The following is a 72,089-nucleotide window of genomic DNA, read 5'->3' on the forward strand; positions in this document are numbered from 1 at the left end:
TGAGATACATTGGCCAACTGTAAAAAAACAATTACGTACCTGAAACAGAATGATTATTCATTCACCTTTCTAATAAGTCTCAAAGGGGCCTAGAATATAAAACCCAGGAAATGAAAATGCCTGGGTCTGTTTTAGGAAGCCAGGTAGTTTTTTCTTTTAGCCTAGTCATGGACTGTTCTACCTGCTCTCTAGTATTTAAGCACAACAAGAAGTGATTATTATAGCACAAACACTTCCTTCACTACTTAAGAATAATTCAAAGGCTATGTGGGTATCCATGATAACTCTAGCTAATGAATGTAAGTTTAAACTGGTTTACTGGGCTTCCAGAGATGAAGTTGTATAATTTGTAAATTTTGCTAGATTCAAAAACAAGTTTTTGACATTGTTTTCTAGTAGTGTTTTTTGTTTGTTTGTTTACTGTGGGAGTTATAGCCCATGTAGCATGCATAAAGAGGGAGTTAGTTTTCCTCACAGGGAATTTTCCCAAGCAGCCTGTGCTTGCCTCTTTTTATAGGTAGTTTTCCTCGCAGGGAATTTTCCCAAGCAGCCTGTGCTTGCCTCTTTTTATAGGTTTCTGGGCATTTTTTTTCAAGGGAAACATGATTTCCTGGTACTTTTAAATTTCTGAAAATCTCTTACAATTATCCTGAATACACGGTTAAGTTAGTGTGTGGCAGGCAGGTATATTTCATATAAGTGGTGCTCTAGGTACATTATATTAAGAGTATAAGGATAGTACAACAAGAGCAGGCCAAATTTTTGTCCCTTGAGTTGGGCAGATTCCTTGAATGGAATTGAACAGTTTCTGCAAAGCAGGTTGGTGTGTCTCCGAAGAGAATAAACTGATTACTGTAGGAAGAATGGCCCTAATATTAGTTCTCATTCCTGAAAGGCTAGGTATTGCTGACAGAGCTGTAATGATTTTAGCAGAAGCATTTTACTAATATGTGTTCAAGGTTTAATTTTTACAAGACTAAATAAAGGTTGAGATTAATGATCTGAAGGAAATTTAAGTTATGGAAGGTCCTATAAAAGATAATCCACCTTTTGAAGTGTTTTAAGGAACAGTTATTAAACTTCTCAGCAGACTGTTAAATTCATAGCCATACTTATGATCTGAGAAAAACACATCAGAAAGTTTTGTTTTTTTCCTAAGTGGTCAAAGACCATACAGAGTCAAAAGTAATAGAATGAAGATAAAGGAGATCATACTGAGGAGTCTTTTAGTTAGTGAATAGAGGATATCAAAATACAATAAGAAGTAAGATTAATGGTAAAGTAAAGGAAAATAAAATGAATGATGAATTAGAAAATTAATCTTTTGGGGGCAGAACCTGCTTTTTCTGTAATGGGCAACGTGTTGCATCGTCTTGGCTGAAAGATTTCTGTAATCAGAGGCTTCTGGACAATTCCTAAGAATCCTAAATTTAAGGTCTCTGAATGGAATGGACATCCAGTAGTCAGGAAAAAAAAGTGTTGTAGGTCTTTTAAGTTGAGATCAACACCTTGGAGTTTTACTAGGATGTCAGTTGTTAACAATACCAGGTAAGGTATATTCCATTAAGGCCCAAGGGCAGTGTTTTCACTAACGCCTCTTTTAGAAGACTAAATATCCAAGTTTCAGATCACGTAGAGTCTACCTAGGTTAGTATTTTAGAAATGCAGCTGCTTGGTGATAAAGCTGGATGCATCATATGAATCTCCTGTAGTGTGCAGTCACATCAGCTTGTAATAGACTAGAATCTAGGATTGGAAATAATGCCCAAATGCATGAAGCTACCTGTTGTTAACTCACTAGGTAACTTATGGTTCCAAGACGAAATTGATGTTATTCTTATCATGGCTAATGGCAATAATTTAGGCCTTGGAAATGTGAAGTGTCTTAAATGCTTGATAGCTATAATTTTAGAATTCCCTGTGTTCCCTTAATTTTTCCTGAAGTTTGTAGATGATGAGGATAGTTGAGATTCTGAATACCCAATATTAGATGAAAAATTTCTTTTTTAAAAAGTATTCCAGCTAATAAATTAAAAAATGAATGATAGAATTAGAATATCACCATTTCAAGCACTAATGAATTATTAGATCTAGATATCATGTTTTAATGGCGGCTAACATCATACACACACACACACACACACAAACACACAAAGAGACCATTAGACATTATATGCCTCTTGATAGAAGAAAATAACCCTATCTATGAGGTATCCTTGCCATAAAACTTGAACCTGAATCTGAGTAAGCCTCTACCTACAAGAAATATAGAGGACAGAAAAGCATGTTAAAAATGACACCATGTAAATGTAATCAGCAAAAACCAACCAGACTGTGGAAAAAGTCTACAGTTTTTTAAGCCTCATTTAAATCCTGATTCAAACTGTAAAAAAACATGTTTATGAATAAATTGGAAATTTGAACACTAATTAGATATTTTTTGATGTTAAGGATTATTGTTAATTAGTTTTTAAGTGTAATAATTGTATTGTGATTATGTTTTATTTTTTAAAATAGTATAGTTGTTATGTTTTAGAGATGCCTGAAATATTTGTGGATGAAACACCACATCTGTGATTTATTTCAAAATAATGTATGAGGTGAGAAGTGGACAGTAGAGATGAAACAAGTTGTCCATGAGTTGAAAATCATCAAAATTGAGAGGCAAGAGTTCGTTAAACTGTTCTGTGTACTTAGTATATATGTTTAGAAGTTTTGCATAATGTAATTTTTAATTAAATTGTATCAATTGGGTATCCATGTAAAAAAATAAAATTTGACTGCCATCTACTCCATACCAAAAATATCCATTCCAGGTATATTATAGATCTATATCTATAATATATTATCAGAGAACATCTTCTTGATCTTCAGGTAGAGAAAGATTTCTAAAACAGAACACAAAAAGCACAGAAGATAAAGGAAAAGCTAAATAAAGTGTATTATACTAACATCAAAAAATTAAGAATTTCTCTTCACCAAAAAAATAAATAAAATTAAGAGAGTGAAAAGGCAAACCAAAGTGGAAGAACATATTTGAAACACATATGTCAAAGGGCTCATATACACAATACATAAAGATAGCTATATTCCATTGAGAAATAAACAGACAACTCAATGGAAAAATGGGCAAGAGACTTGAACAGGCATTTCACAAAAGAGGAACTCTAGATAGTGTGTGTCTGTGTATGTGTGTGTGTGTGTATGAATAAGGGATCATCTTTATAAATAATCACAGAAATTTAATTTAAACCACAATGACATACACCTAGATGGCTAAAACTAAGACAACTGACAATACCAAATATTGGCAAGGATAAGGAGTCATTTATACACAGCTGATGGAAGTAGAAATTTAGGTGACTACTACTTTGGAAAGCTGGCATTTTCCACTGAAGTTAAAGATATGCATACTCTCTGACCCAAAAATTTTACTTGTAGGTTTATACCCAACAGAATTGTGTGCACATTACCCCAAGAAACAGACACAAGCATGTTCGTAACATTATTTGTAATATGGCAAAAACCTGAAAACAATTAAACATCAACAACATTAGGATAGATAAATAAATTGTGGTATATTCAAACAAGGAAATATTCCACAGCAATAAAAATGGACTACAGTTACACAGAACAATGTAGAATTATAATACACAGAAATATTAAGCAAAAAAAAGCTAGGCATAAGACAATAAACATGGTATGATTCCATTTATATAAAGTCCAAAAACACAGACAAAACTACACGATAGTGTTTAAATATGCATGCTTAAGTGGCAAACCCATTTTTTTAAAAAGCAAGAAAGTGATTACTATAAAAGTCAGAAAAATGGTTACTTTGGGGACCAGGGAGAGTGGAATCACTGAAAGGGGGCACAAAAGAAATAGCTGGGGTGCAACAATGTTCTATTTCTTGACTTTGGTGGTGGTTACAGAGGGATTAGTTTTGCAATAAATTTTTGTTTTGCAAGTACATTTTTGTTTTGTCCATTTTTATGTATGTATTTTACATTTCATAATGGAGGTAGGGACCTCAATGAAAAATCCAGGGGAGGCATTGAAAAGAAGCTTGGACTTGTTAGAAAACTGAATTTTTGGAATAGAAGCAAAGCTCTAGAATTTTTCCTAGAACAGAGGGACAAAGTATTCAAAATCAAGAAAGTCCCTCATGGGGCCGGCCCCATGGCATAGCAGTTAATTGCGTGCACTCCACTGCTGGCAGCCCGGGCTCAGATCCCAGGCGTGCACCAACGCACTGCTTGTCAGTCCATGCTGTGGCGGCGCCCCAGATAAAGTAGAGGAAGATGGGCACAGATGTTAGCTCAGGGCTAGTCTTCCTCAGCAAAAAGAGGAGGATTGGCATGGATGTTAGCTCAGAGCTGATCTTCCTCACAAAAAAAAATAAGAAAGAAAAGAAAGTCCCTCATGAACACCCTTGACACTGTCCTTTTATCACATCTTTTCCTCTTACTAAATTGCCGTGTATATTGACCTTCACTTGATTTCTACTGCATAAACAAGTTGTGGTCAGTTAGCGTAGTATGATTTATCTCACGTGACTCCTTTTCCTTGAGAGGAATTGCCTTGGTAATGTGTTATGTAGCAGTTAAGACTAAGGGTTTCAGATTATGCTGCCTGGACTTGAATCTCTATTCCATCACTTGCTAGCTTTGACTTGGGAGCATTCCTTAATTTTTCTCTCTCTGTGTTCCTCTGTTTCCTCATTTTTAAAGCAGGGATAATAACCAACCTAGTAAAGTTACTATGAATATAAAATGAGATCCTATATGTTAAGTGCTTGTCATAGGACTGACATGTACTAGTTGTTCAATAAATGTTGGCTGCTGTTATTATTTCATTGCCTAAAGAATCAGTGCTTTTAAGACCTCACTCTTATGAGAAGTAAAACCAAAATTATTCCCAGTCCTGTGTTAAACAATAGCGAGATCGAACATACTTCAAATATACTTTCTTGTCCCTGTGCTAAACAATTCTGGAAGGAAGTATATTTGCCTGTTAGACATACTAAACAACACTGGGACTGAACAAAAATGTTTGTTACCAGAAGTGCCTGCTCCTGGAAGAAAAGATTGTGAGCCAACTAAACATAGCTTACTTATCAAGATTAACAGTTTGCTTAAGAAGATTGAAATCATACCAAGTATTTTTTCCAACCACAATGGCATGAAACTAGAAATCAACAAGAAGAGAAAAGCTGGAAAATATACAAGCACATGGAAACTAAAAAACACACCCTTGAGCAACCACAGTCAGAGAAGAAATCAAAAGGGAAATAAAAAATATTTCAAAACAAATGAAAATGGAAACACAACACTTCAAACTTAGGGGATGCTGCAAAAGCAGTTCTTAGAGGGAATTTTATCACAACAAATGCACATATTAAGAAAATAGAAAGATCTCAAATAAATTACCTAAATTTACACCTCAAGACACTAGAAAAAGAAGAACAAACTAAGCCTCAAGTTAGCAGAAGGAAGGAAATAACAAAGATCAGCGTGGAAATAAATGAAATAGAAACAAGAAAAAAATAGAAAAGATTAAAAAGTAAGACCTGGAACCAGCCCTGATGGCCTAGCAGTTAAAGTTTGCCGTGCTCCACTTCAGCAGCCCGGGTTTGGTTCCTGGGCGTGGAACCACAACACGTGTCTGTCAGTAGCCATGCTGTGGCAGTGGCTCACATGGAAGAACTAGAAGAACTCACAACTATGCACAACTACGTACTGGGGCTTTGGGGGGGGAAGAAAAAGGAGGAAGATTGGCAACAGATGTTAGTTTGGGGCAAATCTTCTCCTGTAAAAAAAATAAAAAACAAAACAAAACTAAGAGCTGGTTTTTTGAAAAGATAAACAAATTGACAAACCTTTAGCTAGACAAAGAAAAAAGGGAGAAGTCAAATAAATAAAATCAGAAATGAAAGAGGAGGGCCGGCCCCGTGGCTTAGCAGTTAAGTGTGCACCCTCTGCTGCTGGCGGCCCGGGTTCGGATCCCAGGCACGCACCGACGCACTGCTTCTCCAGCCATGCTGAGGTCGCATCCCACATACAGCAACTAGAAGGATGTGCAACTATGACATACAACTATCTACTGGGGCTTTGGGGGAACAAAAATAAATAAATAAATAAAATCATAAAAAAAAAAATAAATGAAAGAGGAGATATTACAACTGATACCACAAAAAGACATAGGATCATAAAAGACTACTATGAACAATCATATGCCAACAAATTGGATAACGTAGAAGAATTGGATAAATTCCTAGAAACATACAACTTACCAAGACTGGATCATGAAGAAACAGAAAATCTGAACACATCGATAACAACTGAGGAGATTGACTAAGTAATCCAAAACCTCCCAACACGGAAAAGCCTAGAACCAGATGGTTTCACTGGTGAATTCGAACAAACATTTAAAGAAGAATTAACACCAATCCTTCTCAAACTCTTCCAAAACAATTGAAGAGGAGGGAACACTCCCAAACTCATTTTAAGAGGCCAAATTACCCTGATACCAAAGCCAGAAAAAGACACTACAAGAAAAAAAACTATAGACCAATATCCCTGATCAACATAGATGCAAAAATTCTCAACAAAATATTAGCAAACTGAATTCAACAACATATTAAAAGGATCACACACCATGGTAAGTGGGATTTACCCCTGGGATTCAAGGAGGACTCAACATATACAAATCAATAAATATGATATACCATATTAATAGAATGAAAGATAACAATCATGTAATCCTTTCATTAGATGCAGAAAAAGCATTTGACAAAATACAACATCCTTTCATAATAAAAACCCTTAACAAATTGGGTACAAAAGGAACATACCTCGACATAATGAAGGCCATATATGGCAAACCCACAGCTAACATTATACTTAATGGTGAAAGGTTGAAAGCTTTTCCTCTAAGATCAAGAACAAGACAAGGATGCCCACTTTCACCACTCTTAGTCAACATCATACTGAAAGTTCTAGCTAGAGCAATCAGGCAAGATAAAGAAATAAAAAGCATCCAAATCAGAAAGGATGAAGTAAAATTGACATTATTTGCCTATAATATGATAATATATGTAGGAAACCCTAAAGACTACACACATACACACACAAACTGTTAGAATCAATAAATGAATTCAACAAAATTGCAGAATACAAAATCAACACACAAAAATCAATTGCATTTCTATACACTAACAATGAACGATCCAAAAAAGAAATTAAGAGAATAATCCCATTTACAATAACATCAAAAATAAAAAAATACTTAGGAATAAACTTAACCAAGGAAGTGAAAAACATACACTGAAAACCACAAAACATTGATGAAATTAAAGCAGACACAAATAAATGGAAAGACATTCTGTGTTCATCAGTTGGAAGAATTAACGTTGTTATGATGTTCATACAACTCAAAATGCTCTACAGATTCAATGCAACCCCTATTAAAATCGCAATGGCATTTTTTACAGGAATAGGAAACACAATCCTAAAATTCTTATAGAACCACAAAGCACCTCAAATAGTCAAAACGATCTTAGGAAAGAACAAAGCTAAGTTATCACATTTCCTGATCTTAAAACATATTACAAAGCTACTGTAATTGAAAACAGGATGGTACTGCCATAAAGATAGACATATAGAACAATGATAGAGAATAGAGAACCCAGGAATAAACCCACACATACATAGTCAACTGATCTTTGACAAAGGTGCCAAGAATACACAATGGGAAAAGGATAGCCTCTTCAATAGATGGTGGTGGGAAAACTGGATATTCACATGCAAAAGAAGGAAATTGGACCCTTATCCTACACATACACAAAAATCAACTCAAAATATATTAAAAACTTAAAGGTAAGGCCTCAAACTGTCCTAAAAGAAAACATTGGGGAAAATCTTCATGACAATGATTGACAATGAAAATCTTGGCAATGATTTCTTGGCCATAACACCAAAAGCACAGACAACAAAATAAAAAATAGACAAGTGGGACTACATCGAACTAAAAAGCTTCTGCACAGGAAAGGAAACACTCAACAGAGTGAAAAGGCAACCTATGGAAAGGGATAAAATATTTGCAAACTATATATCTGATAAGGGATTAATATTCAAAGTGTATAAGGTACTACTACAACTCAATAGCAAGAAAATGACAACAAAAAACCCCAAATAATCCAATTTTAAAAAGGGCAAAGGATTTGAATAGACATTCTCCAAAGAAGCTAACAGGTATGTGAAAGATGCTCAACATCACTAATCATCAAGGCAATGCAAATCAAAACCACAATGAGATATTACTTCACACCTATTAGGATGGCCAGTGTAAAAAAACTTAAAAAAACAATAAATAACAAGTGTTGGTGAGATTGTAGAGAAATTGGAACCCTTGCACACTGTTGGTGGGAATGTAAAATGGTGTGGTAGCTGTGGAAAACAATATGGAGGTTCCTCAAAAAATTAAAAATAAGACTACTATATGATCCAGCAATCCCATTTCTGGTTATTTATCCAAAAGAATTGAAATCAGGATCTTGAAGAGATATTTGCACTCCATGTGCATTGCAGCACTATTCACAATAGCCAAGATGTGGAAACCACCTAAATGTCTATTGTTCAACGAATGGATAAAGAAAATGTGGTATATATATACAATGGAAGATTATTCAGCCTTAAAAATAGAAGGCAATCCTGCCATATGTGACAACATGGATGAATTTTGAGGATATTATGCTAAGTTACAGAAGGACAATTACTGCATGATTCCACTTATATGAGGTATCTAAAATAGCCAAACTCATAGAAGCAGAAAGGAGAATGGTGGTTGCCAGGGGCTGGCAGGAGAAGGAATGGGGAGTTGATGTTCAACAGGCATAAAGTTTCAGTTAAACAAAATGAAAAAGTTCTAGAGACTTGCTGCACAACTTTGTGCTTATAATTACCAATACTGTACTATACATCTAAAAATTTGTTAAGAAGGCAGATCAAGAGGAATTTCTAATAAGCCAATCTGTAGGGCTAATTTGGCTACTAGCACCTGACCTTTGGGATCAGAACCCTGTGTGTGTTGTGACCCTCTAGTCCCTATCATATTAAGTGCTCGAAAAATACACACTGAAAAAATGAAAGTACAATTAGGTCCATACTTTATGGATGAATTTCTATGTTGGGGCCCAGGGCAGTTCACCCCAAAATATCCCACAATAGCATATTGATTATTTTGAATCAAAATTACTTGAGAAGCAAAAAGGGCATTCTGGACCTCCTGACTCTGTTCCCCTGAAAGCAGGAAATAAATCTCCCATGTGAAAGGTGCTCTCCCTGCATTCTTGTCACCAGAGCTAGGGAATTCAGGGCTGAGAAGACTGTATAAACAACCTTGCTAATTTACTACCTCAAGCCTAAACGCTGCTTAAATTTCTCCCTAATTATGTACCTCAAACGTAAGCTGTTTGTTCTCTCATTCCTCACAAATTTAGTGTTTCTTTGTGTAAAAGATATACGTATATACTGCCTGCTTTGTTCACTCTCCGAGCATTATTTCTCTATGATCTGCAATATGTACAGATTAAAGTGGGTTTTTCTCTTGTTAATCTGGTCTTGTGTCGATTTTATTATTAGCCCAGCCATAAGAACATAAGAAAGGTAGAAACAGATTTTTCCCTTGCCCCAACATCCACAATATATATTTTTTTAGTTCCCAAAGGAGAGAGTGATAATTTACTTATAAACGCAACTTCCCAAAATTTTGTCCTCTGAGAAAGTTTGACATAGGTTGGCTTAATAATAAAAATATATCTATTACTTACAACAAGAGAGAATGGAAAAAATATTTCTATAATTAGAAAAGAGGCCGGTTGGCCCGTGGTTTAGCGGTTAAGTGCGCGTGCTCTGCTACTGGCAGCCCAGGTTCGGATCCCAGGCGTGCACCGACGCACCACTTCTCCGGCCATGCTGAGGCAGCATCCCACATACAGCAACTACAAGGATGTGCAACTATGACATGCAACTATCTACTGGGGCTTTGGGGGAAAAAAAGGAGGAGGACTGGCAATAGATGTTAGCTCAGAGCCAGTCTTCCTCAGCAAAAAGAGGAGGATTGGCACAGATGTTAGCTCAGGGCTGATCTTCCTCACAAAAAAAAAAAAAAAGAGGCAATTTCCAAAGAATACTTGACACAATCCTTCTGCAAGTAGCACATTTCTCACTAGAGGGAGCTCAGAACACACAGATCAACGGAAAGTGCTGGCTGAATAAAACATTTCACTTCAGGATAAAAAAAGAGTCTAAGTAAACATGACATTGATTTCCAAAAGTTGGGATTTTTTTCATATGCTAATTTTACTCAATTATTAACCTATGCAATTTTAAATTATATAAAAAGTAAATAACACAAAATCTCCTAATAATCAGTCAATTAATTTAATAAGATAATATTCAAGTAAGTATGGTGTGAGGCTAATAAGAGATTCTCATTACCCTTGCCTTCTTGGGGGAAAAAAATCCTAGTAGTCATGAGAAAGAACAAATAATGTAAGGCAGTGATGATTATGGGTATCTGGAAAGGATGTTTGGAAAAATATAATTTTTGCTCTCCTGTTTCCACGGGTAACTGTGTGGGATATCCTTCCCTTTAAAGTTGCGCCTTCTTGGGTACCTTTGGGGAAAGGGGCTATCTCACAGCCACTCCTAAACCAGTGTGCTCAGCAGCCTGCTTCTCCCCTGTCAAGCACTATGTCTTCTCCGACACTCTCAGCTCAGAAGCTGAAGAGCCACCAGCCCTTCCTCATCACAAAGGTGCTGCCATCACCCTGACCTCGGCTACCGTGTCCTTCATTCCCAACAGCAGTGTTATTGGAAGATTGTGTGGAGCAAAGTTTTACTAAAGGCTTGGGGGGACATGGCACCATATCTTAAAAGTCCCTTGTCTCTCTACCTCCTGCAACAGGAAACTTCTCACTGGCCATCCTTTCTCCTCGGGTTCCAGAACCACTACCAACTCCAGGTTGCAAAACCCTACTCTACTCTTTGAAATTTTTCACATCTCTCTTTACCCTAGACTAGGGTTCCAATATGTCCTATGTAAGTGTGTCCTAAATATTATATGGGACATACTTACACTAAAAAATTATTCTTTGTTTATCTGAAATTCAAATTTTACTAGGCATCCTGTATTCTTTCTAAATCCAGCAACTCTACCCTTGAGCCTTTACTCTGCTTTCCCTGGGGTCAGAGGAGGAAACCCAGGATTTCTCCCCCTTTATTCAACAAGTCCTCTCTATTTTGTCCTCTTCCATCTAGGCAATACCCAGAGAAAATCACTTATCTCACTTCCCTCCTTTGTAACAAATATTTGGTTTATGTTTTAAATAGCAGAGTTTTTCTTTCTGTCTCATTAGTATAGCATTGGTCTGTTAAAATGTTTGCATCCAACAAATTAAATGGAGTGATTTGTTTTCAGGTTTCCTTATCATGATTGAACACAGGTGTTTTAGAATCTCCTCATCTACACATTTAGTTCATTGAATTCACGTTAATTCAGTGCATACTATGCATTAGACACTATACTAGGTACAGAAATATTAAGATGAGTAAGAAAGGGGCTCTGTCCGGCAAGGCAGCATAGTTTAAAACGAGGAAGTAAGCAACTAGCACACATCAGCTGATGGCTCTGAACCGAGCTGAAAACACTGAAGTCAGCCTAGTGTTTTCACATTTTGGTTGTGAGTTGGTGACTTTTGAAGGCAAAGGACAGCCTTCTGGAACACCAACATCACCCTTAGATTATCTTCAATAAACTGCCCCCTCTATGAGCCACACTGGGAGTGAATTCTGTCCTGCTGACCACCTTTCAAATGGAGACAAATACCTAAAGCAATTCTGGAGACTGGTGGAGAATTCTTCTTGTGAAGGTGCAGACAGATATCCCTTACAGTGAATAACTTCTACAGTTAGATAACCTCAATCACTATGAATAGATTCTTGTTCGTTTTCCTCTTTGAGGATTATTTACTTTCCAAATTTTGAGGGACATAATGGCATTTGCATGCTGTTACAATCTGATACGAAGTTCATCAATGATTGTTACCCAGAACATTTTTTTTAAACCTCTTAAGGGTGATTAATTTCTCCAAGCATCTGCCCTAGGACCTTGCAGTTTGTAGTGTGGTCCTCACAGAAGTAGCCTTGGCTTCTCCTGGGAACTTGCTAGAAATGAAGACTCCTGGGTCCCAGCACAGACCTGCTCAATCAGCATGTGCAGTTCCACATGATCCCCAGGTGCTTTGGATAACGTTAGATTTGAGGAGCACTGGCCTAGAGCCTAGCATAGTGCTTAAACTAGTAGGTGCATAATAAATGCTGGTTGAATTGTACAATGCATGATTATGTTTCTTTACATAGTGCATAAAAGACCACATAATTTCCTTCTAATCACAATCATAATCATCTTTCTCATTCTCCTCACTACTTTAAAATCAGAGTCTACTTATTGGTGTTGCATTAACGGCTTTGTAGTGTGATTTAAGAAAGACATCCCCCTCTGCTAAGGGAGAAGAGAGCAGCACTCAGTTCAGGACTTGGCAATTCTGCATGGATGGCTGGTGTGCCGAAAAGCATTGGGCCAAATGGAATACTCTTTGGCACCCCACCCCCTACCTCCAGTCTTTGGAGTTCCTTCTGGCTATAAAAAGCACTTAGTCCATGCTGGGAAACTGTTCTTTCAGATATCACAAATATCTCTGTTTTCAAGAAGTATCCTTTTCACACTATTTGCCACCACCCCAACAAAAAGTCTGTCAGGCAGTGCCCTGATTTTACCTGGATTTTTTAAAAAGAAGCTCTCTTTACAACAAGTTATTAAAAATTATGAATAATTGACAGTCCCTTCTATAGCATTTCCTAAGTGTGTTCTGGGGAGTACTAGCTCATCAGCCATGAAAAAAAGGTTCTGGACCCAAATCAGTCAGGGAAATTCTGCTCCTTTTTTATCCCTTCGGTGGAATATAGTCAGCAGTACAATGGTAAGTGTTTAAAAACTGGCTCTCTGGGGGACAAGTCCTGATTTTTAAGATCTGTCCATTTCTGTGGTGTAAACACTCCCACCATGACTGATTTCTAGCTACCAAAACGGCATCACTAAACACAGAGTTGGTAATAGGTGTGCAGTAGCACAACATTATATAGTATTTCCACCATACAGACACAGTAGATATAAATAACCTCAACAGCAGAGAAAACAGTAAAAGGTAATGAAAATTAGGAAGTGATGAGTTCTGAGTGTTTCTTAACTTTATTCTTAATATACTTTCTTTGATTATGTTTATATAATTTCATTTTTAATAATGACTATGTTTTACAACTGGCTTACACGGTTCCAGAACATTTTTGCAATCAGCTGTCCAGAGCACACTGGAGTTGACCCCAGCACACCACTGAAAGAGTGGTCTCACAGCTTGGACATTCACAGGCTATGCTTCCACATGCAGAGAATAAATTGTGGCTTATTCTCAAAGCTAATATCCTGGAGAAAGGCTCTTATTGGTCTACCATGGTTAGGTGTCTATTCTGATCCTGTTAGCTTTATCCCAGGAGGTGGACATAGCTACAGAAACCTGATGGGGGGAGAAATTTCTAGAAGAGAATTGGCTTATTGGTGGGGTATACCCCTTAAAATGTACTGCAATGTCCATTTTATCTATGACTCTATCCTCCAACCAATTTTTAAAATACAATCCTTATAAAACTGCCCAGGCAAGAAGTGTTGTTTTTCTGCTTTTTGAGCAGCTGGGGCTTCCACAGTCAGTAGAAAGAAGCTGGAGGTGATAATAGTTATCTGTGATGGTGGACTTCACACCTTTTGTTTGCATATTCTTTCAGAAATTTTAAACATCCATTACCTCAGAACATTTTCAGGTCTACAGTTGTCAAGTTTCATCATAAGTTTTGACATTTGCAAAGGATGAAATTTCTGGTGTATTGTACATATTGGCACTTTTAAAATAAATGTGTTGTCACTTATTTAAATGTGTCTGATTTAATCTAAACACCAAACCTATCTAATACTTATCATCATCCATTTAAAAACTGAACAAGACCCTTACATCATTGCTTTTTCTCCTTGAATTTATATTTCCATTTCATACATTTTATCTAATGAAATATAGTTTTTGCTTGAAAGTCTTTTCCTGATCAATGTATATTTCCCTATAGAAGTGTGATATATGTGTAATTTCTTGTGATTATAAAGCTCTAAGTGATTTTTTTAATCCTGGATTGAGTTGTCTTTATAATGATTAATAATGAGGTGAAAATCAACTCTGCTGGAAGTCAAGACCATAGCCAGCTGCAAGAATTACTTCTGAGTGATTGCTACTTTCTTACTAATGACACCCAGCTCCACATTCTTCCTTTGCTCCTCTCAGTTGAACAGGATTACTGAGGTACCCAGTTGCTGAACTGTCCCAGCTTCTTGACATTATGCAGCTAAGTCTGGCCCTGCTTCCCTTATCTCTCCTTAAAATCTCCTAGCACAAGCTCAAATCCTACAGTAAGCTCCACTCAACTTCCTCTTACCAAGATACACCATGGTTCTTTAGTTTGTGTGCTCCTTTTCTGGGACAAGCTAAATAAACTTAACTTGGTTTGACTTAGTGTGTTTCTGGTAGCCTTTGGCTGGTGGGCTTCAACACAACATAAATACATCACAATTTTTTTTTTGACAAAAGAGAACATTTTGTTGGAAATGCATCTCCTAATGACAAATATAGTCTACCCACACACATTAGTTCACGTACCCATAGATAGTTATCACTTATTGCTAGAATGGTATAGTATTCATTACCAATTGTATTATTATATTTTTATTTTACATTATGTAAGCACTGAGAAACCTCACCACATATGAAGGGGTATGTTTTCTCAATGTCAGTCTATTCTTAGAACTCCATCTGAATTATATGCAAAAATCAGTGATACACCGTCAAAAATTCTTCTGAGTGGTCAGCTGATAGCTGGAATTGGTTCTTCAACTTTGTTGAAAGCAAGACATTAGAAATAGTCTGATTTACCAGAGGATTGTCATGGAGACTTTACTTTCTTATCCTGACAATAAAATGTTAGATGTTGCAGGAGTTTTTACACGTGGGGGTATGCACTATAATATATTCAGGATGGACAGAGAATTATGTCTCTCCTTCATAAAAAGGGGAGCAAAAATACATTGGCAGAGAGCAGCATAAATATAGGCGTTCTCAGGCAGACCATATATAGCGGGAGCTGAGCGTCTGGAAATTTATCCCTGAAAATAATCCTTTCTATGAACCTCTTGGAAAGTCTTGAACTTTAAAGAAGGGACTGAAACATTGTGGAGCACGGGGCGGACCTCAGCAAGGGGTCAATGAACTGAATGTTTACGTGTTTGCTCCAGATATGGTCAGAGGCACCCAAGTTAGAATGGGTTTTACCAAGGAAACTAACGACTCAGAGTCCATAGTGAAGGCTCTCTCTCTCTCGACAGTGCTTAATGGATACAGCCCAAGTTTGCCTCAGCCGTCCTTCTTATCTCTGCGCCTCTTTCTAAACACTCCCTGTTTCCAGATACATTTTTTTCTTATGGGCCAAAGCATATTATCAGATTCCATTGAAGCTTTGCCGCCTGGGAGCAATCATTTTATTTTTTGCTTATTTGTGTGCCTATAATTTATGCGTGGATTTTACTGTTCAGCCTTTCAGAGGTTGGAGACAGAACTTGACTCTCTCCAGAAAGTAGAAGACAGCGGAACTGGTTCCAGCCCAGAACATAGGCATAGAGCCTGATTCCTAGATAGGGTTTGCACAGGAAGAGCCTGTGAGTGCTGCTCTCCGTGGCACTCAGCTCCGGCAGTCTCTGGGACGCTCTGGGCGACTGTCTGCACAACTTGGCCCCGCAAAAACAACCATTTACATTCCCAGACCCCAGTCCTGGGAACAGGAGACGGAGGCAAATTACGCATGCGCAGTGGGAAGCAGGATTCCGCAGCGCGCGGAACGGGCGCGCGCACGCGGCGGCGAGGCGGGAGGTGGGTGCGTGCGCTGGAGTGGACGCCGGGGCCCCGGGTCGGCGTGAGCAGGAAGCGAACGCGCGTGTGGCGCTCGCGGTCGGCCATGGCTCACAGGCCGAAGAGGACTTTCCGACAGCGCCGCGCCGACTCTAGTGACAGCGACGGCGCCGAGGAGCCGTCTGCTGAACCCGGGGCGCCGGGGGAGCAGGCGGCCCCGGGCCCTGCGGAGGAAGCGCCGCCCTCTGGAGGAGGCCGTGGGGAGGTGGCGGAACGGCCCCCTCGGGCCCGGGGCTCTCGGGGCCGGGGCCGGGGCCGGGTCTGGGCGAGTTCCCGGCGCCCGGCAGGGGCGGCTCCCCGCGCGGACGGCGGCTCGGGCGGCCCAGGTGACGCGGGGCAGCGGGGTGGGCGCCCGAAGTGACGCGGGCGGCGGGACGGGAGGAGGCCCACAGGGTTCTCTAGAGGCTTCTATAACCCGTTGCTGACCTCGAGCAACGCTGTATCGCGGAGACAGTGAGCAGGGCAGCCCGCCTGCGAGCGCTCGCCCGCTGCCCGCATCTCTACATTGGGCTCCTTGGTCGAGTAGAAAGACTCCTGTACTGTCTGTGGCTCGACTGTTTGCACCATCAGATGAACCCTCACCAACGATAGCTTTAGTGCAGTACTTGATGTTTATGAAGAACCTAAATCGTCACAAAAGAGTTAGAAAATTCCTGATACTCTTAGGTAGGCGAAAGTTATATGTACCTTTTGTTAAAGCCCCCAATTATTTTTCTAGAAAACACTTAAGCAGAATAGAACATTAGAAGAACCTAGGTGACAGGCTTTGGGACATTTTCTTTTGCTTGTTTTTTCATCAGTTATTTGCAAAAACTGAGATAAAAATAACAATGTATGTCACTAAGTAACATAATAGCTTGATAACACTGTAGACTGTACCAATAATGGCGTTAAATACAGTGTAGCCATTTTGAATTACCTTTGCAAGTTTCTTAAATACAAGATTCAAGCAGCATAAAGTTGTTTACATAAAATGTGTTCTAGTTTGAATTGGAGGTTGATGAGAATAGTTGTTGGTTAGTCTTGAGGAAAAAAATTTTCTCCCCACTATTTTTCGTGGAAGTGATTATAGTGATTTCTTAGTCATCGTTATGGCTTTCTGTTTATCTGAAGTTTTGATGACTTCTTATATTTTTCTACTCTGTGTAAATCATCTGGTTAAACTTGGATAGGAAGAATTGAAGCCAGGAGTTGCCTTTTCTCTTGTCTTCTAAAACAGTGGTTCTCAAACTTTGGCCTTAGTTACCCCCTTTATACTCTTAAAAATGGTTGAGGATCCCAAAGAGCTTTTGTTTCTGTGGATTATGTCTGTTAATATTGACCATATTAGAAATTAAGATAAATTCTTATTAATTTATTTTTTTAATTAACCCATTATAGGTAAGGATAAGTAACATTTTTGTGAAAAATAACTTTTTCAAAAAATAGTAAGAGTGGTCTTGTTTTCAATTTGCAAATCTCTTTAATGTCTGGCTTGATGGAAGACAGCTGAATTCTCAAAGCTGCTTCTGCATTGTCTGTTGTGATATGTTGTTTTGTTTGAAGTATGTGAAGAAAACCACAAATATGTGATTAAGAGGTGTACTTAATAGCCTTTTTAGATCATTGAGGGTGTTCTGCTTTAATAAAACAAAGCTCAACAAGTTATAGTTTCTTAAAGGTTAATTGGCAACACAGAAGCTGAAACCATATCAGTAAATTTTTTTGTACTCCATTACTTTAAAATCCTTTGGTCTCTTTTGCACTTTGAGTGAATCTTTTACCCATGCATGGTTGGTAACATCATGCATTGACTATTTGGAAAGTATTGGTTTGCTGAGTTTGCAGATCTTGCGCACGTTGGTACATTTTGTTATACAATATCAAAAAAAAAAATCTGTTAATGTTACTACAGATATCATCAGTCTTTAAGTATTGGAAAGCTGTCAGGTTCAGAGGGGAGAATATAAGTTTTCCAAAATTCCACTTTTCACTTGAAATCTCTAATTCTTGAAGTGACAGGCACAACTTTGCTTGTTTTTCAGAAAATATTTGTCAGATAACTATGTCTGAATAACTATAGTTTGTCAGTCATTCTTTCGAGTAAAATGGTGTTCCTCCTTGAAGACAGTGGCTAGGTCAGCTTGCAACTCAACACACAAGTGCCTTTCCTGGAGGCAACCATTGTGTTTCAGTATGCCCCAGAAGTGTTTCGTGCATGCTTCCATTTTGTTCCACAGAATATTAAAAAGATATGTACTCAGGGGTCAAGATGTAATAAAATTAGTAATTTTTTATTGCTTCATTAAATGAGGACCATAAGTGAAACTGACTTTTTTCCCCTGCCAATGCATGGCGGTGAAGGATACAATGGCTGCTACTACAGTTTGGTGTCACTGTGTTGATTCATACTAAGAGGCCAGCGGGTTTACCTGCCACTGCTTTTGCTTCATTATGTAACTATCAACAGAGTGAAAAGGAAAATAACCTGTTAATATTGTGATGAAAGTAGTTTTGACTTAACAGACCCTATGAAAGGGTCCTAGGGACCTCCAAAGGTTGATGGAACATGCTCTGACAATCACTGCTCTGGTGTTAATCCACTTGGGGAAGAGGCAGGAGTTGTCATAAATCGAAATAGCTAAGAAAGATGTAAACTGTAGCTATATTCCTTTGTCTTTTAAATTTTGATCTTACTCCAGATTTTTTTGAACTGTAGATAGGTCTTCTAATTAAGAGAAGTTTTTAAGATAAAGAGTACTATTTATGTTATCTTAAGTTGTAAGGTTATTCATAAAAATGACAAAATGTGAACTAACAAGTCCTTGTCAATAATACCATGAATTCCTTTACATTTTGCTCAGTCAATTCTCACGACACCCCTATGGGTGTTATCTGTTTGTTTAATAAGTTGATTGACAGACTAAGTGTCCTTCCCAAAAATCACACATTGGAAATAGATCCATGATTTTTTCTGAGACCACAGTGCTCATTACAGTACTTCTTGCCACCAGCCATTGAAATATGACATAATATAAAGAGAGTCTAAATTCCAGAGTTGGATGAAATTAGTGTGAAAGCCCTGCTTCTTGACTTACTAACTTTGTGACACTGGTCATGTTATTTAGCCTCTCCAGTCATTAGTGTCTTCATCAGTAATAGCATTTACTTTATAGGATTGGGAATATTAAATGAAAAAACCTTGTAAAACATTTCACTGTGCCCAGCACATAGTAAGTGTCCATTAAATATTTTTTCTTTTTCTACTTATTCACTACCACTATTTTTCCTGTTTTAAATAGTCCTTTACTTTTTGTCATTTTTTTCTCTACTGTTCCCTTCCCTCTTCTCACTGCATCCTTTAAGAGAATATTTTACTAGATAAATAGTACAAATAGGGTAAATACATTTATTAGACCATCCAGTGGTTTCAGAAAGAATGGTAGTTGGAGAAAGATCTGTATATCTGCTTTAAATCTGTGAAGCAAAATTAAAACACCATGTTATACATATACCATGTGGTGTTCAGAATTTCACTTATTGATTCCAATATCTTGACTCTCTCTTGTTATATTCAAAAAATGTCTTGTTAGAATGCAGAATGGTTGACCTTTCAACAGATGAAGAGGATGGAACTCATCTTTCCTCAGAAAGTAAGGATGATCAGAGTTTGTCTTCTGACAGCTCAAGCTCTGTGGAAGAAGAAATTTCATCAATAGGTTGGTAAATTTTGTAATTTTGGTGAAGAACTTTATTTCTAATATCAATGTTTTCTATACCAGTGATTCTTATTATTGATAACAAACTCTAGTGAAGTATGGGGCAAGTAAGTCATTACTAATGATTATTCAAGTGCCAAAATCGAATGCTCATTTCCATTACAAAACGTGCCCAAGGTCAGACAGCTTGTAAGAGGCAGAGCAAGGATTCAGACCCAAGCAATCTGCTTCAGAGCCTGTGTTCTTCTTTTTCTTTCTTTCTTTATTTTTTCCCCCAAAGCCCCAGTAGATAGTTGTATGTCATAGTTGCACATCCTTCTAGTTGCTGTATGTGGGACGCTGCCTCAGCATGGCTGGAGAAGCAGTGCATCGCTGCGCGCCCGGGATCTGAACCCAGGCCGCCAGTAGCGAAGCGTGCGCACTTAACCGCTAAGCCACGGGGCCGGCCCCATGAGCCTGTGTTCTTAACCACGGTGCTACACTGGGTGATTCATGCCAATCTGAAGGATGGTAAGAATTTGTCAGTGAAGGTGTTTCACGTACAGGATGTAGCATATATAAAACTCCAGGAAAGATAATGTAGCATGTGCAGAGAACTAAAAACAGTTGTTGGATTGAAAATATTTGGTTGGAGTTTAAGAAAGAGGAACAAAGGAAAGAAAGCAGAGAGACAAATTGAAGTCAGATAGTACAGGGCTTGGAGGAACTACTGAAAATTTTACGCAAAAAGATGACCTAACTATCTTGATGTTGTAGATCAGCCCAGTTCAGAGGTTGGCAAATTAACACCTGTGAGCCAAATCTGGCCCACGATCTTCTTTTGTAAATAAAGTTTAATTAAAACACAGCCACAGTCATTCAATTTTGTATTGTCTGGCTGCTTTTGCACTGCAGTGGCAGAGTAGAGAAGTTGCAACAGAGACTTTATGGCCTGCAAAGCCAAAAATAATCATCTGGCCTTTTACTGTAGCTCAAGGTTTGTAACTTGTTTTGTGTTGTGGACTCTTTTCAGTCTCCTGAAGTCTAAGACCCCTTCTGAGAAAATAAAGTAAAATACATAGCTTTATAAAGGAAACAATTTAGTTTGAAATATAATTGTTAAAATATATTTTAAAAGACCTGTAATATAGTAATAAGTGCTTTCTTAACTTATTAAATAACAAGAACCAGTAACTCTTGTAGTTTTCTTATATAATATGTTCACAGGTACAGAAGTACTTAGTGATGAAGCCAATGTTAAGAATTGAAGCCGGGCAGACAAGTGAAACCTTGTCTAGACTCTAAATACAGCACTGTCCAGTAGAACTTTCTGTGATGATGTAAAAGTTTTATATCTTCACTGTCCAGTACATTAGCCACTAGCCACATGTGGCTATAGAGCTCTTGGCTAGTGCAACTAAGGAACTGGATTTTTAGTTTGGCTAAGTTAAAATAGTCACATATGACTAATGGTTACTGTATTGAACAGTGCTGCTATAGAAGACGGTGGATTAAGCAGTATAAGGCAATAGTTGTAGAGTGGGGACAGCTCTGTGCACCTTAGGAGAGAAGACAGTGTTTGAAAATATGTGGGATAGTTTTTAATTATCATGGTGACTGAGGTGTTGCTGGCATGTAGTGCCCTGGAGGCAAGAGAAGATAAATGTCTCCCAGAGTACAGGACAGTTCAGCACATTGAAGAATGGTCCCTCCTCGAATGCTCCTTTGAGAAACACTGATTCAAAGTTGAAAACTTGTCCTATGAGGAATCCTTTTTTTTCTGTTTTCTGGAGAAGAAAAGATGAAGAAGGATTGATAAGTTTAAGGACTGATATGTGGATGAGGGAGTGCATTTATTTTTGTTCAGATGATAGAACTATTAGAATGATCCAGTAATGGAATATCTGCCTTGAGGTGTTCACTGTTGCAGGTACTGCTTGTTACCATTTACCCTCTACTCCTTAGATAGGTTGATGTATGTGAAAATTATTTATGAGTTATAAATCTGTAAAAACATGATGTTTTTATTATTATAAAGCAATATGCTAACTTTATTAATTCATCCCATGTCTGCCCAGCATCTGCTATGTGGGAACCCTTGGGCTAGATGTTAGGTATAGACAGGACAGTACTCTTCTCTTCCTTGAACCTTTACTTTATTGTAGCTTGAGAGAGGATTAGCTTTATGTAGCACTAGTATCTCACTAGTGAGTCCATTGCTTGTGATTAACCCCCCCAGGTCATTTGCATGCCAGTGGTTAAGATTCAGTGCTCTCACTTCCACAGCCCAGGTTCATTTACCAGTCAAGGAACCCATACCACCTGCCTGTTGGTTGTCATACTGTGGCAGGTGCATATTGCTATGATGCTGAAAGCTATGCCACTGGTATTTCAAATACCAGCAGGGTCGCCCATGGTGGACAGGTTTCAGCAGAGCTTCCAGACTAAGACAGACTAGGAAGAAGGACCTGGTCACTCACTTCCGAAAAAATTGGCCATGAAAACCCTATGAATAGCAGTGGAGCGTTGTCTGATGTAGCACCATAAGGTGAGAGGATGGTTCAAAAAGACTGGGCAGGGTTCTGCTCTGCTGTACACGGGGTCACTAGGAGTTGGAATCGCCTCAGCTCGACAGCACTAACAACAAGAGTCATTTGCAGGTGAATCACTTCCAATTCAAGTATTTCTGTTTCTGTATTCATACACTTGAGTATTTTGAACCCAAGTGCATCATCTTACCCCTAGTTGTACATTAAAATCCCCTAGAGGGCTATGAAAACATACTGCTGCTCAGCTGCACCTCAGATCTAACTGAATCTGAATCTCTGGGGTCAGGGCCTGAGTACCAGTAGACAATCAAGCTTCCCAGGTGATTCTAATGTGTAACCAGGGTCGAGAAATGCTCATGTAACCTGTTGTGATGGTTTTGAATCTTAATTCTGCTTTAGGTTATTGTAGCTATACCTCCTAGCTTTAAAGACATGTCTTGTCCTCATTCACGTCACAATAAAATCATTAAACCAGACAAGGCAAAATACAGAGCCCTCTTGCAGATCCCTGCATTGCTTCATAAGCAGCATTTTTTGGAGTAATTAACCAGTTAAGAATCCAGTGCACTATGTGATTTTCCTCACATATTTTAACATTATCCACAAGGAAAACATGCAACTATTAAATGCTTTGGGAGGATGAAGGAACACCTGACCTGTATTATTTTCCTGATACTAATCTATAAATAAATACTAGTCTGTAAGAAGTAAATCATTTGGTTTGATATTCCTTATTCTTAATGAGCATGTTTTGGTTTTCTAGTAATCACCCCTACTGCTTCATAATAATTCAAGCACTTTTTGTTTTCCTTAGGACTGGTGTGAGGCATATTGGTCTGTAATTTCTGAAACCTCTTTTTTTCTGTTTCAAAAGTTGGAACATTACCTCATCTTCAGGCATATGACATCTTTTCTATTTATTTCTCACAGAATTTGGATCAGTTTCTGGGAAACTTTGGAAAATTTTACTTGAGTCTTGGTGGCTTGACACCTCTAATTAATATTTTGAAGTGCTTGAAATGGTGAAAATTTCTCTTGCCATTTTGTTTACCGTAGTATTTTGCTTAAGAAAGCATTTTTTTCCAGAGTGTAAAGATAAATTTCAGCTTAGATCATGCATGAAGAAACTTGTTTTTGAATTGAAAGAGTCCATATTAATGAGGTTTGTACTGTGTAAAATAAAACAAGGCTCTTAGATGGTGTCATTTAAATGTTTTTCACCTGGTAAATGAACCTGATTATTTCCTTTACACTTTTTAACTACTCACATTTATTCATGTGGAAATCACCACAGGACTTTGGAGGCTAACTTGGCTGTATGCTGGTTTTATTAGTGTGTTTATCACTTCCTGTATGCCTGGATCCCAAAGGGAAGGGGTGGATCGTAGTGTAATGGCCCTCCTACTTTGTCAGTCAGACTGGTCTATCATCCATCGTTCTAACCTGTATGGTTCTCCCGGACTGAGTCACTCTATGCTCAGCTCTCTCTACATTCCTACCCTGACAATCTCAGAGCTTCTGGAAATGAGAACTAGCTAGCCCTCAACAAAAAGTCAGCAACAATACCTGATGAATAAGAGAGTTAAAAGATAAATTGGAGTGGTTTCAGTATATTTTCTAATGCTTTGAGATTTGGTTTATTTCTCTAATTTATATTTAATCTAAAATAATTTGCTTCCATTATTGATATAGATTTTGATCCATTTAGTTACATTGATATCAAAATAGTGACAAAAGTAGGAAAATGGTGACTTTTTTCTTTATTTAAATGTGAGGAATATCTATTTCTGTGGGTGTTTGGTTTTCAGTGCCCTCCTCTTTGTTTCTTGCAGTAAGTATCCCTGATGCAGCTTTTATTCAGGCAGCCCGCAGAAAGCGTGAATTGGCCAGGGCCCAAGATGACTATATTTCTTTGGATGTAAAACATACTTTCACCACTTCTGGTATAAAGAAAAACTGTGATGAAGATCCTGAGAGTGAGCCTGATGACCATGAAAAGAGAATACCATTCACCCCAAAGCCTCAAACACTTAGACAAAGAATGGCCGAAGAAACAAGTACGTATTTAATTTATTTACAATATATTAAGGCATTTTTCATTAGAATGTAATATTATGATAAAATCTCCATAGAAACATAATGTAGTGTTTCATTCTAAAGAGTGTTGAAGTTGGTTTTTATTTAATACCATTTTGGTCAATGATATGGCTTCTAAAAGACATGTCTGTATCAAAATCTTATTATCAAAGGATATGTGTAATAATGCTTACTATTACCTGGCCTCCACTTGATCTTTTTTGACAGGTTAAAAAAAATTGTACAGTATCTTATTTTTGATATTGAAAGTTTTCATTGTCACCTTTATAAAGGTGTTGTTTTTTTTTTAACATGGAAGCATCTACAGGGATTTTAGGTGTCATGTGTTGAAATCTTACGTGCTCTAATAAAAATTTTCCTCTACCAATAATCCTTAAGTCTCAAAGGACTGTTTTCACATTTCTCATTTGTAAACAATAATATGTTTTACTGAAGTTTTTCTCACTTCAAATAATGTTTTCTCAGAATGAGACTTTGGTTCCTTATAACCCAGAAATTATTTTTACATTTTAGATTTCAGGGGCCAGCCCGGTGGTGCTGCGGTTAGGTGCACACGCTCCCCTGTGGCGGCCTGAGGGTTCGCAGGTTCGGATCCCTGGCGTGCACCAACATGCCACTTGTCAAACCATGCTGTGGCGGCGTCCCATATAAAGTAGAGGAAGATGGGCACGGATGTTAGCCCAGGGCCAATATTCCTCGGCAAAAAGAGGAAGATTGGCATCGGATGTTAGCTCAGGGCTGATCTTCCTCATCAATCAATCAATCAATAAATAAAATAAAATAAATAAATAAATAGATTTCAGATAGAATTGAGAATCTCTGGTAAGGAAAACCACGTTCATGTTTTCCAAGTTTTTTCCATATGTGAGACTAGTGTTTTGAGTGGGACAGTTGGGTGATGAGTGCAGATTCTGGAGTCAGATTGCTAGATTCAAGTCCCAGCTTCAATACGTTCCTCAGGCAAGTTATTTAACCTCCTGATATCTGAGTTTTCTCATTTATAAGATGAGAGTGATAATATACCTTCTTCCCAGAGTTATTGTTAAGAATAAATTAACACATGTAAAGGGCTGCTAAGCCAGTGCATTATAAGCTCCCTAAAAATGTTAGCTGCTGCTATTAGAATGAAAAAATACTGAATATTTATACGTGACTTTTTTAATCTTAGCAACCAGAAATGAACAAACAAGTGAAGAAAGTCAGGAAGATGAAAATCAAGATATTTGGGAACAGCAGCAAATGAGGAAAGCAGTTAAAATTACAGAGGTAATAATTCTTTATACCATGTTGTATTAGTTTCCTGTGGCTGCTGTAGCAAATTGCCATGAACTTGATGGCTTAAAACAACAGACATTTATTCTCTTAGAGTTTTGGAGGCTAGAAGTGCGAAATCAAGGTGCTTGGCAGGGCTCTGCTCCCTTTGAAGGCCCTGGGGAAGAATCCTTGCTTGCCTTTTCCAAGTTCTGGTCACTTCAGGTGTTGCTTGCTTTGTGACTGTGTAACTCCTATCTCTACCTCCTTCTTCACAAGGGCTTCTTCTCCGTGCCTCTCCTCTGTGTGTCTCTTATAAGAATACTTGTCATTGGATTCAGAGCCCACTTGGATAATCCAGGATGATCTCATCTTGAGATACTTCACTTAATTACAGCTACAAAGACCCTTTTACCAAATAAGGTCATATTCATAGGTTCCATGGGTTAGGACACATATGTCTTTTGGGAGGCCACCATTCAACCCACTACACCATGTATATTATGTTCTTTTCCCACTAGATTATAAACACCTTCCACATATTATAAGCCACTTGAGGGGACCATATCTTTTTTATCTTAATCTTACAGTAACAGTGTATATTATATGGTAGGTACCTAAATGTGAAGTTTAAACAAATAAATAGGTTTAAAACAAAACTAAAAAAACAAAAAAAAATGTTGTACTTGGGGTCAAAGTCCTGGATTTGGGTTCTGGCTCTACCAATAAAATATATGCTCCATGAGGTCAATTATTATTAACTGTTTTGTTCAGTGTTATATCCCACAGTGCCTAATGTTGTGAGTGTTCCATAATATTTGTACAACTTTGAGAAAATCATTTAATTGCCCTAAATCTCAGTTTTCTCATCAATAAAATGAGAATGATAATGTTACCTACCTGAGTAGGTGGCTGTAAGGCTCAAAATTATAATGATCCAAATCAAAATGCTTGTAAATTTTATAATAGCATACAAATATAAGGCTTCCAGAATGCTGTGAAAGATTATTTGCTCTTTTAAGTAAGAAAGTATTATAAAATCTTCATGTTTTTAAAACTAAAAAGCTAAGTAAGGGTAAGCCTTTGTAATTAGAAGTCTCTGACCAGAGAAATGATTTAGAGGACTATTTTTTTGACTATAACAAGCTTAGATTTTTTTTTCTCCTTTTTAGTAAAATCAGTGTAGCAATAGTATTTAAAAAAAATACTTTGAGAAAAAACATGCCACAGTCCATATTCTAACTGCTCAAGTTTGCATAATTCCTTTTTATTTGAAGTGTTTGTTTAATTGCAGTCATAATATAAATCAGAAGTTCCCAAGCTTTCTTACTTGTGGAGTCTTTAGCGTCTCAGTAATTTTATCGTGGTGCCCCTTGGCCAAAGGAAGCACCAAACAATTCCATTTATTAAGTAGTTAGGTCCAAAGAATTTAATAAGATTTATGTCCTAATAACTTAGTAGCCATTTGGGAAAAAAGAAAAAGATAAATTGAAGAAAAAAATCTTTTCATTTAATTTTTAAATGACCACACTTACTTACTAATGGAATGTGTGCACCTGTTGGGTGCTGCATGACTTCTCAAACCTTGGAATCAGGTGGACACTGCCATGCTCATCTCCTGTTCCACACTGCTTTCCCATCATTACTTGCTTTTCGTCATATCATCTGCCAAAAACCCAGCTTCACTGATAAAACTTCATCAAAAGGAATGTAGCACAGTCTAATGTTGCAACTGTGAACTAATTAGAATTGGTAGTCCAACAAATGTAGAGTATTACTGTGTTTCCGTAAAAAATTTAAATCTCACAGCACCCCTCCGAGTTCATTGGCACACAGTTTGGGCACCACAATATGCATATAGTTTTGAATTCTGATTTCTTTGCTTGACACCTTATAAATATTTTCCCATTTCTACGTAGTTGTAATGGTAACTAATTTTAAAAGCTGCATAATATTTATTGGAGTCAATGAATCATAATTTTCTTAGCCGTTCTTCCTTTTGGTAAACACTTTAGGTTATTTGCAATCTGAATTTTTTATTCTGTTAGTAAGAATTGATAAATATTTGCTTATCTTTTCCTGCCCTCCTTTTCTTTCTTTTGTTCAGGTGTGCATTTTTTAACTATTCCCTTAGGATAATGGCCAAGAGTGGTATTACTAATAAAGGAGATAAACATTTTTATGGCACTGACTACATTTTTCTCAGTTGCTTTCTAAAGAAAATTTAGATCAATCTGTAATGCCACCAAAATTATGGGAATGCTTCACCACAGTCTTGCCAGCTTTAGCTGCAAGTTTAGTTGGCAAAAATGGAATCGCGGTCCTATTTGCTTTGTATTTTTTATTACTAATTTGGGTGTATTTACTAATTCCTTTACTGAAGATCTACCACATGCTACTATATTAGTTTTCTGTGACTGCTGTAACAAATTACCACTAACTAGGGGGCTTAAAACAACAGAAATTTATTTTCTTACACGTCTTCCAAAAGCTCTAGAGGGTAATCTCTTCCTTGGCTACTCTAGCTGCTGGTGGCTGTCGACATTCCTTGGCTTGTGCAACATTGCTCTCTGCTCCATCTTCATATCACCTCATTTTCTTGCATCCCCAGACTCCCTCTCTCTCATGAGGATATGTATAATTGCATTTAAGGCCCATCTGGGTAATCCAGGATAATCCAGGATAAACTCCTCCTCTATGGATCCTTAACTTAATCACATCTTTTGTCATATAAGGTAATATTCACAAGTCTGAGAGATTAGGACACACGTATCTTTTTGAGGTCACCATTCAGCCTCTACAGACATTTAACAGTGTTAGGCACTAGAATGTATCATCTTTGCAGGGGAGCGACAGCTACACAAAATAATTATAGTGAAATCTTACAAGTTCTATGACAGAACTCTGTACAGGGTCCTGAGATGGCACAAAGGAGCAAGCGAGTGATCTGTTTTATAGGAGGAGAGGTGAATGGCGGGGAAGTTTGGAAAAGCCTCTACAGAACTGGTCATATTTGAATGGGTCTTTAGACAATGTTTTTGATGTAAGGGATTTGAGACAAAAGATATCAAGAGTAAAGACTTAAGATTTGAAATAGTTTGATTAGTTTGGAGATTTGCAGGTATGTTTGGAGCTGGATGGGAGGCTTGGTAAGATGTGGTATATATACACAATGGAATACTACTCAGCCATAAGAAACGACGAAATCCAGCCATTTGTGACAACATGGATGGACATTGAGGGTATAATGCAAAGTGAAATAAGTCAGAGGGAGAAGGCCAAATACTGTATGATTTCCTTCATTAAGTAGTAGATAATAACAACAATAAACAAACACATAGGGACAGAGATTGGATTGGTGGTTACCAGAGGGGAAGGGGGGAGGGTGGAGGGTGAAAGGGATAATTCGGTACATGTGTGTGGTGATGGGTTGTAATTAGTATTTTGGTGGTGAACATGATGTAGTCCATGCAGAAATAGAAGTACAATGATGTACACCTGAAATTTTTGCAATGTTATAAACCAATGTTACTGCAATAAAAAAAAAAAAAAAAAAAAGAATTGGTATGAGAAATGATGAGGCCTCATGGAAAATATAAAAATGATAGTTAAGCCAATGAGTTGGCTAATTGTCTGGTCCGCTTCTTCATCTATCCTTCATATATAACACAGGTTCTTCAGAACCTTTTCAACTTTCTAAGCATGGTGTGATGAGCCAGAGGACTTTATGTGAAATGTACCATGTTACAAGATGTATTAGTTAGGAATGCATTCCTCTGCAAGTAGCAGAAAACCCAAATAATAGTAGCTTAAACAAAACCAAAAGCTTTACCTAGAAACCCTCCAGCAGACTTCCATTTACTTTTCTTTGCCTAGACTGGAGTTATGTGGCTACTTTTGTCATGGAAAACAGGTATTTAGTTTTCTGAATAATTTGCCTCTTGCATGTGAATTTAAAGTTCTAAATTTTAAAACTGTGTACGAATTTTAAAAACATTTTATTGTAACTATGAAAAATGTCAAAGACATGGAATTTTGAGCTGGTAAGACCTTAGAGTATCCCATTTGCTTTCATGCTATTAATATTTGTAAGATAGATGAATGTTTAAAACAGCATAGATTTTCATATTATTTTTAGGGACGAGACATAGATCTTTCCCACAGCAGTGACTCTCAAACAGTGAAGAAGTTTGATACTTCCATTTCATTTCCACCAGTAAATTTAGAAATTATAAAGAAGCAATTAAATACTAGGTAAGTAATATTCATTTTAAAATTTGCATTTGTCATAGACATTTAATAGTGAAAAATTTTGGCACTATATTCTTTTTAATTATTAAATATAAATATTAATATTAAACAGATTTGTAGGGAAAAATATCATCACCTGTGGTACCACACTAACAACTGATTTCCATTTTTGTATCTTTTAGTGTTTATAATAGATACATGGTTAAAATCAATAATTGCTTTTTTTACTTAGTATTTTCATAAGCATTTATCTGCATTGTTAAATAGCCTTTAATTTTTAAAAATAATATGTTGGGAGTAATAGCAGCAAGATGCCAGAATAGGAAGCCCCATATCTTGTTCTGCCACAGAGATACCAACTTAACAACAATATACGGTCCAAAAAGCCTTTATCCACAGTCCCAGGCAAGCTCAAAGCCAAGAATAGCCACATTTTAGTGGGTAAGAAAAGCCATTTTATTTCAACTGCATCAGCCCCTCCTGCAAGCTAGCAGTGCTTGAGAAAGAAGTGGAGAGGAAAAGCCCAACTCACAGCTTCTCCGTTGGGAGGGAAAAAGAAGAACATCTAACATTCTGGCTTTTGGCGGGACTGCCTGAGGGACTGGTTTCTGTTTTGTCTGTCTCAGCACTGATGGGGAACTGTCATATCTTGGATACCTGGGAGTGGCAGAAAACAGGAGAGAGCTCAATGGCGTGTTGTAGAGCCAGGAAGCCTGCAGTACTGCAGATAGCCACCAGGGGGAGCAAGAGACTATAGAATCCTGAGAAAGAAACCCACAAACCTTCCTAATTGGGAAATTTCGTGTAGAAGCTCAGAGAAGATACATTTCCATAAAAAGTGTGAGAAGACACCCTTTTCTCTGTCCCCTCCACCCCCAAAATCTCTAGCCAGGCTGATTGGTGAAGTTCCTCCCCTGTATGAAGCTATTTCCCTTAAGTGCATTTTCAGATGCACAAAACACAACAAAAAAAATAAGACACATGAAGAAACAGGGAAACATGGTCCAGTCAAAGGAACAAAGTAAATCTCCAGACCTAACCCTAAAGAAACAGATCTATGAATTACCAGACAAAGAATTCAAAATAATGCCCTTAAAAAACCTTGGTGTCCTACAAGAGAACACAGACAACAAAATCAGGGAAATAATACACGAACAAAGTGAGAATATCAATAAAGAGAAACTATAAAAAAGAACCAGAGATTTTAGAGCTGAAGAATATAATAACTGAAAAATTCACTAGAGAGGATCAACATCAGACTTGATCAAGCAGAAGAAAGAAGCAATGACCTCAAATACTGGTCATTTGAAATTATCAAGTCAGAGGAACAAAAAAAAAAGTGAAGAAAACCTAAGGGATTTATGGGACACCATCAAGAAGAACAACATATACTTTATGGGAGGCCAAGGAGGAGAAGAGAAACAGAATGGGGCAGAGAGCTTATTTTAAAATGTAATGGCCCAACACTTAGCTATCTGAAGAGGGAAATGGATGTCTAACTTCCAGAAGCTCACAAGACTTCAATGAGGGTGAACCCAAAAAGTCTCACCTTGAGGCACCTTATAATCAAACTTTCAAAAGGCAAAGAGAAAATTTTGAAAGCAGCATTCAAAAGCACCTCATCCTGTACAAAGGAGGCCCATAAGATCATCAGCAGATTTCTCAACAGAAACATTACAGACCAGCAGGGAGTAGGGTGATATATTCAAAGTGCTGAAAGAAACTGCCAACCGAGAATACTATATCCCAGCAAAACTGTTCTTCAAAGAGGAAGGAGAAATAAAGACCTCAGATGAACAAAAGCTGAAGGAGTTCATCACCACTGGACCTGTTTTATAAAAATTGCTGAAAGTCCTTCCAGTTGAAATGAAAGGACACTAGACGCTAACACGAAGCATATGAAAATATAAAGCTCTCTGATAAAGGTAAATATGTAGACAAATACAGAATCCTGTAGTACTGTAAGTGTAAAAATCACAATTCTGCTATAGAATTTAAAAGATAAAAGCACAAAAAATAACTATAACACTATGTTAATGGATACAAAATTAGAAAATGTAATTTGGAACATCAATAACAAGAAGTGGAGGGGGAGATGTAAAGGAATAGAGTTTTTATATGTGATTGAAGTTTACCCCATGGTGAACACGAAGAAAATACCTATAGAAGATGCACAAAAGAAGACAAGAAAAGACTCAGAGCAAAAAATCAAGAAAACACAAAGTAAGGCAAGAGAGGAAAAGGAAGACAAAATAGCTATAAGATAGAAAACAATTTACGAGATAGCAGCCCAAGCACCCGAAAACCTTGGAGTGTCCTTTTCTACCTTCCCCTTTGAGACCTCTTTCACTGTGATGCTCTTCTTTGCTCAGCAAGTCTCGTAAACCCAGGTTTATATGATTGTCAGTTTGCTTGGTGGTCTCTGTAAGGTAACCTTGAAAAATTTTTCATTAGACTGCTACTTAGTGCTATAGTAGAAATAAAAGTTTGAAAAATAAAGCAATTTTTATTTGTTTTTTTTTTTTTTTAGATTAACATTGCTACAGGATACTCACCGCTCACACCTGAGGGAATATGAAAAATATATGCAAGATGTCAAGAGCTCAAAAAGTACCATCCAGAACCTGGAGAATTCATCAAATCAGGCTCTAAATTTTAAGTTCTATAAAAGTATGAAAATTTATGTGGAAAATCTAATTGACTGTCTTAATGAGAAGGTACATGGCTGTAAATATTTATATCATTTCCTTTTTATAGAGATCCCCTTAACATGCGATTAAAAAAGTCTAAATCTCACAACTAAATATTTTCCTCTAGTGTTTTCCTGCACATTTTTTACATACCGTGATATTAAGCATTCCTTTCAAGTCGGACAGTTAGGGTTTTTTTGCAATTATTTCGCTATTATAACATTATAAAATTTTATATATAAGTTTTTGTGTTAAAATTCCATCCATTTAGGAAAAATTCCTAGAAAGTGAATTATTAAGTCAAAGGGGTCTAAATGTTTTTAAGGCTTAACAATTGCTAAATTATCCTGCAGAAAGATTGTATCAGTTTTATTTTTTAGTTTACTACATTATAAAAATGGTTTTTGTTTTTATATATTTATTTTGATTTCAAACAAACCCTTTGTTTTATTAACTACAGGTAGTTTTTCTTGTGAATTATTTGTCTCTTTTGCCCTTTTATCTTTTTGGTTCATAGTGGAGATTTTTTTTTTTTACTTTTTATTTTTTTCCCTTATATGATGAACAATTCTTTATTGCTTAAAATTTTTACTGCTTTATTCTGCTTGATGTAGATAAACTTTCCAGTTTTTGTCTTCTAATTTTGTTTGTGATGCTTCTTTGACATCCAGATGTTTTGAAATTTTTGTGTTAATCAGATTTATGAATCATTCTTTCCCTTTATAGTTTCTGTTTTTGTTTTATACCTTACTAAGTCCTTACATTGGGGTCTTGAGTTGTCCTTTTTTTTAAAGTAAACTAACCATTTTAAAAATATAGTCTACTTTCCGCCTTGCTGTTTATTTACATTTAAAATGTTACCAAACAATTTAATGCTTTCTCCCCATTGTTTTAAGTTGACTGCCTTTTCAGTGACTTTCTGAAGTATTTATTACAATGTAATTTTCTTTCATCATTATCCTTAAAGAATTACACTGAGTCTTGTCAGCCTACACAGTGACGTATCCATAGCAGCAGCTATGAAACATCTTTGGAGTAGGGGGGGAATTGTTCCCCAAGAAATGTGAGAATGCCAGTTTCAACTAATCACTCATTCCTGCTTCACAACTTTCTTACCTGTCTGGTTAGGTCTCCTCTATTCTCCACTTTTTCAAATTTTATCAGTTTTCTCAAGTGTCCCCTACAGTCTGCCCCCTCAGCCTGTGAAAAATAGCTGCACCTGTCTCTTCCTCCTGCCCTTCTGTCTTAAACAAAGAAGAATCTTCTGTTCACTGTTATCCATGTTCCTAACTCCAGCCCATTTGGTTTCATTATTTATGATATGTATAGCTCTTCTAGCACAGTAAATTGATTTTCTGGTTTTATTAATATTAAAAGTATTGGCAGCTAGGTCTTTTCCTCACAATATATTTTTAATTGAGATGTGATAGTATTGAAAATTATACTTTATATGAGAATTGAGCATATACATATGCTTATATATAAATACTACTTTTTATAATTCACTGTTGACCCACAAAATCTTACTTATATATGTATTTCAGATTATCAGCATCCAAGAAATAGAATCATCCATGCATGCACTCCTTTTAAAACAAGCCATGACCTTTATGAAACGCAGGCAAGATGAATTAAAACATGAATCAACGTATTTACAACAGCTGTCACGTTAGTGTTTTTCCTGTTCAATATGATTTATTATTCGTTAAGCTAAAGTATCAGTTGGAGAGTAAAAATATTTTTATTCCTGTATAAAAAATGCTTTTTGTGTGTTTTCCCACTAACCTTTCTCCCCCCCTTCCAAAAACCCCAAAACATTTAGAACTCGGGCTTTAAAATGTCTTAAATCTAAGACTGAAAAATAAAAATTACAATTTCTAATCATTTAGTATTTGAGACAAAATATTTATATGGCCATTTAATGACTGTTTTGAGATGAATTGACGTAAATCTATAGGCTGTATCAGAGATCTGACTTTACAAAGTTTCCATGGCCCTTCCACAGGTTGGTTATGGAGGTTAAAGAAATTCTTGTGTGTTTCAGTATGGAATCGTCTGTAAGATCTGGTTATATAAGATTTGGCTGCTGCCTTTTAGTTCTCACACTGGTTTTGTATTTTCAGATATGTCTTCATTTGATTGAAGTGCAGTCAGATGATAGTGAAAGAGATGAGACCATAACCAACCAGCCGATAATACCAAAAGCAAAGTGACTTTCAAACACATGACATTTAGTTGGTCATAAATTACGGTACATACTAAAATAGGAAGTAATATAAATAGCATATTGGCAATGCAAATATTTCTAGCATTTAGCTGCAGGGACAGAAAAAACTGATGAAAACTGCTGAAAAAGAATACAAGGGAAAGAAACTTTACAGAATTTTGTTCTCAAAATTCTCAAAAAAAAAAAAACTATTCACCAGCCAAGGTACATTTTCTTAGGCTAGCAAATTCAATGCCTGTTAATATTGTAATAGAGAATTAACATTGCAATTTCATTGCATGATGAAATATGTAAGGTAAGCATATCATATGTGCTTATATTTACATATATGTATATACACCCAAGATATAACTTTTGTTTTCAAAATGTTTCACTTTATTGCTTTTGAGAATTTGCAATATGAAATCAATTTTATTCAGCAGGCAAAGCTGAGACGTCAACAAATGGAAGCTTGGCTATAGATGAAAAAACTCAATGGATTTTAGAAGAGATTGAATCTCGAAGGTAGCTATATAAAGTGAAGACTTAAAGCATCATTGAGCAAGTATTTTTCACTATTTAAATGTAATTAATTATGTGATATAATTAACCATAACCTAATATTAATTTGTTAGAATGATGGAAACACAAAATTTAATTTAAGTAGTCCTTGACCCCAGGGTTTAAGGACACAGAGGTGTATTTGGATCAGTCCAAAGGAATGGGTAAATGACATTTATCAGGCTGGAAATTGCTCATAACTAGAAGTCAGTCCTAATTATATTGTTACCTACTTCTCTAAAATCTGGGTAGCCTATGGGTATGTTCTAAACGGCAATGTCTTATAAGAAAAAAGGAGAACCCCCAATTCAGATTAATGAAGCTAAAATGTCAAAAATATTAACATAAAATTGTGTGCTAATATGGTGGCGTATTTCTGGGCATTTTAAATAAATGGTGATTTCTACTTTTTGTTTTAAAACATGTATTTTCAACAGGAACTGTTTGTTTTTAATTTATTTTTGGTTTATTGCAAAGTATAGGGCACAAAGAAGACAAGCAAGGGTGCTTTCTGGGAATTGTAGTCATCAGGAAGGAACATCTAGTGATGATGAACTGTCTTCAGACGTGATTGACTTCCAAAAAAACCAAGGTCAGTTACCAAGTTTTTCATGTGTCTGGATTCAAAGTATTGAAATGGTGCAAAAAGCTTTGCTGTGATTGCCCTTAAATACATAAGCTATATAAAATAGTTATAGTCAGGAAAGAAGGAACACATTTCTTTCCCCTTTAAGACTTTGCCTGCCTCTGGAAAAAGGGAATAAACTGGAGGAGCATTGCGAGTATTCCTGCATCTTTGTAGTTTTTTCCCTCAGCCTTTCTCGTCTCCTGTTATAAAGGAACCATGAACATTTTTGGCTTCATGTTTCTACTATATACTTTTTATATTATCATTTTTCGTTTAAAACAAATGAATTTAGTAAAGACGTTATTAGTATTATGGGAGGGTAGATATGTATAGAGAGTGTGGGCTTGACAGTCAAATAGATGGATTCAAAGAAGGGTTCTGTTCTGTGTGGTCTTAGGCAAATTCCTTGATCTCCCTACATCTGATGTCATTTGTTTGCTTGTTTTTGTCTGTAAATAGGTAGACTAGTAACACCTACCTTGTAAGGAAGATAGTTATGATGATGAAGTGAGATAATGTATTTATAGTATTTTGGAATATAGCAGATGGTAGATTTTATTAGTGTCAATATTACTGTTATTACTAAAGTGACTTTTTAATAAAAACTATATGATAATATCAAAGGAAAGTTCTGTTCAACTGATTACATAGTCATACATGATTGTGTTTCTAGGAAGCAAACTTAAAGTTCACATACTTAAAATGCATAATTTACAGAGGCTCATTTTGTCCACAGATGACATTTTACAGCATCATAAGAAGATTTTTGAAGATGTGCATGATGATTTTTGTAATATCCAGAATATTTTGTTGAAATTTCAACAATGGCGAGAAAAGTTTCCTGATTCTTATTATGAAGCTTTCATTAGTTTATGCATACCGAAACTTTTAAACCCCCTAATAAGAGTTCAGTTGATTGATTGGAATCCTCTTAAGGTATTTAAGCTTAACATGTCAAAAAAAATTAATCCCGATCACATTAGTGACTTAAATTCCCTTGTTATCAGGTTAGCTATAAAATACCTCACCTTTAGAGTTGGAGTTGATAATTAGTGCTGTGGAGTAATTGTCTACATTTGTCTTTTCTTGGTTCTCACTTTATTTTTAAGGCTGAGTGGCACTAGACATCAGTAAAGAAAACATTTTCTTTTTTGGCTTCTTCTATGACTAAGTTTAAGATCACTCAAAAAAGTAAAGGTAGTATTAGATCTTAAGAATTTCTGTTTGGGGAAATTGGCCATAGGTACCAAGAGTTCTGGAGTTGGAGACAACATATTGGGAAGAGTTGGTTAGAAAAGCTGCATTGAGGAGAAGGAATTTAAATGAGGATTTGAAGGGTATATAGGATTTAAACAGGAGGAGAAGAAAGGGAAAGGTACTTTGTAAAGGTGCTTAGGGAGAAATATTAGTTCAGGAGCTAGAGACTGCACAGATGTTCAGATCCTAAATTAAGAGATAAGAACTTGGTTTGGTAAATAATGGCAAAAGTGACACAGTGAAAGTACTGCTTTAGGAAGCCCTAGCAGCAAGCTAACTTGGAGGGAAGGGATATAAGAGGTGGAGATATGTTATTGGAAGCCTATTGCTGTAGCTCAAGTCAAGGTGGTGAATTCCTCACATAGGGTAATAGTGCCAAAGGGAAGAGAAAGAAAGGGTTGATTACAAGAGGTGTTGTGAAGTAAGAATCAGTAAAATGGTGAGAATAACCACCTAAACACCACATCCAAAGAAGACCCCAAGGTTTGGATTCTGGGTTATTAGAACAACGGTAGTTCCGTTAAAACGGTAGTTCCGTTAATAGAAATAGAGATTTTTCAGAGAGAGAAAAGATTTTAAGGGAAGTTTCACTTTATACATAATGAAATAATAGTGGGACATCCATGTGGATATGCCTAGTAAGCAAACAAGTGAGAAAGTTAAGTTCTAGAAAGAGAGAAGAGCTGAAGATAAAGATTTAGCAAAGTGAAGGCTGGAGCCATGTCCTTTTATCTTTCTCTGCCCTAGTCAGGCATGCCTGTTGGCTCTATGTTAGGTTCAGGGCCAGTCTTCACAGTACAGGAACCAAGCTTATCCCTAAGCAAGTGGTAGGAAGTTGTCAGACAGCAGCCTAGTTGTTAGCCACTCAAGCTGAAGAGTACTCTGTTACACCTAGCAGAGATCTGTTCATTCTTTGAGCAAATAATAATTGGCCATGTGCTCTTTGCCTAGTAAGCCAAAGCACATGCAAAACACACATTCGTGCCTATAAGAATTGGAGCCAGAAGTGAATTTTGAGGTAAATGAATTTCTGTAAACAAATTCCATGGCTATTTTAAGTACATTCTTAAAAATGTGTATTTTGCTCCAAACAATACTTGCATGTGGTTGGCTCTGAATACACAGTAGGCATTTTTGAAGGATTTGTCTTAGAGATGAATGCATAAAATGCAGTTTCTTGTCTTATTGCTTAGACGTCATGTCTTAGTCATGTCTTCTTGCCTAGCCTTGGTGGTCTAGTGCTGTATACATGAGGTTAAAATATGGAATAATTATTCTTTGATCCTTAGAAAAGCTCTGATGATTACTGATAAAGTTAACTATTTTAAAATAATGTTTAAGAATTTATTTATAACTTTGATAATTTTATTTATAAGTTTGATTCCATAGGTTTAAAACAGATGCCATGGTTCACATCTATAGAAGAATTTATGGATAACAGTACGGAAGATTCAAAGAGGGAAGATAGTTCTGATAAGAAAATATTGTCTGCTGTCATCAACAAAACAGTTATTCCTCGACTTACAGGTACTGCTTTGTAATCGCGATAAAATTAAATTGTTCTTTGGCAGAGTATAAGATCATTAATTTCTGTTACAGTCACAGTTTTTTTTTTCAGAAGTTCTTGAACACAAGGAAATTCGATATGCGGTAAAAAGCAACAGATAGCATAATTTAAGCTGGTTAAAAAGTGCTTGTTTGTGCAAGTGATTGGCAACCAAACTGCTGATACTCCAGCTGTTAGCATTAGTAACACTAGCCTTGCTTTTATAATGCCTAAGTCATTTATTAGTGGCACACTTCCATCCCTACCACGTATGTCTTTCTTTCCCATAACTTCTCCCCTTATGTTTGTTTTTATTTATTCTTTCTTTAAAAACTATTACTACATTTCCCTCACATCTGCCACTGGCGGTCAGAGCACTTAGTGATGTTTGTGCTTCAGTCTAAAGACTCTTGGTTTACCTGAAATTGTACTTGATAAGGATCTGTTTCACCGTGTCACTGAGAATGGCTTCTGACAGCAAAGTCTGCAGAACTCTTTTAAAAGAAGAAGCAACCAGCTTTATATTGCTTCTCAGCCAACTTGACTACACTTGAATGATTTTCTCAATGTAACTTGCAGTGCAATTGTGGGGTATATTAGAAAGTTACTACTTTTATGTAGCTCTATTAATGATAGCATAGAATATGTGGCCTTATTTAAGTAGTCTTCTGAAAACTCCAAATACTTAACTTACAATTAAACAGTCCCTCAAATTAGTAGTATTATGAGAAATTAGTACTGTATATTTATTCTCAGGTCCTATCCTGGACCCTCTTCATACTCTCATGAACTCCCTGGGTAATTTCATGCTCTCCCTTAGTGCCATCTACATCTGTGTTGTTCAGTACGGTAACCACTAACTATATGTGGCTATTAAAATATAAATTTCAACTAAATAAAATTAAAATTCAGTTCCTCATTCACACTAGCCACATTTTAAATGCTCAATAGCCATATGTAGCTCATGGCTATCATACTAGATAGTGGAGATATAAGATGTTTTTTCTATCATCGCAGAAAGTTCTTTTGGATAGTGCTGCTCTACATAATTTTAAATCCAAAAGAACTGGAAGAACAAGACCAGATCTCTTCTTAAAGCACCGGATCTTTCTATCGAAGTACCTTCTGAGTACATCCACCTGGACGTCTGACAGGCAGCTCAGACTCCACGTGCAGAGGTGTACTTGTCATCTTTGCTGCAGACCTGCTCCTCTTACATTCTGTATCTAGAAAATGGCACCTCCATCTGCCGCGTATTCAAACGAGAACCTTCAAGCCATCCACTCCTCCTCCCTCCTTACCTCCTTCTATGAGGAATTGACAAGTCTGTTATTTTTTTCCTTTTTCTAACCCATTTTCTATACTACAGCCATGGTGATCTGTCTAAAATGTGAGTCTAATTCTGTCATACCTCACTTAAAACAACTTTAATTATTCTTAACTGCCTTCAGGATGAAGTCTAAACTCTAACATGGCTTTGTAGGCCTTTCAGAATCATGTCTCTGTGTACTAATGCTCCAGCCCCATCTCGTGCCAAGCTCTGCTCCTTCTTCCCCTCACCCCCATCACTACTGGACTTCAGCTTTACCTTCCTAGGTCCTTACATCTTGCATGCTCCATCTGTTTGGCAAGCCTCCCAGCGCGACCTCTTCCATCAGGCTAACTCACTCCTCTTCATCTTTCAGGACTCAGTATAGACATCACTTCTAGGAACTGGTTTAAGCATACCTCTCTGGGTTCCTGTAGTACTCTGAACTCACCTATGGTGGCCCCTACACATTGAATTGTAATTGCTTATGTAAGCGTTTGTATTTGCCATTAAAGTTGTTCAAAGGCAGGCACCGAGCCTTATTCATTGCTCTGTCTCCTCTATTTAATGACAGGCACATAATAGGCTGCCAGTAAAGGTTGACTGAATATTTCTAGGGTTATTAGAAGCCTAACCTTCTAGATGCTTGAGAAATTGCTGTTTTGTTTTTGGCTTAAGGGTTTTTTTTTTTTTTAACCTACTCAATTTTTTATATTATTTAACTTGTATTTTAGAAGGGTTTACCCTGTGTCAGGCACTATTGTTGCTTTGGTAGTATATAGCAATGAACAAGATAATAATCCCTGCCCTCATGGAGCTTACATTCTGTGAAGAAGACAGATGGTAAATAAGATAAGTGAAATTTAGAGCATGTTAGTTATAAGGGCAAAGGAAAAAAATAAAGGGAAAGGGACACAAATTATCAAAGAGGAGTGCAATTTAAAATAGGTTGGCCAGGGAAGGCCTTCCTGAGAAGGTCACAATTGAGCAGATTCTGAAAGGAAGTAAAGAAGTGGACCACATGAATATCTGGGGAAACAGCATCCAAGGCAGCTGAAACAGCAAGTGCAAAGGCCCTGAGGCATAAACCAGCCTGATTTGCTTGAAAAACAGCACATAGGCCAGTGTAGCTATAGTGGAATGAACATGGGGGAGAGAAAGAAGAGATTAGAAAGATGACAGGGGCTGCATCATAGGTGCCTTATAATTATTTGTAAGGACTTTATCTTTTCCTATAAGTGAAAGAGTGAGAAGCAATTGGAGAGTTTTGAGCAGAAAAGTGACATGATCTGCTTAACATTTTAACAGAATCACTCTGGTGACTGTGTTGAGCATGAACCGTAGGCAGACCAGTTAGGAAGCTTTTGCAGTAATCCAAGCAACAGATGATAGTGGCTTGAGCTAGGGTGTTAAAAGTGGAGGTGCTGAAAAGTGGCTGAATTCTGCACATATTTCAAAGGTACCACTAACAATTTGCTAATGGATTGGTTGTGGAGAAAGAGAGGAATCAAGAATGACTCTCTGGTTTTTGGCCTAATCAACTGGAAGGACAGAGCTGCCATATGGTGGAGTGGGAAAGACTGGGAGGAGCAAGTTTAGGGTAGGGAGGTCTATCAGGAGCTCAGTTTGACACATGTTGAGCCACAAAACTGCCTTTAAGTACTAAGGGCGTAAATATAGATAGGAAAGAGAAGGTAAGTGACCTGAGTCCTGAGGTACTTCACATTTAGAAGTCAAAGAGATGACGAGCAGCCAGCAGAGGAGACTGGAGAGAGGTACCTGGGAAACCAGGAGTGGTGTCCTAGCAGACAAGTAAAGCATGTGTTTCTGGGGGACTCATCAACTGTTGCATTAGATTTTGCAGTGCAAAGCTCATCTGTGACTTGGTAAGAGTAGTTTAGGTAGAATGGTTGGAGATAAGACCTAATTGAAGTGAATTCAAGAGTTAATGGGAGGGCCGGCCCCGTGGCTTAGCGGTTAAGTGCACGCGCTCTGCTGTTGGTGGCCCGGGGTTCGATCCCGGGCACGCACCGACGCACCGCTTGTCCGGCCATGCTGAGGCCGCGACCTACGTACAGCAACTACAAGGATGTGCAGCTATGACATACAACTATCTGCTGGGGCTTTGGGGGAAAAAAATAAATAAATAAAATTAAAAAAAAAAATTGAAGAGTTAATGGGAGGAGAGAAATTGGAGATTAAAAGCTTAGACGGTTTTTTGAAGAATTTTGTTGTAAAATGAAGGAAAGAAATAGGGCATTACTGGAGGGGAAAGTAGGGTCCAGAGAGGGATTATTTTTAATACAAGAGAAATAATTGTTTGTAGGCTGATGGGAAAAATCCAGTAAAAGTGATGATACTGAAGTAAGAGGGCAGGATTCCGGGAGCAGGATCTTCAAGTAAGCCAAAGGGGCTGGGATCTTTTGCACAAATAAAGGGTTGGCCCTAGTGCGGAGCATAGGTTTTTCATCCATAGGAATGGGAGACAAGTTAATTCTGTGACACAGAGGCAGGTGCGTGTGCAGATGCTGTGGTAGGAGCTCATGGAGCTTCTCTTCTGATTACTTCCTAATTTGATGAGAATCATCAGCTGAGAGTGAGAGCAAGGGAGGAGAAAAGAAAAGGTAAGAAATAGTCATCTAGAAGAGTCAAGTCCGTTAACTGAGAGGGAAGAGGAAAGAGAAGAGAGCAAGTAATTGTCTAGGTGAGAGGGAGAGGCGGTGGGCCAGGGAAACAGAATATGATTGCTGGGCAGCGTTAAGCGCTCACCGGAGTTAACATGGCGATGAATTTAAAGTGTATTTTTTCCAACCACGTTTTAGCTGCATGGTTGCAGGCAGAGACTTGGTGACAAGGTGGATTTAACTAGGGTTGTGGTTTAGCCAGACAAGTTCAACAAGCCCAAAAAGGACAAGGAAGTTGAGAGTGTATGCAAATACGTAGTGGTAATGATTGGCGTGGGTTTTGAACTGCGTAAGGAGGGAAGTAGTCTTTGCTGAAGGCCTCTGTTTATAGGTGATAAGAAAAGCAATCTAGTAAATAAATCGTGCACCACTGAAATTTTTGTTTCAGGCTTCATAGAATTCATTTGGGATCCCTTGTCGACCTCTCAGACAACAAGTTTAATAACACACTGCAGAATGATACTTGAAGAACATTCCACTTGTGAAAATGAAGTTAGTAAAGGCAAACAGGTAATAATTTCTAGAGTTATGAATTTCTTGATTTATTTATAAATCAATATAAGTTTATTATAAATATTTACAGAAGATGCAGAGGTAGTAATTATCAAAAAACCATTTGGGGAAGAATATTTTTACTTCTGATTTATAGAAACTAGGATTGACCGTTTTTCCTCTTGATAATAATAAGATGAAAGAATACGCCTTACTAAGTCTGAATACTCTAACAGGAATGGTAGTCATTATTAATTAAAGGATACACACATATGTAATAAGACCCAGATTATTATTTTCATTTTTATTAGCTTATTTCTGTTCTGTGGTCTGATTTGTGTTCTCATGGCCCAGCCATCTTTCAGGTTTGTGAATGTACATTGGCCCTGCAAGAGATGAACAGGCATAAATGCATTAGTACAAATTCATTCCTTCTAAAAGAAAAAAAAAAAACCCATTACCTTTATTATTTTATTTTTTTTTTGGCGAAACTCTAGTAGTATTGTGGCCTTGCTTTAACGGTGATTTTAAAATTAGACTAACATTCATTATATTAACTAGTTATTTATAATCTGCCAAAGTTAAGAGCAGTAATCTCTTTGAGGATTCAAAGTTTAATAGGATAGATTCTCATCTTACTATGATTCAGAATTGAGCTTTACTGAGCATAAGACATCAAGAGGAACCCCTTAGAGGCCTTGTGAGAGTCTCCCAAGTCTTACTTTTATTGTAGTAGTCTGTTGATTATCATTCTGTTTGTCAATGAGAATGTTGTATACTCATGCAGTTAAATAAGTAAACCAGTTTTATGTTGAGCTTTAAGGAAAGTAAGAAAGAGATTGACAGACTAGAGAGCACCCAAAATAGAATAACTGAGGTGGCTGAAAAGCAAGGAGGCCTGTCTTACTCAGATTCTGAACACTATTAAATGTTAGCACTTGGAATTGCTATAACGAAGGAGGGAAGCTGTGAGAAGTAACAGGGAGAAGAGGGAAACCAGCCTGATTGTGCCTTCGAGAAGCATGTACTCTTAGAGGAAATAAAATGTACATAAACGATTATGTAAAATAGGAAGTGAGAAATGGGGAAGACAAGGAACACTTATGTATTTAATTCCTGCTATGTATTAGGCGCTCTGTAGGTCTTGTCCCTGTGTCATCCCACTTAGTCCCAGCAGCCCTACAAAAAAAATGAGTGATAGCTTCATTTTACAGATGAAGAAACTGAGAGGCACTCTGTAGGTCTTGTCCCTATGTCATCCCACTTAGTCCCAGCAGCCCTACAAAAAAAATGAGTGATAGCTTCATTTTACAGATGAAGAAACTGAGTCTCAAAAACTTGTTCACAGGACTACCTTGAGTTGGAACTAGGATTTGAACCTTGGTTAATCTTACTTTAAAGCCTGAGTTCATCATATTGACCACACTGCCTCCTCATGAGCAGCCCAGATAAAGTGCTGTGAAACTTCAAAAGAGAGGCAGGACGGACAGGTTACTTTCTGCAGTGAAAGAATTGACGTCAGAGATGGCATCGAGCTGAGACCTAAAGGAAAGCATAGGATTTGAACATGTAGCAACTGATGGAGAAAGGGCATTCTTCACCTACCTCCAACGAGATAAAGACACAGATAAGATAGGAAAACCATTGCAGGAATTAGAGATATTTCACTTAAAAGAAGTGGGCATGGAGATAGTGTTTATATTTGAAGAAGGAATAGATTTATTCTGTGTTGTTACAGAGCATAGAACCAAGATTAGAAGCTAAGAGCTACAAGGAAACAGATATATAATCCTATATTTGCTTTCTATGTAGGATTATGTAATAATAACCTAAATGTAAAGAGTGCTTTGCCCTTTATTAAACACTTTCACATTATCTCATTTGATCTTTGCAGCCTTATAAAATGTGTTGACTTTAACTGCATTTTACAGAAGCAGCAGCTGGGGGCCCAGAGGGCCAAGTCATTTGTAAAAGATCCTTGGGGTACTGAGTGGCAGGCCTGGCACTTTGGTTTTTTTGTTTTGTTTTTTTTTTTGTGAGGAAGATCAGCCCTGTGCTAACATCTGCCAATCCTCTTTTTTTGCTGAGGAAGACTGGCCCTGGGCTAACATCCATGCCCATCTTCCTCCACTTTATATGGGACGCCGCCACAGCATGGCTTGCCAAGCGGTGCGTCGGTGCGCGCCCGGGATCCGAACCTGCGAACCCCGGGCCACTGCAGCGGAGCACGCGCACTTAACTGCTTGCGCCACCGGGCTGGCCCAGGCCTGGCACTTTGTAATCACAGAAGTCTTTCAGCAGTGTTAGCGATTCACTCATGAACTTTTTATACTGGTAATTTTTATTCTGGAAGCCCTCCCACTATGAATGTTGAAAATGGGTTTTGGGCATTATTAGTATAAGACTGGACTACCTCAGGATTTTTCAGCTTCGGCACTCTTGGCATTTGGAGCAGATAGTTCTTTGCTGGGGGCTGTCTTGTGCATTGTAGTATGTTCAGCAGCTTCCCTGGCCTCTACCCACTAGATGGCGGTAGCACTCCCCAGTCTTGACAAGCAAAAGTATCTCCAGATATTGTAAAATATTGCCTGGGCATGGCAAAATCACTCCTCGTTGAGAATCACTAACTACATAATGTTCCGGGTTACTAAGACAGTTTTCCAGTGAGATCACTATTTTTTTCAATGATGTGTAAGAAATTGTAGAGAATGAGAAAGTTTCCAGAAGGAGGAGTCAGACAGCATGGTTCCTGTTTTTGAAGTGAGAAGCTAATGATTCTGTAAGCTAATGCCTTGTGAGAATAGTTTTGATTCTGGTTAAGGTTCTAAAGTACACTATTATAGAGGTGGCTCGTGAACACTTAATAAAAGCTATGATTTCCATAATATATCGTTGATAGCGTTCCTAATACAAGTGATTGTTTATCAAAGCAAATTTTCCCATATTATCTCAGTTACTTTCACAGATAAATAAGGTACCGTACAGGTACAGTAGATAATATATTTAAGTACATTATGATTGTTCTTATGGATCAAACGGGGAAAGATAAGCTTAGCAGTGGTACAGTTAGATGTAAAGAAACTGGTAGAGTGTACCTAAAAGAATAATGACCAATAGGGATGTGGCTACCTACAGGGAGTCTTTTAGTATTAGATATCTTCCCAGCTTTGCCCTGCTGAGTGAAGATATAAAATACATGCTAATAAAATTTGTCAATGGCAGAAAGCTAGGAATTCTTTTATAGGCCTATGGATAATAGAATTAGAATCCAAAAGGATTTCAAAATACTGAGAAAATGGACTGACTCTCAAAATATAAAATGTAAAAGGAATATACGTATGTCCTACCCTTGTGTTCAAAAATTCAACTGCATAACTAAAAGATGGGAGAGACACAGCTCTGAGGCAGCATATGTAAAACAAGAGAGGGTTTATAATCAACAGTAAACCCAATGTGAGTCAACACTGTCACTTGAGCAACAGACTAATGGGAGTTCATCCTACTAGGTGTGTGCTACTTTGAGTAAAAATGTTATGTTGTCTACCCACAGATAAGACTTCCCTGGGTATGTTGCATTTAATTCTGTGTGTAAGTATATTAAATGGAGAGTGTTTAAGATGGTATGGGAGAGAGAAGATGTAGAAAAGTGAGATATCAATCTTGAAATATGAAGAATTGTCATATGGAAGGGAGATTAGATTTGTTCTGTATGATCCTAAGAAGTGACTAGGACCAAGGAGTGGAAGGTGTGGGAGAGAGAAGTTTGTTTCTCATTGTTAACTGAAATCAAATAGGCAAAAGCTGCCCAAAGTTCTGGCGGCCTTGGGAGGTGGTGATTCCCTGTCACTAAATGTTTTCAGGCACAGGTCGGTTGACCAGGTAGTGGAAATGTGAAAATGGCATCAATTGGGTGTTTAGATAGATTGGTGATTTCCAAACGTCCTTTGTTATCAACAGAACCTTTTTCAAATAAAATCTTACATGCTCCTGTATACAGACACACACCCACAAGCAGTGCTGCTCTTGCTGTGGTGAGCACCGGCCCTCCTTCTTCCCTGAGGGCCTCACCATCTGCCGAGCCACTCAGGATTATCTCCGTAGATACACAGAGCAGCCTAAAAGTTACTAGGTAGAGCTTATAAGTGCCTTTTCAAAGCTGTTTTAAAGTATATACATGGAGGTGTGCGTATGTGGTTGTTAAAACTTCACTGTTGGGAGAATTTTTTTTTTCACCAAATGTATTTTAATACCTGGAAAAGTTAATATGAGGTCAGAGTTTTAAAATATGTTTATTTAGGTTTTCTTTTGTTTTAAACAGTTTATTTGGAAATAATGTCAAACTTACAGAAAACTCTCATGAATAAAAATAGCATACTCATAGGCCCTTTACCCAGATTCACTTACTGTTAATATTGTTCCCCGTTTGCTTTATTATTTGCTCTCCCGTTATATTTGTATATACACACAATTTTTTTTTCTCCTGAACGCTTTGGGAGTAAAGATGCATATTTGCTAAGAATAAGGATAGTCTGTTCCATAACCATAGTATAGTTGTCAGGTTTAGTAAATTTAACAGTACTTAATCTACCATCCATATTCCACTTCTGTCATTTGACTCAATAGTGTCCTCTATAGCATTTTTTAGAGAACTGTTTTTAACAAACAAAAATTTAAACAACTTGGAAATATTGGTCAAAAGCTAGCATTCAGAATCATTTAAATGGAACAAAATCAAAGCATAACTGTCTTTTCTAGCACAAACACTAACTCAGTAATTTACATAAGCTCAGATGCTGCTTTGTGGAGAGACTGGCTAGAAAAATGATTCTTTTAAGAGAATTCAAAATGTTTAAGAAATGAATTAAAAGAAAATTGAGGTTTTGTTTGTTTTTAATGTTAATTAAATATTGATATGTGGCCACTTGAGGAATGTGTTACAGATATTTAATTAAGTGGAAGAAGAAACAGGACTTAAGTTAGATATACTTTTTATGAAAAAATATATTTGGTTGAATTCTACTTTATGAGTAATTTGATTAGTATAGGGTATATGACACCTTAATTTGTGCTACACACATTGTCACCGACTTAAAATATAACTTTCACTGTAGTGTGTAGTATGCTGTTTTCGTTTTTCAATTATGGATTCATTTTTTTTTTTTTTAATGAGGAAGATCGGCCCTGAGCTAACATCTGCCAATCCTCTTCTTTTTGCTGAGGAAGACTGGCCCTGGGCTAACATCCATGCCCATCTTCCTCCACTTTATATGGGACGCCGCCACAGCATGGCTTGACAAGTGGTGCGTCGGTGCACGCCTGGGATCCGAACCGGTGAACCCCGGGCCACCGCAGTGGAGTGCACGCACTTAACCGCTTGCGCCACCGGGCCGGCTCCATGGATTCATTTTTAATAATGACAATATCTTATAGAAATTTTGGTAGACATGAAAAAATAATTTAAACTCCCTTTATCTTTTTATCCTAGTACCAAGGACTGAGAAAATTTTAGGATATTTTCATCTAGCTTTTTATTTCGAAGTTACAATCCTAATGGACATGTACATTTTGTATCCTACTTCTTCCACTTAACATTATCTCTTTAAATATTTAAATTCGTATGTTACTACAGTCTTCATAAACTTTAGCTAAATAATATTTCATGCAGTGGATGGATATAACATGATATCCTTAAAAGTCTTTATGATTGAATGTTTTGGTTTCTAATTTTTGATGTACAAACAATAAGATGCATTTGCTAAAGTGAATTTACTGCTTCAGAGGACATTGACAAAGGACTCATAGCTAGAGTATATAAAAGGCTTCTGAAAATCAGTAAGAAAGAGATAGAACCTAATAAAAGAAATTTAAAGCAACAGATAAGTAGACAAGCAGCTTAATTAGGTACTTTGCAAAAGGATGTGTCCAAATGGCAGCTAAGAATATGAGAGGATGCTCATCATCACGTTAGTGAACATGAAAATAAAAATTAAAACATAATAAAATATGACTCCATACCCACCAGAATTGCAAACATTAAAAAACAAGTTTTAGTAAGGGTATAGGGAAACAGGATTTCTCATACACAGCTGGTGGCACTATAAATAGGTTACTACTACTTCAGAAAACAATTTGGAATTCTGTACAAAGTTGACCATATAGACATGAACTATATTCTAGCAATTCCATTGCTATGTGTATACCCATTAGAAATTTATGCCCATGCATACTAAAAGACATGTACAAGAACTTAGATGGCAACATTATTTGCAATAGTCCCCAAACTGGAAACCATCTAAATGCCCTAGCAGTAGTATTCATACAGCAGAATACTATACAGCCATGAAAATGCAACAGCTACTGCCATAGGCAACAACATGGATGAATGAAGTTCTCTTGTACCCAATTAGTACTTAATTGATAGTTATAACACTGGATTCTGTGTGTACACATTTGCACTATACTGTTAAAATTACTTCTTTTGGTAAATATATTTCTACCTGTGACTATCACTGATGCTTTTAAATTTTTAATAGGACCTACTTAAATCCATTGTTTCAAGAATGAAGAAGGCAATAGAAGATGATGTTTTTATTCCTCTGTATCCAAAGAGGTAAGAGCTGTTAATTTCTAGATCATATGAAATAGCTAATCATGTAATACAGATTTAGTATTATATAGTATTATATAGTAGAAACTATATTTAGTGTTTTCAAAACATATATATACCTATTAAGATGCAAATTGAGAATTCAACCAATATTTCTCAGTCACCTTTATAGGCCATGTATGATGCCTGGCACTTGAACATGGGTTTTTTTAATGCTATTCCTAAGAACATGACAGACCGCATAACAGAGTGGTTAAAAGTGCAGATTCTGGAGCCCAGATTCACCATTACTACATATTTGACCTTGGGCCTTTCTGTGCATCAGTGTCCTCATATGTAAAATGGGCATTAAATTAATGCCTTCCTCACAGGACATTGTAAAGATGAAGATAGCGCTCAGAATGATGCCCCGCACAGAGAAGGCGCAGCATAAGGCCTGGACCATCACTGAGGGGCCAGAAACTGCATCTGTGAATTCTGTATTGACTTTAAATAATGCAACAGGTAGTATTTGATGCATTTGATGCATGTTTGTACATTTGCTGGGAAGGCATCCTTATAGTAATGGATCATGAGCTGGAGCTGTCCAGTGGGTGCTCACAGCTTTACGGAGGGAAAGAGAAAGGACCGTCTAAGCTTGCTAGTTAATCTGAATCATGAAGAGATGTCCGCATGTAAAATTTCTGCACTGTTGAGTCTTGTTTTTTAATATTTTAGAGAAGTAGTGTATTCACAGGTTTCAGAAGTATAGGCGTGCATTTTTAAAAATCAATTTATATTTAAAATGAAGAGTCTTACTCCCTCCCGCTCCTGACCTGTGTCCACCTGGTTTTTGCCCTTCCTCTTCTAAACACATACAATATTGTGTGTGTAATAGTAATTACTGTTAGTAGTTATTTTTACCTCTCTAGAACTTCTTCCCACAGTTAGAATTAAATATTTATATATGCTGTAATCTTATTTTCTCCTCCTTTCTATAGCAAAGGAAGTATATTGTAAACAGTTGTAACCATTGTTTTGTAACTTACTTTTTTGACTTAGTATATCTTTGAGATCTTTTCATGTCATCACAAAGCAGCTTCATCATTCTTTTTTAAGCTGCATAAGATGCCATCATATAGATGTACTGTAACTGATGGGCATGTAAGTGGTAAACCATTCCCAACAATGTTGTGAATAATTTTATAGACATTCTGTACATATACAAGTATATCTGCAGAAGAATTCTCAGAAATGGGGTTGTTGGGTCAAAGTGCATGCATTTGTAATTTTGGTAGATACCATCAGAGCACTTCCATTTATATTAAGGCTTAGTTTGGTTCATGAAAAGAAGAAAACAGGCCGGCCCAGTGGCGCAGACGGTTAAGTGCGCGCGCTCCGCTGCGGCGGCCCGGGGTTCGCCGGTTCGGATCCCGGTGCACACCGACGCACTGCTTGGCAGGCCATGCTGTGGCAGCGTCCCATATAAAGTGGAGGACGATGGGCACGGATGTTAGCCCAGGGCCAGTCTTCCTCAGCAAAAAAAGAGGAGGATTGGCAGATGTTAACACAGGGCTGATCTCCTCCCAAAAAAAAAAAACCAGAAAGAAAAAAAGAGCTTTTTAAACTCTGGTTCTGAAAGGTTAACAGTCCTTTGCGTTTTCTCCTTTCTCTTTCTTTTGTTTCAAATTAGTGCCATAGAAAACAAAACATCACCTCATTCCAAGTTCCAAGAAAGACGGTTCTGGTCAGGTCTGAAGGTAAGCAGAAAAACTACAAAAATAAAAATAACCTTTTTTTTGTTTTAAATCCAGTTAACTGTAGAGTGGAGATCAGCAAATTTCTTCTGTAAAGGACCAGGTAGTAAATATTTTAGGCTTTGTAGGGCGTATAGTCTCTAGTGAACTATTGAGCTTTGCCACAGTCACAGACAATATGGAAACAGATAAGCATGGCTGTGTTTCAATAAAACTTTACTTATGGACACTGAAGTTTGAATGTCATGTAATTTTCACATGTCACAAAACGTTTTTTTTCCTAATCATTTAAAAATATAAAAACCATTCTTAGTTCACCAGCTCTACAAAAATAGGCAGCTAGCTGGATTTAACCCACAAGCTCTAAAAGATAAAGGATGAAGTCATTGCTAAGTCAGTGGCAGTAGGGATGGTAAGGAGATGGGTTCAAAAGATATTTAGGATGAACCATCGAAAGGACTTGATGACTAGTTAATTACACGTGAAGAATGTAGGGTGCTAGCCAAGTTTCTGACTTTGGCAGCTTGGTAACTCTTATGATGACATTCTTTGAGGGCATTGGAGGGGATATAGGAAGAAGAAAAGATGTGAGAGGGAAAGATGTGTTTGGGATATAGGGAATTGAAGGTATCTCTGAGACAAATATAGGAATAGAGGTCTAGAAGGCAATTGGATGTATGAGTCTGAATTGCAGGGCCCGGATCTGAGCCGGAGATTTGGGAGTCAGCCACATGTAGGCAGTCTTTGGAGCATGGTCGCGAATGACAACCTCTGAGGAGACTGAGTAAAGCATGAGAAGGTGGCTAAGAACAGAAGAAGTGGGCAGAGAAAGTAGAGTCTTCACAGAAGCCTTAGAATGAACTGTGAAACTTAGAATGGTCACAGGAGAGTGGCATCAGGGAAACTAAGCAAAGGGTTTTCAAGAATGAAGACAGAGTATTAAATGCCACCAAAGGGAATTAGGAGAAAGACCGAAAGTGTTTACTGGATTTGACAATTAGAAGGTCATGGGTGACCTCAGCAAGAATAGTTCCAATAGGATGAATCAGTATTTGTCATGTGGTTGAATCAGGGAAAAAGCTTTCCAGGAAGAGGGAGCATCATCAACAATGACAGTGAAAGAGCGTTGCATGTTAGTACAACTGCATGCAGTTTAGCACTGAGAGTAATAAATACACACACACACACACACACACACACATACATACACACATATATATTTCTGGAAAGAGTGGGAAATACCATAAGAGTCACAGAAAGATCCAGATTTAGAGGAGGGAAAGGCAACCAATATTAATTTTATTAGAATTTCTTATGAGTATTTTTACCCAGGTTATCTCCAGAGTCACAGGGTAATTATTAATGTTATGTATCAGAGCAATGAGGTTCTCAGGTTTGATTGATTCTCAAGGTCACACAGTGGTAACAGTGGTACTGGCTGTAATGGCAGTCCTTTATGAATCCTGGGGTCCAGTGGTCTTGTACCCGGTGGCCCCAGGCTCTGGGAGAGTGTGGATTGAGGAGGAAGATTATTGATCTGAAAAGGTTCCAGTGAAGTTATTTGAGATGGATTTTGGGTGGTTTTCCTAAAAATATGAAAATAGGATGAGCAAAATATGTGATGGTTGGAAAGAATCAGGTATTTATTTAGAAATGTTTTCTATTCTAAAATTGACAGTTCCAGCAGTGATAATTATAGTGAGTTTAAAAGAGTTTGACCAACACTTTGTTTGTTAGAGACTATTACAGTTTTCTTTGGGAGAAAAAGGTATATAGTCACTTGATATTTTGTTTTATTTTAGCTCTTCCGTAATATTCTTCTTTGGAATGGACTTCTCCCACATGACACCTTGCGAGAGCTGGGACTAGGGAAGCTGCTAAATCGTTACCTTATTATAGCTCTTCTTAATGCCACACCTGGGCCAGATGTTGTTAAGAAGTGCAACCTGGTAAGTTGTGTAGGAACTTGTTCTAATTTTTATCATTTTCAAAATTTGGATATTAAAGTCTATTTTATAGCAAAATAATTAAAAGTGTGGTACTCACATAATAACAAACAAATCAGTTTAACAGACTAGAAACCCAGAAGCAACCCTTCAGTGTTTAAGATTAGTATACTAGTTTGAAATATCACTAGTAGGGCAAGGAAAAATTACTTAATAAATTCTGCTGGGCCAAATGATTAACTGGTTATAAAAACAGTGTTAGATCCTCACCTCTCGCTAAATACCAATATAAATTTCAGGTGAAATAAAGAATTAAGTGTAAAAAATTAAACAATGAAATATTAAGATACATGACTATATCTGATGGTAAGGAAGTCCTTTTTTTTTTTTCTTTTTTTTTTGTTGTGAGGAAATACAGCCCTGAGCTAACATCTGTGCTAATCCTCCTCTTTTTGCTGAGGAAGACCGGCTCTGAGCTAACATCTATTGCCAATCCTCCTCCTTTTTTTTCCCCAAAACCCCAGTAGATAGTTCTATGTCATAGTTGCACATCGTTCTAGTTGCTGTATGTGGGACGCAGCCTCAGCATGGCCAGAGAAGCAGTGCGTCGGTGCGCACCTGGGATCCAAACCCGGGCCGCCAGTAGCAGAGCACGTGCACTTAACCAATAAGACATGTGGCCAGCCCAGAAAGTCCTTTCTGAACTTAAAAGCAAGAAAAGAAATGATGAGAAAAAGTAATAGATTTGACAAAAATGTGAAACATCAGTGGATCAAAAAAATTAACCAAAAAGATAGCACGATTATTTGATCATTGTTAAAACTGGAGGATGAGTCTGTTGGGCTCACTATACTTATTCTTTCTCATATTGTTTATATTTGAAATTTTCTTAATAAAAAGTTAGAAGGGGAGTTGAAAAACTGAGAAATAAGTTATAACATAACAAAGATTAATATCCACATTAAAAAAGTTCTTTACAAATCAGTAAACAATTCAAATATTCCAATTAAAAATGGCCAAAAGACATGTAACAGGCATTTACTGAGAAAGAATATGCAAAAATAACTTCTAAACATGTGGAAAAGATTAACAATACTAATTAATCAGAAATGCAAATGATACAGTAAGGATATTATTTTACCTATTGTGTTGGCAAATTTTTTTGCTGTTGTTATTTTCGTTATAATTCCCAGTATTGTCATAGCACAGGGAAACAACATCCCCACATCATTCCAGGGTCACCATTCACCTAGGATGTGTGGTGTGGGGGTCGTGGGAAACAGTCTCTGTGCTAGTGGAAGGAGGGACACAACACTGGAGACTATTTTGGCATGATGGATACAAAACCTTTAAGGTTCATACCCTTTGACTTAACAGTTTTACTTCTAGGAATTTATCCTAAGTTAAAAATCAGAGATGCACATATAGATTTTAAGTACAAAGAATATTATCCTAGCATTATTTATAATAGAAGATAGTTGGAAAGGACCTGAATGTCCAGAAACATTGTCGCTTGTCCATAAGATTAAAGTCACGTTGTTGAAGAATTTTGAAGATATGAGAAAATATTTGCTTTATAATATAAGGTTTTTTTAAAAAAAAAACATTATATAAAATGTTAGATAGCAGTTCTAGCCAACCATGATTTTTCTGGCTATGGTTTTTATATTATGTAGTTTTAAACTACATTATCTACCAAAAATTTAAATCGTCATCCATGCTATGTGTTTCAGGTTCAGTTTAGTCTAACCCTTTGACCATAAGGGTTTACTTATGCAGAAGTGGAGAAGAGGACACCTGACATTCTCTCCACAGCTTATGGCTAGAAAACCAGGCCAAGACAAGGTGGCTTTAAGTCCTGGGATCACTTATGGAGAAGCTAGATGGTCGTGTGAGAATTTTATTGAGACTTGTGATACAAAACAGGGGGAAAGCAAGTACAAATGACATTAAATTCCAAGCCAGTAAGGGCTGGTTTTAAGACTTTAAAAAAGAGATACAGGGCCCACCCTGGTGGCCTAGTGGTTAAGTTTGGCATGCTCCTCTTTGGCGTCCCAGGTTCAGTTCCCAGGCACAGACCTATACCACTCATCGGTAGCCATGCTGTGGTGGCGGCCCACATATAAAATAGAGGAAGATTGGCAACAGATGTTAGCTCAGGGCACATCTTCCTTAGCAAAAAACAGGAAGATTGGCAACGAATGTTAGCTCAGGGTGAATTTTCCTCAGCAAAAAAAAAAGAGAGAGATACAGTAAGAGTGCATTCCAGAACTTTCTTCTAACATTTTTATAATATATATGTGGTGCATTTTTCCCCCACTTTCTGCTTTGTATAAGTACTGATCTTGATCTTACCAACTGTAGCATAACCTGTTTGTCCAAGAATTTCTTTGAACAGTATGATCTCAAATTTTTCCTTCCTCTTTTCTCTCCTTCCTTTTATTCCTCTTTCTGCTGTAAGGAAATTTTTCTTTTCTTTTTTCTTTTGTTAACATTTTTCTGTTTTTACCAAAACTTTGCCCCAATCATGTATTACTTTTAGGATGATGATTTTTTCCCCCAAAAGAAAACTTGAATGCGCATACATTGACTATTTTTGCTGCCATAGATATTTAAAGCAATGTATTAAATTAGAAGATCAAAACCATAATTAATTTTTTTTATTGTTTGTCTTTGAATCACCTACTTGATTCCTTAACTTTGTTTATATAGATCATACAGTAGGTCACCCAATTTCTTATTGTGAAATAATACTAAATGTATGTATTTTATAGTTGTGTTGACTAAAAGTGTTTTATGTCTAGTCATTTCTGGTGTTTAGTTGTAAATTATGTTTGTACAGATTTAATGGCTCAAAAATACAGAGTATAGAAAGTATTACAAGTACCACTAGAGAGTATTCATAAAGAGTCTGTTTTAAGCTTTTGCCATTAAAATATGATTTTTTTAAAAGTATGTAACCCTTGACAAAGGGGAAAATTCTCAAAATTTATTTAACCATAAACTGTAAAATGGAAGAATAATATGCAACGTGCATGGTCACTCTGAGGATTAAATGAGATTATGTTAGCAAAAGTCCTTAGATGATAACTGTCAATATTAAAAACCAACCATTTGTTTTGATTAACAGGTAGCAGCATATTTACCAAAAAATTGGTTCGAAAATTCTGCCATGAGAACATCTATTCCCCAGCTAGAAAACTTCATCCAGTTTTTATTGCAGTCTGCACATAAATTATCTAGAAGTGAATTCAGGTAATGCGTATTGTATTTGTACCTCCATAAGCATAGTTCAAGGATTCTGTTCTATTTTCAGCAATTTTTAGGAAGATCTGTACTTTTAAAAATCTGTTCAGACCCTGTATTACTATAGAGTTAGTAGATATTTTCATGTGTGACCTTTGGAATCATTCACTGTTTTATACTCACACCTCATGTATATTCGTTCCTATTTTTAAATAAATCTCTCCCAAAAGAAGCACTTTCAGAAAACTGTAGCACAGGGGAATTTAGAATTAAAACTATAAATCAAGTCTCTTATTAAGCATATTTTTAATTTTTCTGGACATGTTTAAAAGTCTCAACACTTGTTAAGTACAGGTCTGTAGCCTGGTGTTTACCCAACAGTAGCTGGATCTCTGTTTTGAATGTCTCATTCATAGCACTCTATAGACGTTTAGGGGCTTAAGAACAGTGATGTTCTGGTAAACCACTTCTCAAAAAAAAAAATTTTTTTTTCAAAAGCCCAGATTTGTAGTATTTGTTGATTTCTGTGGGGTAAATACTCCCACTGAGGCTCCCACCATAATAGCCCCTACAGGCTGGTGGCAGCACACCGCAACTCAAACTTCTGATGGTAGATTTGCTCTGTGCTGTCCTGCTTTTTCACAGTCATTCACGTTAAGATTTGCCAATACATCCACTAATGGTGTGTATTGAGACTTTATAACTGTGTGGAGAAGGCAGCATCTGAATATTTTATGCTGTTATAAAATGATACTGGCTAAAGGTAAAGTTTTTTCTGTTTCTTCCTCAGATTAACAGCTGATGATTCACTCTGTTCTCATACATTGCATTTTTAAGAGGGAAAATGCTTTTTTTTGTTTTGTTTTTCAGTGATGAAGTCAAAGAAATAATTCTTATTCTGGTGAAAATAAAAGCTTTGAATCAAGCAGAATCCTTCATAGAAGAGTATCACCTAGACCATCTTAAATCAGTAATTAAAGAAATTTGAGTAAACTTTATAGGAAAGTACTAAAATGAGATTTTAATATAGTCACACTGGGCTCCTTTGCTTGAAAAACAGAAAGCTGGTGCCTCTTCGTTATTCCCAATAATGGAGGGGATGATTTACCAAAAAAAAAAGCAGGACTCCATTTCCTGCACTTTCTGCTGTCATGAAAGGCTGCCCCTCTGATTCTGCAGTGTTTGCAGGAATTCAGCACATGGGAGCAGTAAGAGTTGAACATACTTCCCTTTGATTCTTTTGACTTCTTTTCCAACTTGAGAGGAGTTGGAGAAACCTTGCTTGTAGCTGTTTTGGCTTTAGTGAGCCTTCTCTCGTGATCCATAAAAACATCTTTTAGTTCTCTTCATTTTAACCATTTCTATTGCCAAATAAGTTAAAATGGAAATCCTAATTGGAATGAATTATTTGTTAAGTATTAACTGATTCAGGCATTTTAAGGCTTTTAATAACTGTCAGATTGTCCTTCAGAAATGTGTACCAGTGTGTTCTACCAACACAAGTGTACTAGAGGCCAGTGAATCCCCACCAGCAATCAGTATTTCCATTTTTTTAACTCATTGCAAATTTAATAGGTGAAAAAAATCTTACTTTGTTTTAACTATTAGAGAGTGAATATTTGTTTTTTGGCCATTTGTAATTCTTTTTGAAATATCCGTTCATCTTTTTCTTATGAAATTGTAAGAGCTTTATATTATAAAGATATTGGTGTCTCTTCTATGTTTTCCTCATTTGCCATTTTTCTTTTAATTTTGTCTATGATGTTTTGGTGTACTAAGTCATTACTTAGGTAGGTAGTACTCTTTTTTGTTACGATTTTTGTCATTGGTGGTGGGCTTAGGAAACAGGTATTTTAAATGTTCCGAACATGTGATTCATTTTCTGATAAAATATTTGTATAATTAAGATCTAAGGCAAGGTAATTGAATCAAAAAGAAATTGAGAAAAATTTTCAAAGCAAGAGTTTACTAATAATTTTTCTTAAACCTATTTGTTAAATAACTCGAGGGCAACCCTAAATATATATTCTGCAAATTGTTACCCAAAAGATAATCAAGAAAAAAATGATTATATTGTAGGATTTGAGCATGTAGCCTCTGACATGATCACCCCCAGTTTTGAAGCTGCATATATTTTAACAAATTGATGTGTTATTTCTGCTGCAGTGAAGACTCATGATTCACTGGTATAAACAGTTTTTTAAAGTTTTTTTTTTTTAGTTACACAAATTATGCAGGAATAGGATCTCACCTAGAAAATTCAATCCATTGCTGAAAAGTAGTAGCATTCCTACCCAATTATTGTTCCCAGAGGTAACTGTTTTCATTTTAAGGTTATTCTTTCAGACCTCTTCTCTATTTACAAAAATGTATGTGTCTATACACACACATATAGCTCTGTTTTTTACACAAATGGCAGATACTTTCTTGCATATGAAATTTGTAATTTTTTTTTACTATTAAAGTACATATTTGGAAATTTCCCTCTGACTTTTGCATTTTTAATTAAAGATGTGTTGGATGTGTTCCCTTACATTTTTAACTTGGCCAGAAAGATTTCTCTTGCTTTTACAAAATGGAAAATATTAGAACTGCTTTCAAAACTACAAATTGACTTAAACTCCAGTAGTTTTTCAACTGTATTTCATTATGCTTGGATTTGAACCTCAAGATTTTTACCCAACATACACAGTTATGTGTTGCTTAACAATGGGAATACATTGTGAGAAATCCATTCTTAGGCGATTTTATCATTGTGCAAACATCATAGAGTATACTTACACAAATCTAGATGGTATAGCCTACTACACACCTAGGCTATATGGTACTATTCTTATGGGAGCACCGTCATATATGCAGTTTGTTATTGACCGAAACATTGTTACATGACACATGACTGTACTATTATTGAGGATATTCAAAAAACATTTATGAAGCTTGCCTAATCCTCAGTACAGAATTTTTTTTTTTCCTGTTACTGTGAAATGGATGGAATGAAGGAGAGGAACACAACTAGCAAGAAAAAAACCTTGAGTTAGCAACTCATCTCACATCTCAGTTCTTGTCCCTGGATTTTTTCAGCTTTTTGTTCACATAAAGAATGTGAAATTTTTACAGAATCAGGTGACTTTTTTTAAACTTTTTTCACGATGCCTGCTAGGAACCAAAATGGCCATGAAAAAAACACCTCAAAACAATTGATTTTGCAGAATATTTATGTAGTTGACTCCCAAGAAGTACCATATGTGATACAAAACCTGAAAAAAATAATACAAGAAAATAACAGACAAATATCCCTCATGGACAAAGAAATAAAAGTCCTCAAAATATTAGCAAATTGAACCCAGCATTGTATAAAAAGGATAATAATAATATATCATGACCAAACAGGGGTTATTCCAGGAAGGCAGGGTTGGTTTAACATTAGACAGAAAGTCAATTAATCAGTATAATTCACCCATAAACACAATAACAGAGGAGAACCATATGATCATCTCAGTGATTACAGAAAAGGCATTGGACAAAATTCAACACCCCCTCTCACAAAAAGTAGGAATATCAATTTCTCAATATGATAAACAGCATCTGCAAAAAAACATCTACACTTGGGGCTGGCCCAGTGGCATAGTGGTTAAAACTACACACTCTGCTTTGGTGGCCCAGGGTTCGCGTGTTTCAATCGCAGGTGTGGACATGCACACTGCTCATCAAGCCATGCTGTGGTGGTGTCCCACATACAAACTAGAAAAAGACTGGCACAGCTGTTAGCTCAGGGCCAATCTTCCTCACCAAAAAAAAAAAAAAAAAAACTCTACACTTTTTTAAGTAACATCATACTTAATGGTGAAATATTAAAGCAAGGATGTCTGCTCTCACCATTTCTGTTCAACACTGTTCCATAGGTCCTAGCCAAAAAGTCAAGAAAAAGGCATAAAGATTGAAACATGAGTTGACAGTCATTATTCATAAATGACATGATTGTTTACACAGAAAACCTTATGTATTCTATAAAAAAGTCACCCAGAACTAATAAATGAATTTAGTAAGAGCTTACAAAAACCAAAAGCCCCCAGGGGCATACTAGTGATCTGATAGATTGGAAACGTAAATTTTAAAAATAACATTTCAGTAGCAGCAAAAAACATCAAATACCTAGGAGCAACTCTATAGGAAGATGTGCAAGACCTCTGCACTGAAGACCACAAAACTTTGCTGAGAATGAAAACCCAAGTGAAAGAGACGTAGTATGTTCATGAATTGGAAAACTCAACTTTTGGTTAAGGTGTCTATTCTCCCTAAATTGATTTATATTTATGCAATCCCTATCAAAATTCCATCAGGATCTTAAAAAAAAGAAATAATAGACTGATTAAAATATACCAAAATGAATGTGGAAGTGCAAAGACCTTAAAATAGCCAAATCAATCTTGAAAAGGAAGAACAAGTTGGAAGAGTCACTCTGTGTGATTTCAAGATTTACTACAAAGCTACACTAATCAACACTGTGAAATCAGGATAAGAATAGATTAATATAGCAATGGAACGGAATCAAGAGTCCAGAAATAGACCTACACGTACACAATCAAGTTTTGGCCAAGGTGGAAGGTTAATTCAGTAAGAAAAGGCAAGTCTTTTTAACAATATTAGTGGAACAACTGAGTATCTGTATGAAAGAAAACGAGCCTTGACCCTTATTTGCTACACAAACAAACCAAAAAAAAAAAAAAGAGATGCATCATAGATCTAAATGTAAAATCTCAGAAACAAAAGCTTGTAGAAAAAAACAGAGTATCTTTGACCTTGAAGTAGGTAGACAGTTCTTGGATAGGACACAGCACTGAGAAAGAAAAGGTAAGTTGGACTTTATCAAAATTTAAAATTTATGCCAAAGTATTCAACATCTTAGATCCTCTGGGAAGTACAAATTAAAACCACAATGATTGATATACCATTTCACATCCACTAGGATGACAGTAAGAGACTAACAACAAATGCTGCTGAGAACGTGAAGCCATTGGAACATTCATACATACTGATGGAAGTGTAAAATGCAACAACCACTTGGGAGAACTGTTCATTAGTTTCTTATTAAAGATTCACTTAACATGCAACTCAGCAATTCCACTCCTAGGCATTTACCCAAAAAAATCAAAATACGTTTACAAAAAAGCTTGTACAAGAATGTTTATAGGAGCTTTATTAATAATAGCCCCAAACTGTAAACAGAATGGACAAACTGGTGTATTCATACAATGGAAAACAGCATTAGAAATGAACTAATGCATGCGATAAGTAAATCTCAAAGACATTAAGTGGAAGAAGTTGGAAAAGAATACATACTTTATGATTCGATGTATATTGAATATAAGAACAGACATAACTAATCTAAAATGATGGAGGAATGAAAAGAGACAAGGAAATTTTCAGTAGTGATGGAAATGCTCTATATCTTGATTTGCATGGTGGGTACATGGGTGTATTCAGTTGTTAAAAACTCATTGAACAGAAAACCTGTGATCTATGTATTTTATTGTATGTTATGCATCAAATTTTTTAAATACTTTATAGGTCAGACAAGTGTCTGGAATAGTGAACTGTCTCTGACAGTGTTACCAATAGGCTGAGCACCACTGAAGACCACAATAAATTGCCCTTCATGATACCGTTTCATAGGTCATCAGTGGATGTTAACTGAGGAAAACTGATAGGGATATCCAGAGATATTTTTGTATTCAACATACACAGTCCATTAGACCAGTGCTCCTTAACCTCTTTTATGCCCAAACAAACCTAATCCTAACAAATTTCCATCATGAATAGTGCCTTGGAATGACCGCCTTGGATTATTTTGTGTTAGGGACTCAGTATGATCTGCTAACCAGAAATGTCCCAGGAAGATTCTGTAAGACCGTCATAAACACTAAATTATGTTAACCATATTCTCTTAAACATTCAAGTCTCATGTAGTCCAGAGAAGTGTGAATTAATGTTTGTTAGCACAGATTTTACAGTCTATTAAATGTCAAAAGAGCGTTAAGGTTGACTTCATTTGAATATTTTCATGTAAATGGTTGCATGACAGAATTAAATGCCTATAGACCCACAGTTCCCAGACTCCGAGCTGAGATGCCCTAGGGCACCCCTGTGAACTCAGAGGCATTGTGGGACATTTTAAATTTTCAAGGGGTCAGTAGTTCCCGACACCTGTCAGAAATCACTGGAACTTATGGCTCAAGGTTGTTCAGTTTAAACATTCGATCATGTTACATTACTATAGAAGACAATGTGTATTTGTGAAGCTGGGTTTTCAGAGGCTGCTGTGATAAAAAGCAAGTACCACGTGAAACTCCCTGTGGAACAGGAGGAATGGTAGTGTCCAGTCTGATTCCAAGGTTTGATAAACTGCTTAGTGGCCAACAGATACACACATCCTAGCTCGTAATTTTGATTTAAGGATGCAACAAAAAATTTTTTTAATTTATGTGTATTATTTTAAAAGATCTGGACCTAAATGGTCAATAAATTGTGCTAAGTATTTCTTTTGGCCTAGAGGGTGCCTTTAAAAATTTCTGCAAAACTAAGGGCTCTGTAAAGTGAGAAAGTTAGAACACTGATAGCTTGTTCACTGAAAAATGCAGAACGTTCCTAGATGTATTTGGACTTCTTCAGGTTAGTCATAAAGGTATACATAGGAAAAACATTTCGCTATTGTGCTCTAATTTGCAGGAACACATCTAGAATTTTTAAATCATAAAAGGCTATTGCAGATAATTAAATTCTATAAATATCTGGCTGGTAGAGTGACTGGCCATCTTGGTTTGCCAGAACTAAGAGGTTTCCCAAGATGCAGGACTTTCAGTGCTAAAATTGGGGAAGTCCCCAGCAAACTAGGATAAGTTGGTCACTCTACTGCCTTCGTTGAAAACAGCACCTGGGCATTTTGGTTAGCTGCCTAATTTAGAGCAAAATGACCTGCCTTGAATATCACCTCTGTTCTGCTGTTCCTATAGGAGGCAGGATGTTAAGTGCAATAGTTCTCAAAATTAGCTGTACATTAGAATCACATTGCGAGCTTTTTAAAACATTACCATCCACCCCCACCTTCCTATCATATTCTGATATAGTCTGGGGACTTTTTTTAAAACTGATTTTAAGAGTTCTGACTCAGACACTTCTGAGTTTTAACGTTAGCCTCACCACCTATCTCGTGTGCCACTTTAGACAGGCTGCTTACCTCTCCGAAGCTACCTCATTTGTAAAACAGAGTAAAAGCACCTATCTCATAAGGTTTTTGTGAACATTAAGAGACATGAAATGCCTTGCAAGTGTCTGGAACATAGGAGCCCTTCCAATGGGTACAGACTAGCCTATCCCAGAAAATGGAAAATTTAAATATATTGTTTTTCTATTTCTAATAGGAAAAACAACTTTTTGAATTCTGATTTATACAAAAGACTCAGGGAGTTATTTCTTTTAAGCTAAGAATTGTCCTACCACAATGCTAAAGGGAGGTTTAAACACAACACACACTCGAGTGAAATGATGGAGTAGGCAGATCCAAGATCTTGTCCTCCCACAGAAACATTGAAAAACAAGCAACAGTCACAACCAACCTTTTCAGAACTCTGGAAAACAGTCAAAAGTTTATAGCAACCAAGCAAAAACTGAATCAAGAAAAAGGCAACTTTAAAATGGTAGGAAGTCACCAAAATGGTGACATAGGTCTTTCCAGATTTCATTCCCCATCGCAAGAACAAAACTGTTCGTGGACAAGATACCACTGAGAAAATCCTAGATTTTCTAGGGGGTGAGGCTAAAGCAACCCCCTACACCACAGAGACCAAGCCAGACCACATTAGAAGGGTAAGAGGAGCAGCTACATGCTGACCACACTGCTCCTCCCCTAGCCAGGGCAGCACCACACCAAGAGGTCTCCCCTGAGCCTACCCTCCCTCTAGTGGAAAAAGAGCCGTCAGGGTGGACATCCAGCGTTGTTGGCTGATTTTTGGGAGTCCAACTCTGGTCTTACCTCTCGTGGAAAGCCTGGTCAGGACACCTGGAAGCTGTAGCCCAGCAATGCTCAGGCACAGAGTACAGCAGGCAAAGCTAATTGTCCACAGAACAAAGCCAGTGACACCATTCAGCCAGAGAACTTCAGGTGTGTGTCGGCTTGAGTCAAGACCACAAGAGCTTTTCCAGGCCTGGAGCCGGTTACCCTGCTCTCCCCAGAGGAGCTAATTCATAGCCCCACCCACTGCTGAGTGTAGCTTCCGGTCCCTCCTGACCAGAAAGCCTAACCGAGAACATCTGGGAGCCTGCTTGGAGCAGGCTTTCCTGCTTCAGCCTAGCAGTGGAGCTAATTCATAGCCCCACCCACTGCTGAGTGTAGTTCCTTGCCCACCTGACCAGAAAGCCTAACTGGGAACATCTGGGAGGCTGGTTAGAGCTGGATCTCTACTCCATCTCTGCAGGGGAGCTAACTCATAGCCCCGCCCACTTTTGAATGTAGCTCCTGTGCCCCGCTGACCAGAAAGCCTGGCCAGAACAACTGAAAACTGCATAGCCAAGCAACACTCCAGCAGAGCTGATTGTCCAGAGAGGAAAACTAGTGGCCCTGTTTGGCCAGGGAACTTGGGGCATAGGTCAACTTGAGTCAAAACCACAAATAAAGGGCCTTGCTGACCTTGGATCTAGTTTTTTCATGCTACCCAGCAGGGAAACTAATTCATAGCCTCGCCTCTTGCTGAATACAGCCTTCAGTTCTCCCAACCAGAGAACCTACCGAGAGCGCATGGGAAGCTGCATTGCCCATCCAACAGCATGCTAACAGTGGCTCTTGAACAGAGAGCACAGTCCACAACTTGCCCTGTCTGCAGAGCAAAACTGGTGGCCCTGTCTGGCTGGGAAATTCAGTGCAGTCTTGCCTGATTTGGGTCCGCAAATAACAAGCCATGCAGTAGTTGGGACCTGTTCTGCTGCCCTGCTCTGCCTACTGCTAAGTATAGTACTCAGTCCTGACCATCTAGTATGCTAGATCAAAGAACCCAGGACACCACAGAGTCCGTCCTACAGCCTCACTTGGGCAGGGAACCAAGCCAGCAGTCCTATCTGTTCTCGGCTAGCAACATCTCCCACCCCCAACCTCAGAGCTGGGGCAGTGGCCTCTCCCCAAAACAGACCCTGATAAAAAGCCCCATCTGCCCAAGGGCATTACCAGCTGACAGGTCCAAAAACCCCAACTTGAGCTGACTGGTGAAGAACTTTCTCTGCCAACGCAAACCTATCAAGTCTGGAAGAGGGGACTGCTATTCAAATGTGCAGATACCAATATAAGGAATCAAGGATCATGAAAAATCAGGTAAACAACACCATCAAAGGAAACTAATAAAGCTCTAACAACTAACCCTAAAGAAATGGAGATCTATGAACTGTCAGACAAAGAATTCAGAATAATCCTCTTAAAGAAATTTAGTGTACTACAAGAACACACAGACAACTAAAGGAAATTAGGAAAACAATGCACAAACAAAACAAGAAGCTCAACAAAGAAATAGAATCAAAAAAAAAAAAAAAACACCCCAGAAATCCTAGAGCTGAAACATACAATGACTGAACGGAAGAATTCAATAGAGAGCTTCAAAAGCAGACTCAACCACACAGAAGAATCAGTGACCTAGAAGACAGGACATTTGAAATTATCCACTCAGAGGAGGAAAAAGAAAAAAAGAAATAAAAAGAGTGAAGGAAGCCTACAGGACTTATGGGATACAATTAAAAGAAACAGTATCTGCATTATGGGAATTGCAGAAAGAAAAGGACAGAAAGTATATTTGAAGTAATAATGGCTGAAAACTTCCAAAATCTTGGGAAAGATAGGGACATTCAGATCCAGGAGGCCCAAGGACCCAAAATAGGTTGAATCCAAATAGGGATACACTGAAACACATTATAATTAAATTGTCAAAAGTTAAAGACAAAGAAAGAATTTTGAAAGCAGCAAAAGAGAGAGGTTATATACAAAGGAATCCCATAATACTACCAGTGGATTTCTCAACAGAAACTTTTCAAGCCAGAAGAGAGTGGGATGATATATTTAAAATATTGAAAGAAAAAAAACTGTCAACCAAGATCTATAACCAGCAAAGCTGTCCTTCAGAAATAAAGGCGAGAGAAAACTTTCCTGACAAACAAAATCATAAGGAGTTCATCAGCATTAGACTTGCCTTACAAGAAATGCTAAAGGGAGTTCTATGAGTGGAAGTCAAAGGACACTAACTAACATCATAAAAACATAAGAAGATAGTGTAAAACTCACTGGTAATGATAAATATTTAGTCAAAGTTAGATCTGTAATATAATAATGGTGGTATGTAATTCACTTATAGCTCTAGTTTAAAAATTTTTTTTAAAGTAGTAAAAATAAGCATAATTACAATAATCTATTTAATATACAATATAAAAAAATATGTAAACTATAACATCAATAACCTAAAATGTGAGGGGGAGGAGAAGTGTAAATTTAAAGAATTCTATCAAAGTTAAGTTGTTATCAGTTTAAAATAGGGTGTTATAATTTTAAGTTATTTTATATAAGCCTCACAATGACCACAAGGGAAAAACTTGTAGTAACTACACAAAAGAACATGATAAAGAAGTCAAGGCATACTGATACCAAAAGACATCAAAACACACACAAAAAAGCAGGATAAGAAGCAAAGAAGAATGTATCTACAAAACAGCCAGAACACAATTAACAAAAGGGCCATAGTAAATCCTTACTTATCAATAATTACTTTAAACATAAATGGATTAATTTCTCCCATCAAAAGATATAAAATGGCTGAATGAATGAAAAAACAAGATCCAATGACATGCCACCTAGAAGAGACTCACTTAACCTTAAAGGCACACATAGATTGGGAGTGAAGGGATGGAAAAAGGTATGTCAAGCAAATGGTAACAAAAAAGAAGCAGGGATAGCTATAGTTATATTAGACTAAATAGACTTTAAACTAAAAATGGTTAAAGAAACAAAAAAGGTCATTGTATAATGATAAGGTGTCAATCCATTAAGAACATATAACAATTATAAATATTTATACACCTAACATTGGAGCACCTAAATATATAAAGCAAAAATTAACAAAGCTAAAATGAGAAATAAATAGCAATACAATAATAGTTGGGGTCTTTACTACTCCACTCCTAACAATGGATAGATCATCCAGACAGAAAATCAATGAGGAAAGAGTGGATTTGAACAACACTAGAGACCAAATGGATCTAACAGACATATACAGAATATTCTATCCAACAACAACATAATACATATTCTTCTCAAGCAAACAAGAACATTCTCTAGGATAGACCATATTTTAGGCCACAAAACAAGTCTTAGAAAATTTAAGAATACTGAAATCATACCCAGTGTCTTCTCTAACTACAATTGTATGAAACTAGAAATCAATAACATGAAGAAACTGAAAATTTCTCAAGAAACTGAAAACTCCCTCATGAATACAATGAAACTCCCTCATGAAACAATACTCTCCTGAACAACCACTAGATCAAAGAATAAATTAAAGGGGAAATAAAAAAGTATCTTGAGACAAATGAAAATGGACAAACATACTAAAACTTACAGGACACATCAAAAGACATTCTAAGAGCAAAGTTCATAGCATTATACTTTAGGAAACAAGTAAGATCTCAAATGATTGTAACTTGAAGCCTCAAAGAACTAAAAAAAGAATAAACTGTGCCAAAAGTTAGCAGAAGAAAGGAACTAATAAAGTTTAGAGCAAAAATCAATGAAATAGAGAACAGAAAAACCATAGAAAAGAGTAACAAAACTAACAGTTGGTTCTTTGAAATGATAAACAAAATTGACAAACTTTTAACCAGACTAACCAAAGAAAAAAGAGAGAGGACCCAAATCAACACAGTTACAAATGAAAGAGGAGACATTAAAACTGATAGCATATAAATATGAAACATCATAAGAAACTACTGTGAACAACTATATGCCAACAAACTGGACAACCTAGAACAAATGGAAAAATTCCTATAAACATACAACCTACCAAGACTGAATAAGGAACAAATAGAAAATCTGAACAGAACAATTACTAGTAAGGAGATTAAATCAGCAATCAAAAATCTCCCAAAGAATAAAAGCCCTTGACTAGATGTCTTCACTGGTGAATTTTACCAAACATTTAAAGAAAAACTAATGCTAATCCTTCCCAAACTCTTCCAAAAAGTCAAAGAGGAGAAAACACTCCCAAATTTATTTTATGAGGCCAGCATTACCCCAATAGCAAAGCCAGAAAAGGACACTACAAGAAAAGAAAACTACAGGCCAATATCCCTGATGAACATAGATGCAAAAATACTCAATAAAACACTAGCAAACTGAACTAAGCAGCACATTAAAAGGATCATTCACCATGATCAGGTGGGATTTATTTCTGGAATGCAAGGATGGTTCAACATACACAGATCAATAAAGGTGATATACCACATTAACAGAATTAAAAAAAAAATCATATGATCATCTCAACAGAGGCAAAAAAGCATTTGACAAAATTCAACATCTGTTCACGATAAAAACTCTTAACAAATTACATTTAGAAGAAACATACCTCAAAAGGTATGTTTTTATGATAGCATATAATATGATATGCTATCATATCATATAATATGATAGCATGGCCTAATAAAGGCCATATATGACAAGCCCACAGCTAATATCATATTCAATGATAAAAGGCTGAAAGCTTTTCCTATAAGACCAGGAACAAGATAAAGGTGCCCACTCTCACTACTGCTATTCAACATAGTATTGGAAATCCTAACCAGAGCAATCAGGCAAGAAAAAGAAATAAAAGTCATCAGAATTAGAAAGGAAGAAGTAAAATTAGCTGTATTTGCAGATGACATGATTTTATGTATAGAAAATACTAAAGACTCCACCAAAAAACTCTTAGATCTAATCAATGGATTCAGTAAAGTTGCAGGATACAAAATTAACATACAGTAGAGTTTCTATACACTAACAATGAATTATCTGAAAAAAAGAAATAAAGAAAACAATCCCATCTATAATAGCACCAAAAATAATAAAAATACTTAAGAATAAATTTAACCAAGGAAGTGAAAGATCTGTACACTGAAAAGTACAAGACATTAGTGAAAGAAGTTGAAGAAGCCACATAAATGTAAAGATATTGTGTGTTCATGGATTAGAAGAATTAATATCGTTAAAATTCCCATTAACCCAAAGCCATCAATAGAGTCAATGCAATCCCTATCAAGATACCAACGGCATTTTTTACAGAAGGATAGAAAACAATCCTAAAATTTATATGGAACCCAAATATGCCAAATCACCAAATAAATACTGAGAAAGGAAAACAAGGCAGGAGGCATCACACTTCCTGATTTTAAACAATATATAAAGCTATAGTAATCAAAACAGTACCATACTGACATAACACAGACCAATGGAACAGAATTAAGAACTCAGAAATAAACCCATGCATATATGGTCAACTACTATTTGACAAGGCAGCCAAGAATATTCAGTGGAGAAGACAGTCTCTTCGATAAATGGTGCTGGGAAAACTGAATTTTCACATGTAAAAGAATAAATCCAGACCCTTATCATTCACCACTCACAAATTAACTCAAAATGGATTAAAGACTTAAATATAAGATTAGAAATGGTAAAATACTAGAAGACAACATAGAAAAAATGCTCCTTGACATGGGTCTTGGCAATGGTTTTTTTGAAATGACACCTGAAGCATAAGCAACAAAATCAAAAACAAACAAATGGGACTACATCAAACTAAAAAGCTTCTGCACAGCAAAAGAAACGATCAACAAAATGAAAAGACAACTTACAGAGTGAAAAAAAATACCTGATAATGGGTTAGTATCCAAAATATATAGAGAACTCATACCATCAATAGCAACACAACAGATAATCCAATTAAAAAATGGGCAAAGAACCTGAATAGGTATTTTTTCAAAGAAGATATACTAATGGGCAACAGGTACATGAACAAATGCTCAACATCACTAATCATTAGGGAAATGCAAATCAACCACAATGAGATATCATCTCACAGCTGTCAGAAAAGCTATCATCAAAATGACATGAGATAAACACCAGCAAGGATGTGGAGAAAAGAGAATCCTTGTGCACTGTGGGTGGGACTGTAAATTGGTATAGCCACTATGGAAAACAGTATGGAGGTTCCTCAAAAAATTAAAAATAGAATTACCATATGTTCAGCAATTCTGCTTCCAGGTATATATCCTAAGGAAATGAAAACACTATGTCAAAGAATTATCAGCACCCCCACGTTCATAACAGTATTATTTACAATAGCTAAGACGGGGAAACAACCTATGTGTCCATCGAAAGATGAACGGATAAGAAAGTTGTGAGATATATAAATATATATATATATATGTATATATGTAAATAATATATATATTATTCAGACATAAAAAAGAAGGATATCTTGCCACATGGATGGACCTTGAAGGCATTATGCTAATGACTTATGAAATAAATCAGAAAAAGACAAATACTATATGATCTCCCTTATATGTAGAATCAAAACAAATGAACAAACAAAAACTCATAGAAAAAGAGATCAGATTTGTGATTATCAGAGGCAGTGTGTAGGGGCTGGGGGAATCGAAAAGGTACAACCTTCCTGTTACAAGATAAGGAAGCACTGGGGATGTAATGTACAACATGATGACTATAGTTAACACTGCTGTATGGTACATTTTAAAAGGTGTTAAGAGAATAGATTCTAAGAGGTCTCATCACCAGGAAGAAAACAAAACATTTTTTTTCTTTTTTTGTATGTATATTTGATGATTGATATTAACTAAACTTATTGTGGTAATCATTTCATAATATATGAAAGTGAAATCATTATGCTGTACACCTTAAACCTACAGTGTTGTATGTTAATTGTATTTCAATAAAATTAGAAAAAAATAAAATGGGAGGAAAGCTTTGTGGCATTTTTACTGCCATTTCCAACCCCTCCTTGATGTGGCAGCAGTCTTGAAAATGGCAGCCACATTCTCAGTGTTGGATGTTGGACCCTGTTTTTGGAGGCAGCAGAGACCTTATTCACAAATTATTGTTTATGTCTATTCTAGCCTATCTGGGGGCTACCTGAAGGACTGAAGCAAAGCACTCATCT

General features: G+C 36.8%; 1 protein-coding gene across 4 annotated transcripts; it reads left to right on the forward strand.

Moving 5' to 3' along the window:
• The first annotated feature begins 16,089 nt into the window (after nucleotides 1–16,089).
• GCFC2 (GC-rich sequence DNA-binding factor 2) lies at nucleotides 16,090–59,336 on the forward strand. Of its 4 annotated transcripts, none has more exons than XM_087436509.1 (17): nucleotides 16,091–16,446; nucleotides 19,693–19,818; nucleotides 24,179–24,403; nucleotides 25,612–25,709; nucleotides 29,833–29,948; nucleotides 32,476–32,662; nucleotides 34,180–34,303; nucleotides 35,282–35,366; nucleotides 35,885–35,994; nucleotides 36,767–36,966; nucleotides 38,664–38,814; nucleotides 43,215–43,336; nucleotides 49,852–49,928; nucleotides 51,598–51,664; nucleotides 53,464–53,610; nucleotides 56,738–56,862; nucleotides 57,724–59,336. In XM_087436509.1, exons 1-17 carry the CDS (start codon nucleotides 16,167–16,169, stop codon nucleotides 57,839–57,841), a joined length of 2,358 nt encoding a protein of 785 aa, XP_087292635.1. In that variant the 5' UTR covers nucleotides 16,091–16,166; the 3' UTR covers nucleotides 57,842–59,336. The 4 variants fall into 4 exon arrangements, with proteins under 4 accessions (XP_087292637.1, XP_087292635.1, XP_087292636.1 ...); XM_087436510.1 differs by having other exon boundaries at nucleotides 35,285–35,366; XM_087436512.1 differs by lacking the exon at nucleotides 16,091–16,446 and adding an exon at nucleotides 16,504–16,786.
• Nucleotides 59,337–72,089: the final 12,753 nt, after the last annotated feature.

This window comes from Ceratotherium simum, chromosome 11 (genome assembly GCF_057802395.1).
Source record: "Ceratotherium simum simum isolate JZ-2026a chromosome 11, ASM5780239v1, whole genome shotgun sequence".
Classification (NCBI taxonomy): Eukaryota; Metazoa; Chordata; class Mammalia; order Perissodactyla; family Rhinocerotidae; genus Ceratotherium; species Ceratotherium simum.

Coding starts and splice junctions, on each gene's coding strand:
- GCFC2 (XM_087436509.1), top strand. CDS start 16,167: ATGGCTCACAGGCCGAAGAGGACTTTCCGACAGCGCCGCGCCGACTCT. Junction 19,819..24,178: donor AGAAGAAATTTCATCAATAG/GTTGGTAAATTT, acceptor TGTTTCTTGCAG/TAAGTATCCCTGATGCAGCT. Junction 53,611..56,737: donor TTGTTAAGAAGTGCAACCTG/GTAAGTTGTGTA, acceptor TTTGATTAACAG/GTAGCAGCATATTTACCAAA.